Source organism: Pleurodeles waltl, chromosome 1_2 (genome assembly GCF_031143425.1).
Source record: "Pleurodeles waltl isolate 20211129_DDA chromosome 1_2, aPleWal1.hap1.20221129, whole genome shotgun sequence".
NCBI classification, from domain to species: domain Eukaryota; kingdom Metazoa; phylum Chordata; class Amphibia; order Caudata; family Salamandridae; genus Pleurodeles; species Pleurodeles waltl.
In genome coordinates this window covers 226,158,676-226,230,764 of record NC_090437.1, presented here as the reverse complement: position 1 = coordinate 226,230,764, position 72,089 = coordinate 226,158,676, and positions in this window count along the sequence as shown.

Here is a 72,089-nt window from a genome sequence, read left to right as displayed (position 1 = left end):
GTTACAGGTACTTTCACCATTACAGTTATGTTACCATTACTGTTTTGTTACTGTTACAATTACATTACCGTTACTGTTACATTACTGTTACTGTTACAGGTATGTTTCCATTACCATTACAGTTATGTTACGTTACCTCACCGTTATGTTGCCTTATGGTTAACATTACCTTACCTTTACAGTTACTTTACCTTACCATTAACGTTACCTTACAGTTAACATTAACATTACCTTACCATTAACATTAACGTTAACATTATGGTACGTTATGTTTATAGGACGCACAATGTATCATTGGTATGACTGTGAGACCCTAATGAGTTCAGTACCTTCTCTCCCTGGGTTTGAGGATTTTATTTGAGCTAGGAGTCTGATATTTTTTGAGAGTTCTGTTAAGTAACCAACAGTCTAGGAGTATTTTATAGATTTTTTTAATTAGATGAAGCGTATGGCCCACAATAAGAGTGGCCACTGAATTCCAGTGGGGCCACTAACAACAGTTACCAGCCTTATCAGAATTAGGTTCAGTTAAACACCACAGATTAGTTTACTTTCACATGGAGATAACAACTTCTAAACACACCTGAAATCTTTGTGAGAAAATCTGGGACAACATAAAGAACTATATAGGAGAACACAGATTTACTACATTTCCCAATATTTCCCACTTCTTAGGGGATCCCTAAAGCCCAATTTCAAATGGGTTGTGTTGCCCCACCCCTAGATTTATCAGTAGCCCCAGTAGAAATAATTTCTAGTTTGGAAAAATGTTATATCATTCCATTAGGCATTCAATGTGAAGACTTTGATGGTTGTAGCCAGAGGTCTATCCCAAATTCTTACATGCAACCTGGGTTGTATGCTTTCCTAATGTTCTGGCGAATAGCATGCATGTGAAATAATTGGAAGAATTGGTGGTGCTACCGAGTGTTGATTTCTGTCTGATGGCTCATAAGTACTGTGGTTAATAGGTGGTGTAAGTTCTATTTAGTCATGCACTGTTGTGTTATCTTTTGTGTTGATGTTATGGCTGTGTACTGTTGTAGGTGCACAGATGTCCATCTAAGTCAGTTTATCAGTGTATTGTTTCATGTGTGTCAGCTGTTCAGTCTAACATTTTGTGGTTTAAGTTTGTCTGTGTCATTATTTCGTTTAAAGGGCTGTTGGGACTATTTTATGGCACAACTAGGTGGAATGTCTGTTATTTGCTTGAACACAATTATGACCCTCATTATGACATTGGCGGTAAATCCCGCTTACCGCCACAGTGACGGGCGCCAACATAACACCGCATAGGCGAACATCAGTTTGCCAAATTATGGCACACACACACAAATCCGACAGAATACTGCCACATACACAAATTCGCCAGTCCAGAGGTCAGTGCTAAAGTGGCTGTACCAACACCCATAGCATTATGCTAACAAAACAAGGCCCACCATATTATGATCCACGAGTCACCACGGCGGACATTCAAAGGCGGTAAACCATTGGCAGTACACACCAGTGGGCTCAAAACGGACACCCATATATTAAACTATACAACATTGGCCAATACCAAAAACACACACCTGGCACTCATACACACACCACACCCACTCACCCAAAGCACTATAAAACACCCACCCACATTACCCACAACCCTTTCCGAATAAAATTTATTGCCACCAGACTGACATCAAGACCACTGCAACAACTAGACACATGCACCTAAACATCCCTCATGCACCCCACTTCACACACCCAACCACATTTCCCAACACCCACATACTTACACACACCACACAACACCATGTCCCCACAAAGGCACCTCGGTTTCACAGATGAGGATTTGCGGGTCAATGTGGAGGAAATAGTCAGGGTGGAGCCACAGCTGTTTGGAGCACAGGTACAGCAAATATCCATTGCCAGGAAGATGAAGCTATGGCGGAGAATCGTGGACAAGGTGAACGCCGTGGGACAGCATCCAAGATCAAGGAATGACATCAGGAAGAGGTGGAATGACCAACGGGAAGGTACATTCCGTGGCAGCAAAGCACCAGCTCACCATTCAGAGGACTGGCGGTGGACCCCTACCTCCTCCCCCACAGCTCACAGCACGGGAGGGCCAGTCTTGGCATTACTGCATCCTGAGGCACTCACTGGAGTAGCCGGAGGACTGGACACTGGTGAGTCAACATTTACTACTTATATCCCCCATTCCTGCATGCCATCTCACACACTCACCCTCACTCCCATCACTTTTTCCCAAACACTGCACCTACACATATGACTAACCCCAATGCCAAGCCCTGCTTGCTATACCAATGCATGGCCAGCCCTCCCAGCCCGGCAAGGACACCCATCACAAAAGCATGCAGAGCATGGAGAACTAACAATCCCACATTGCATCACCATACACAAACAAAGGTGGCAGGGCAACAGCAACGATAGAGGGGAAACTAGGGATGTACAACATGTCACAGACATAAAGCATAATACATCACTTACATCCCCACAGGTGCCCAGCCAATGTCAGTGGAGAGGAGGTGCCACGACAAACCAGTTTCCCAACAGAAGATGCCCCCAGTGATGACAGTAACTCTGGACTTCTGGATCTGGATGAACTACCTGGCCCATCAGGGACCACTGGTCAGTCGATCACCCCTGCCCACTCACAGTCAACCACAGAGCATCCCCCTTCAGTATCCGACACCACAGCACCCACCCAGCGTCCCCACACCTCTGTCCCCAGGAAATGTCAATCAGCAGTGTTCCTACCTGTACTGGGACCCCAGTCCACACCTTGCCCCCAGACAATCAGGGACCTGGGGTCAGTGGCAGTGGACACACTGTTCAGGGGACAGAGGCACAGGGCAACAGGGACACTGGGAGGACCGCAGTGCACCAGGTGGAGGACAGGCCCAGGGGACCGGCTCTCCAGGAGGCATTCACCAAGATCCTGGGGGCCTACCTACAATCCGAGGACATGATGGTCCAGATCCTTAACAACATACAGGAGAACAAGCGGCTGCAGGAGGAACACTATCAGGAGATCAGGGAGGACTTTCAGGCTCTCAACACCACCATGATCTCCATAGCAAAGGTGCTGGCAGACATGGCCAACATCATGAGGGAATTGACAGCACACCTGCGGGCCCCTACCACTAGCCAGTCTATTGACCAGCCCTCCACTTCTGCTGCAGCTAGTGGGCAGGATGCCCCACCACAGGACCCACAGGCCACCAGCATCCCTCCCCTGCAGAAGGTGAACCACCCTGAAAATGTTCCCTGCGCCCCAGACAGAAGCCAGAGACACTTGCCAATGCCAAGACTACCGCTGGGTAATGAGACTCTTATGATTGTTCCCCTTGTGTCCCACCCTGTCACCTTGTCCCCTTTGAACTGCCTTTGCTCCCCTTCCGATGGCCTCTTGGACACTGGACCTGTGCTACAAACAGACTGGAACAATACCCTGGACTTTCCTCTACCATCACCCCATTCCATTGCATTTTTCTGTCAATTATTTGCATTACAATAAACACCCTTGAACACAACTTGAGTGACACCGTTTTGTGTGTTGAAAATGTGCATTTATGGGAACAGTGACATCTAGTGCAAATGATCTGAACACTGTGATAGCGTACAAATAATGAGCTGTAGCTGTCTACAGTAAACACATCAGGACACTGTTGTCATATCACCAACATCTGTAAAAGGACAAGCCATAGGTGACCATAAGTTGAGATGCAAAGGAAGTGAATGCCTTCATGCTACAGTCACACAGAAAACATCAATAGTCAGAGCAATGGTCAGTTCCACAGCCTCACCTGTGTCTCATTGGAAGTATCGTTGTATAACTGATGTTCTGCTGTCCTCATCCTGATCCTCTGCCTCCTCATCCTCATCCTCACTGTCCTCAGGGTCCACTGATGCACAGGGTCATCTCCAATCCCCTCCTCCTGCAGAAAAGGTGCATGTCGTCTGAGGGCCAGATTGTGCAACATGCAGCATGCCACTACTATCTGTCAGACCTTCTCGGGTAAGTAGCACAGGGATCCACCTGTCAGATGCAGGCATCTGAACCTGGCCTTCAGGAGGCCGAAGGTCCTCTCGATTATTCTCCTGGTTCGCCCAGGTGCTTCAGTATAACAGTTCTCAGCCACAGTCCTGGCATTCCTCACAGGAGTCAGGAGCCACGATAGGTTTCGGTAGCCAGAGTCAGCTGCAAGTATTGAGGGACAGAATGTAGCCTTACACAATGCTATGGAGATAACACTTTAAGGCATACACTGACAACCAATGGATGGGGACTCAGGGTTACCTATTATCCACACCCTGTGCCTCTGTAGTTGGGCCATCACATTTGGGATGCTGCTATTACCCAGAACGAAGGTGTCATGCACCGACCCAAGATACTTGGCAGTAACGTGAGAGATGTACTGGTCCACCAGGCACACCATTTGAACATTGAGTGGAAACTCTTCCGATTCCTGAACACCTTTTCATTCTGGCGGGGGGGATCAACCGACCCAATAATATTGGGAATATGTCCCATTGCATAGAATCCCGCTTTCACAGTGGCCAAATCTTCCACCTGGGGTAAAGAAATGTAGCTGCACATGTGTTTCGCCAGGGCAGACAATACCTTTGCCAGCATGACTGAGAACATTGGCTGTGACATTCCTGCTATGAAGCCCACTATCACTTGGAAAGAACCAGTTGCCAGGAAATGGAGCACTGATAGAACCTGCACAAGAGGGGGGATCCCAGTGGGATGACGGATAGCTGATATCACGTCAGGCTACAGTTGAGCACGCAGCTCTGTGATTGTGTCTCTGTTCAGTCTATGGGTGAGTATAATGTGCCTGTCCTCCAGTTTAGCCAAGTCCACAAGGGGTCTGTACACAGAGGTTTGTCTCCTCCTCCTATTCATCCGCAGTGGTAGGTATCTAAGGGACATAAGAGTGAGTAGGCTGTCACAATTTGTACAATGGAACCACCACCTCAGTGTGCATACAACATTAATGTGATGGGACAATGGGAATGGCAATGTATGCGCAATGTCCATAAATGACGCAGTTATGGAAGATCTTTATGTAGTCCACCAGCATGAAATGGCGACTGCCTGTCCTGTATCTAGGGATAGGTGGAAGTGAGGTAACTCTGCCGACGTTGGGCGTTGTGGCGGAAGGCGGTCTTGCACTGCTATGCAATTCCTCATTGGCTAATATGGGGCTCTATGGAGTACAGTGGCCACTGGGGATCAGCGTTGGCAGTGATGGTGTACACCACTGCGGACGTAACCACCATTTTCTGTCTATAACCTCACTTGATTCCTGACTTTCCACAGGACAACTGCTGCTGTGACCTGTGTCTGGAGCCTACCATGGACCGTGTGACTGAGGAAAGGGCCCCTGCCTTCACTTCCTAGGAGTTGGAGCACTTGGTGGATGGGGTCCTGCCCCAGAATGAACAGCTTTATGGGCCTCCAGACCAACAGGGGAGTACACCATGGCCACGATGCATGTGGGAGGGTTACATGGAGTTGTGTGTGCAGGCATCATTTCATATGTGGGGTGGTATGTCTAGTGGTAGTGTACATGGTGTGCACCGAACGATGTGTGTGCCAATGGAGTTGGAAACGGGATTTGTGGGCCATATGTATGACAGGCTGGATTGTATGTGTAATGCTGTCCTCCTGCCTGTATTCCCTCTCCAGCTCAGCACCCATCAAAAGAAGGGATTGTGGCGTGCCATCGCCAAGGACATGTGGACCCTGGGGGCCTACAGCAGATGGAGCACCCACTGCAGGAAACAGGGGGAGGACCTGAGATGCTAGGCGCGGAAGACCACGGAGGCCCAGCTGGAGATGGCATCTCAATGAGGAAGGGGTGCCCATCGGAACCTGACCCCCTGATGGCCCGCATATTGGCAGTGGCCTATCCAGAGCTGGATGGGTGCTTGAGGGCATCACAGAAGCCACAAAGGGTGAGTACAGTGGGCCTAACTACAATAATTGTTAGGTGGCATGGGTTCCGGGTGGTGGTTGTGAGATAGTGGGAGCCCCTAAATGCCAGGCAAGACATTTCAGCATGATCCAGCTCAAGGGTAATGGGTGTATGGCAAAAGCAGGTAACCTAGCTCATTTGCATTCCATATCAGTGAGGGCTTTGTAGGTTCCAGGAGGTGTGCAGTTGGCGGTACTTGTCCCTCATCTTTCTGTGGCATCTAGCCAATTCAATGCCAGTGCAATACAATGCATAGTGCTCAATCCTGATCCCTGTGTGTGATGGTGCTGTGTATGTAAACTGTGGTGTTGGTGCTGTAATTGACCCAGTACTCCCTTTCTCTCCTTCTCCCCCTTTCTCCTTCTGTCATTCTGCCCATGTGTCCATTAGTATCATCTGGCGGAGGAGCCGGGGCACTGGCGACAGAGGGAGCTGCATCCCACAGGACCCAAGAGGCAGAGTCCACCGACGCTGAGGGAACCAGTGGGTCAGAGGGCAAGGGGACCACCACGGCGGAGACAGGATGGGACAACACTGCTCAGATACCTCCTCCGATGGAAGATCCCTGGTGGTGGTGGACACCTCTGTGACCATCCTAGCTACAGGTACAACCACCACCCCCATGCCAGCACTGCCCTCCCAGTAGCCCCTCAGCGAGTTGCCCGTGCCCGCTCACCCAAGAGGGTGGGCATCTCCTTTGCCCCAGGCACATCAGGCCCTTCCCCAGTGAGCCATGCTACCGTAAGTGAGGAGGCTATTGACCTACTGAGATCCACCTCTGTTGGGCAGTCAACCATTGTGAATGCCATCCAGGGGCTGGCATCCCAGATGCAACAATGCAGTACATTTCTGGAAGGCATCCATGGTGGATTAGCAGCACAACAGAGATCGATTCAGGCTCTGGCCTCCTTTCTGATGGCAGCCATTGTCCCTGTTCCCACCGTCCCCCATCCACCTACCACTTCCCAGTCTCAGTCTCCTCAATCCCAACCCATCCCATGCACACATACAGACGATCATGCACACAAGACATCACACAAGAGTGGCACAGCCAAACACAGGCACCACACTTCAGTCCACAAGCACTACACAAACAACAGACAGTTGCACACACATCTACATCCACTGCCTTCACTGTCTTCCCCTCCTCCTCCACCTCCCTCACAGTCACGCCCACACCCACACCTGCATCCACTGCTTCAGCAGCCACCACCAGCATCACCACACCAAACAGCACACACACCTCACTAGCAGACACCTCCACAACATCCATCCATGCGTCCCCTGTGTCCTCTCCCACCCTGTCTGTCCCCACCTCCTAAAGGACACAAACACAGGCACTCAGACTCCCAACAGCCATCCACCTCACATCAGCACACTGCCCTTGCACCTGCACCCAAATCCAGCAGACGTACTCCTCCAACAACTACTCCCACAACCTCCACTCCCATCCCTCCTCCCTCTTCCTGCCCCACCGTCCCTGAGAAGCTTTTCCTTGCACAATGTGACCTCTTCCTCCCCTCCCCCATCCTGCCCTTAAGAGCAGGGTCCCAACGACCCAGCCCAGCACCTCAGCCAAACAGTCCACAGGGACAGCGGAGGCACCTCTTGGTCATGGAGGCAAGACAGTGAAGGGTCCCACCCCACCAGCTAAGAAAGGGAAGGATCCTACTCCACCAGCCAGGAAAGGGAACAAACCCACTCCACCAGCCAGGAAAGGGAAGGATCCCACTCCACCAACCAGGAAAGGTAGGGATCCCACACCACCAGCCAAGAAAGGGAAGGACCCCACTCCACCAGCCAGGAAAGGGAAGGATCCCACACCACCAGCCAGGAAAGGGAAGGATCCCACTCAATTATCAATGTCAGAAGAGGTTCCCACTCAACCACGAATGTCAGAAAAGGTTCCCACTCAACCACCAATGTCAGAAAAGGTTCTCATTCAACCACCAATGTCAGAAAAGGTTCCCACTCAACCACCAATGTCAGAAGTGGTTCCCACTCAACCACCAATTTCAGAAGCGGTTCCCACTCAACCACCAATGTCAGAAGAGGTTCCCACTCAACCACCAATGACAGGCAGAAGCCCTCACCTCCAGCAGAGGCTGCCCAGGAGACACCTTCCCCAGCAGAGACAATTCCTCCAGGAATTAATACACACACTTTTAGTATGCAAACTTATGAATTTAACATTAATAATGCTTCAATAATATATATGTTACAATACTTTTTAAACAAAAATACTTCTGTTGTTGCATTTCAATCAGTATAACGCAGAGCTGCATTGCTCTATTTTTGCACATGTATTTAAATCATGAATCATTAGAAATTAAATATTGTTTCAATACCTTCTGTTAGTCTAAGGTATAAATTATAACACTGTATCAATTAAATCCTGCAAATATTTAATTTATAAGCGATACCACCAGGTTTTGGAACATTAGTTTAAACGATTGCACAGTTAAAATGATTTCTCATGGCATCTTGCTACATTCAAACTAATAATACTTACATTGTCACATATTGATGACTTCTGTGACGTGAGATACAGCACTAATTTTTTGACTATTCAGATGTCTTCACCCAGTTTCTAAGCATTCGTGCTTCCACACAATGCAGTGTAGCAAGTGAAGTTTTTACACTGTGCTGTGTGAAAGGAAGAGAACTTAACTGTGCCATATATTTTCAAAGGTATGACAGAGTTTTGCTCTCTCCCTGCATTGGTACATTTTGGACTGACTAGCGCCATGGTGCATGGATATCTGTTTTCTGAATAGGATAGTTTTTTTGCAAGAAGGCATACCTGCCTGCTCAAAAAATATCCTTAGAGGCTTTTTCCTATTCGTATGCAAAGAAGGAATAATGAGAGAAACTAAAGCTATTTATTTCTCCTAGCTTTAGTTTGTAGCACCATTGTGGTGCAAACCCATGTCTACAATTCTTTATAAATATAAGTTTGTGTCATAATCCATGGGTGGAGGCATGGGAACATCTATACACAACGCATGGATGGTTTCTCCGATGCAAAGTAAAAGAAGGTAGTGCAAACAGGCTTATTTACAAGCCTTGTGGTTCAGGGCAGTGCAGCAAGGGAAAGGGCATATGCACTATATCTACAAGATATGGCACATTTCTGTCTTCTACAATTGGCTGTCTAGCGCTTACGCAGGCACCATTGCACTTTGATGGAAGGATGCCTACATCGCAGACAGAATTGTTTTGTGCAGGAAGAGACACCTTCATGCACACAAACAAACCATAGAGGCCTTTTCCTCTTTCAATGAAAGACATTTACAATGAAGAAACTGAACAATGAGGAGAAATAAAGATATTTCTCCTCGTTGCACATCCCCTGGGGAGCTTTAAAATGTTGACGTATTCCCAGGTTTACAGATTCTTGTAAATCTGGGAATACATCAAAACCCATGGATGTTGCATGGGAAAACCCACCACAACACCCATGGAACACCTCCCTGATGCTGTGTACGGCAACTCAGCGATTTGTGAAGCATTGTCTTACACCATATGTATAAGGCCATGAAAAGCCACACAAAGTTGCTTTGAGTGGCATTGTAGATATGGGCCTGCACTATGCACTGCTGGTGCATCACAAAAAGTGCTACACCTGGGGCACAGAGGGATTGTAAATAAGCTCCAAGTTTTTTTTTTTTTACAAAGCACAGCAAATCAGCATTTGTGTGGCAGGGCTCATAACAGGTAGTATCCCAACACCCTGTCCTGGAGCTGCCACTGATGGTGGAGCTCACCACTTACCACCACCAGCATAAGATGAGAACATGGAATGTGTACACACAGGATATTCAACTACAATTTTTGCAACCTAATAATGGCCTGAGAGGTAATCAACAAGGTGTGGGTAGAAACTGCTGATTCTATCCAAGTTAGAGATATACGTTTTGGGGTAAAGTCTGCAACTTCAAGTTTTTCCCTAGACACATTTTGCAGGTTAAGAGCAGTAAGATTTGACCTGGGAAAACTATAGGAAATCTGCAGAAACGTGCAGAAATCACTGAGCAAACACAGGTAACCCTGCACTTGATAGTTTTGCACTTTGTGGTATCATACTTCCTGCATGGTATTACTGCACAGTGCATGCTTAAGGTCAGGCATTGCACCTTATCAGCATGACATAAATTTTTGGGGCCACGTAAAGGGTGCATTGTCCCTGCTTGCACTGCGGCACATCTTTAAGTGAGTGTGCTAGGTATAAATAGGGACAGTGTGCACTATCACAGATTACTGTAGGTAGAGCAGCTTTTTAAAGCAGCTGGTCATTCTTTTACAGTGCATTCAGCAACATGAACTGATTTACATAGGGGAACAGAGATGAGCCTCCTAGAGGTGCAGTGAGTGACTGCACCTGGCTGCAGGATTATGCCTGGGGGTCCATGGGACCCTCTCATCTTGCCCTCCCTTCCAGTGGTGCCCACAGAAGTTGCATGGACTGAGCACCACATAGCACCACCTCTATGTGGTGCACAGACAGTGACAGCCTTTGTAACCACTTCCACAACAGGGCACATCACAGAGGTAACGTGTTTTCCTCATTTGCATAGGCTGTGACCCCAAGCAAATGAGGTTACTCACCCTTAAGACACCACTTGTGCTATATATGTACTGGTGCACAAGTGTTGGCAATTACTTATGAAAATACCAAAGTGCCCCAAGGGTGCAGAAAGCTGCCCGCTGTGCCCCGTGAGCTCTTCAGGTAATACAGGCCCTGGGCTTTTGTGCTGCAAATTATTATCGGATACTAGTCCACTTGCTTCAATGGAAGGAATCTAAGCTTGCAACTGCCCAGAACTTGAAATAGAATGTGCAGATGAATGGGAGTGAGAAAGAAATTTGCCATAACATACCCTTCAGATTGTCTCCTCAGTCACCCTAGGTACATCAATTATAGGAAATGCACAAATCTGTTGTGTGTTATTGGCTCTGAATCACAATCATTAACACAGCTTGCCTTCATCAAGTACAATACTAATTAAAAGTTCATAAGAGAGAACTAAAGCCAGCCAATTGGGAAACATTTTCTTAATTTACATCATACACAAGCCACAGTCCCAAAGCTAGTTGTAAAGTGTCTGCCTAGTTCTTCCATCCTGTATGACAGACTATGTTGTGAAGAGCAGGCCACTGCACACTCAAGTGTAATCTTGGTTGAAATTCAGCAGGTCACAAAGAATTCAACGTTAGCCAAAAAAGGTCCTGTCACCAAACATTGCTGAAAGAGACTACACCAAGCACATACTCCAAGCTTTATTTTTTTCAAATTAATTGGATCTGAGTGGATTAATCCCAGGATATAAATATGGGGTCGACTGAAGCTGTCATGCATCCTACTGATTGTTGGATTGGTTGAACTCGGCAAATATAATGTTTACTTTATCACTTCTCTTTAATTATTGACCAGTTTCATCAACTCTATTCTCAGATGTTGGTCATGGTTAGAGTCTTAAACCAGCAGCACCAATAATGTAGTGGAACCTGAAATATTATCACATCCTTCAGAAAATAAAATAAAAGCCTACTTGTAAGTAAACAGGCTTTTAGCAGGTACCCCCACGCTTTTTATTGCCCACATATAGACTATTAGCTGCTGGCTTTGGACTCTGAGATTGCATTGAGGCCTGCTAACCAGACCTCAAAGTGCACGTCAGGGACAGAGGAGGGAAAACCAGTTCTGAAACCAGTTTTCCAGGGGTGTGCAGCTCCATGGTATCCATACCTGTGGGGCATGGAAGGTCCTTACCGTCAAGGAAGAATTCTGCCAAGTTGGTAGCAAGAATGTTGGGATAGCCAGGTGCCACACATCATTTCAACTGTGTCACAAGAGAGGAGAGGACCAACTAGCCCATTGGCCAGTGACTGCGTTGTCCCCTCAGTGCAAGTGGCTGGGATGTAATGAGCACCCCTGGAACCTGTGACTTCATTACCCGCTGGACTTTGAAGGAGAACAAGAAGAAGACCACTTTGCACCTGTTGGAAGTGCACAAAGAGAGGCTGTGACGCCGGAGCGACTGTGCCTGCTGCATTTTTGGCTAGTGGAATGCGGACCCTGTTCTGCATACCTAGCTCAGGGAAAAGTTGATTCCAGGACCCAGCCCGAAAAGTCAGTTGGATGTCCCACCAGACTGCCACTGGAGACATTAAAGAGCCCAAATTGCATCTCTGGTAACCATTGCAGAAGTTTTGCCAGTACTGGATGTCGGGGATCCCAAACGACAATTCAGAGATAGCCAAAAGGTTTACCTGTGTCTGCTGGACTCCTGAGTGTTGGTTGTAGCTGGATTCATCACCCAAGATGAACACCTGCCTACACCAAGGATTTGTACTGTGACCGTTCTGCTGCAAAAGCGCAAGGTCTACATCAGCAGCCTAGCTCAACAGACTTCACCCTCGTGGACTGCACAGCTGCAACAGCATCTTTAAGCATATTTAAGTCTGCACTTCTCAGCATCATGACAACTCCACTATTGTCTATGGGAGTCATCCTGTAAAATGTGGATCTTAGTTTAGAAAGACTCTGGTGGCCAGGTAATTGTCCAAAGTGTCCATTCTGGCACCCTAAACCCCTGTGTTGCTGGACTTGGTCACCCAACTCAGGCTGGCGTTGACAAAACTACTGTTTCAAACATTTCAAAAGTTTCCAAACTTTTTGTTGGCCAATGCCTGTTTGTGGTTGATTTAAAAGTTATTTATTACTTCTAAAATCTGTATCTCCAGGTGTACAGAACCCGCTGATGAATTCCGAATATTAAGGTCTCTACAAATTCATAAAAATAAGCTCTACATTTATAAATCAGTGCCTTATTTTTTCATGTCATGTGACTCTTATTTCGTTGTTTGGTGCTGGTAAATGCTTTACACATTATTGCTTTGCTAAGCCTTACTGCCCACAGCCACAGCTACCCAGGGTTGAGCTTAACGTTAAGTAAATGTACCTGACTGGACCCAAGATGGTATTTGTGAGTGTACTGCATGATAAGATTACCCAGCCCTATAATAAAGTATACCCAAATCCTCATACTCCTAAATGTTGCAAATAAATGTTATGGCCACAGCATTAAATAAAACGTAGATTAATTTATTGTATTGCAGGTTCACCGTTGTTGCTGAAGGCAGCATGGCATCAAGGCTAGCATGCACAGGACTTTTGATAGAGCGGTCCGTAGTAATAATTTTACCTGTGTTCGGACGCTCTTTAGGCCGATGAATCTTTTGACTTAGTGGGAACTCTCTGTACTCTTAATCGATCGATTTCATCAAAATCAATAATCAATAACGAACATAAGCAACACCTTGAACGACATAACACTTTACAATTAATCCAGAATACATTTCGGCGAACCCTGGCCTTTCAGTCAGGAATAACCACACCAGTTTATTGCAAAGTTAGTGAATTTATTTCCCTATATTAACAAAGCTAGCACAATATAAATGTGTCTCAACACCAAATGATAAACATATATGAACATTAATAGCTGTCCATAACGTCGAAACAAGTGCAATTTATGAAGCATTTGAATCACAAGGCACTCGATAATGGCAATGCAAATCACTAATACGATAATCTGTAATGAACTAATGGCATACATTTAGTCAGCATAACAAGATCTCAAATTGCATCGTGCGACATATGGAATCCTCATCTAACCACAAATTAGCATCGGCATGTGGGACTTCATGCAAAAACAATTTAGCAACATAAATTTAGAAAACTCCTAACTAGGGATCTTACCAAAAATCAGCAGTTGGTTACCTAAAAGAAACACAATGCAATTTTACAATTTCCTTTCATATTTACCAATTACGATCAGCATACAAGGAAGTCTTCGTCTCACAGGTACCGTTCTTCAGTCAGCATGGGTACCGTTTCTCGATCAGCATGGGACGGGACAAAGGGGCAGGGGTAAACGGGGCAATTGCCTCACGGCGGCAAGGTAAAACTATTACTTCATGCAAAGGGATCAAATCAAAGTTACAGTCTCTAGGGCAAGAATCATTTAAAGTTTCTTTCTCTCGATTAGAGAAAGAATCAAAGTCTCTCAAGATGGCGTCGCAGCAAAGTGGGCCATAATAGCTACGAAGTCAAAATGGCGGGATGTCCGATGACATAGCGAGCGAGCCAGCGAGCTCTCAAGCTAGATTCCTCTTGTGCACCTGGGTTTTATAGACAACAGTTCGAATCCAGTAGGGTCTCCATTGGAGGGTTCATAGGTTAGCTTCAAATTGACCAATCAAAAACGACAGTTCTCAAGCTTTTACTTAAGCATACATTATCCTTGGAGATGGGTACGCAAGTTGCAACATTGTCTCCCAATTAGCTTACTCTCAGAGCCTCCATTGTCCGCACCTGCAAGTCGACCTTGAATTAAAGAGAAAATATGCCAGGCTGGCACTAACTTTAAGATAAGCATGTGAACAGTTTCTGTGGAAAAGTACAGCTTCAAGCTAAAATGCACGTTTATTAGCACAGTGGAAAAATACGAGCATCTAAACCGTGAGACCAAGCAACTAGGCCAAAGCCTCCGCTAAAGTAATGCTAAGCTAAAGCATTTCAAACAAGCAAATCGTAGCACACGTTTATGATTATGTCGGATTAGTGCGATTCTAATTCACCACGTTATGTAAAGCACGCGTATAAATGATGGGAAACTACTCTGAGGGCACATTTTGTCCCCGTACAATCTTTATTATTTCGGTTAATGTCACACATGATTATTTCAGCACTACGTTTAAGCGTTAATAAATCAAAACCTTCATTTTCTGCTTCATCAATCCCTCCTCTGATGACTACTTGTCATCACACCAAACCACGCCCACAAATTTTATTCCATTAAAATTCTGTCAGTTCCCTTTTCCTTTTAGTACCCCTAGTTTGCGCTTTATATTCTTCTGCCATTCTTTTCATAATTTTCTCCTCCTTTCTTCTTTTAATTCTTTCCATAATCATTATTATTCCCCTTTTTATGCCCCAAATTCCAAATACACAAATTATTACTATTAATATTCCTTCTATTATTTTCAATAATATTCCATTCCAAATTCCCCCAATCCAATGTCCCACTGAAGCAAGTCCCTTTCCAACCTTCTCCCACACTCCTGGTTCTTTCAATTCCTTCAAATCTGCACTTTCTTTTGTTAGATTAGCAAGCATAGTTTTAATTTTCACACTATTATCAGGTATATAGGTACAACAGTGTCTGGCACCAATCATTTTGCAAACGCCTCCATCCTTTGCTAAAAGAATGTCTAAAGCAAGCCTATTTTGAAGAGTCATAGCTCTTTCCGCTGCAAGTTCAGCATCTATCAGGATTATAGCACCTGAAAACTTTGTCAACATGTTATCCACTATAGTAGACAACTTTCGTATCTTGATGGAATTCAACACAACTCCCAATGAAGGAATCATGGCTCCAAATATATCACCTACCACAGCAGCTGCGGTCTCTCTCTTCTGGATACGATGGGATCCAGATGTCTTTTGAATCATCGATACGTCATCCAGTTGATAAACCTTTGGGAACACTATACCCAAATAACATCTCCCCCACCATCCCTTTGGAAGACGATAATAGGCATTATGCCCACAAATGTAATATACACCTGGAATGACAGGGTCAAGTCCGTTCATCATGAATGTCCATTTGGCCTTAAAAATAAACGTATGCTTACACTCACTCGCTCCTACAAAAATATTGTCATAATAAGATTCACCTCGATATATACAAAATTTCCCTACATGCCAAGCGTCTAAAGCTATTTTCCCTTGTGTCTTTATAGCAGCAAAATCATAATTATCTACTGAAGTCCTCTTATCCAGCTCTTTTTCTAATTTCGCATTCATTTGTGCCCTTCTATCATCTGTGCGATCTAAAAAGCTTATTTCTACAGCAGAGACTGAGCAAGTAAGGTTCTCCCTATGAGCATGAGCCGTGTCAAAAGGTTGCATTGGCTCGAAAAATTCCCTCATTATTTTAGCATCCCAATCTTTAGCAATCTGGCTTAGCTGCGCTATTATAGGAACATAAGCAAAGGTAACATCATAATTCGAGTAAAAATACTGTATGTTAGTTTGACCATAAAACCTAGACATTACTATACTACATGTAATCCCATATGTAAGAGGCATGTGGTGATAAGTCACCCCTTCCTTTACTGATGTCGGTATCTGTGTACACACATAACAATCCTTCGCATCCATAGTCTCAACATACTCTGTTAGCAAGCGATAGAAAACGTTATACGAAAGCTCTTTCTTATCGTGCAAGAGCCTCTCATCCAATGCTAGTCTTTTCAATGGGGTTAGTTCGGTGACAGTAACAGGAGCAATAGTAGAAGCCTCGATATTCTCACTTTCACCCTTTCCATGCATTCCAAACACAATTGCCATTATTATTATTACACATGTAATTACCAAGCCTATACACACATATTTACAATATTTCTTTCTATTATTTTGCGTAGCGTACCTAGTCATGATCTGTATAGAATCAGAGAGCTAGAAGCACCTATAAAAGAAACTATTTAGCGATTCAGTTACAAAGCTGAACAAGCGCAATGTTCACACCGTCTTCTTCAAAAGGCCAGTCACTTATCGGTTAGCAGCATTTGTCTCAATTCGGCAATAACTCAGTCTTTATCGGTTTAGCAAGTCTCATCCGGTTTAGCAATGTCTCAGCTGGTTGTTTGTTTCACGTTAGATCATAGCAAGCAATATCATTTACTCTTTCAATCGACAGAGTCTATGAAACTTTTCTTTTCTATTGGTATCTCTTCTTCTTCTTCGTTCTCGATGCTTAGAGATACAAACTCGTCAGTCCAATCATCATTGACTGCATACGCCCATTCAGGACCGGAATACCTCCTGTTTGGTATCCTTTTCCTTTTCAATTTTGCTTCCCTTTTCGACTCTGCCTCGCAGGTACTTTCCTCTTTTGTCAAGTCTTTTTCTTCACTTGACGATTGTTCCACAACCGTCACTTCCTTTCTTTTCTCTTTCACTTTCGGCCTTCCTCCGTCGTTCAAGCTTTCTTTACCCTTTTCTTTTATTGGTGAGATACTCAGTCTTCTCTTTGCACCATGTCCATTTGATGGACCTGCTGTCTTTTCTGTGGAAGCTTGAACCTTTTCGTTCTTTTCTCCCTTATCCCCTTCTTCCGGGGAATCGATCACGTTCTCGTTTTCTTTTTCTGTGTCGTCTGCTTCTGGGAAAGCCCTCCTCTGATCAGGCTCTCCTGCCTCTTCACCTTTTCCGAGCCCTTCGTCACCGTTACTTTCTTCAGGCTCTTTATCACTTTCAGCTGCTTCAGGCTCCTTGTCACCTTCAGCTGCTTCAGGCTTTTTGCTACCCTCAGCTGCTTCAGGCTCTTTGTCACCTTCAGCTTCTGCGTCGCTGTCTGAACTTTCTCCTTGGTCTCCCCCAAGCGAGTTGGTGTCTTCGTCTTCAGAGAATATCTCTTTCTCTCCTGCTTCTGCCTGTTCGCTTTCAGTTCGCTTTTGTTCTGTCTCAGCACTCAGCACTGTTTTGTCAGGCACTGGTAGTTTCAGCGCTTCAACTTCCTCATCTGTGGGACACAACACCTTCTTTGTGTGACTGGCGTGAATCCAGTTGGGAACCCCCGCACACTTCACAGCGGTAGTTGTCGTCAGGATCACTTGGAAAGGGCCTTTCCAACGGGGTTCCAGACACGACTTTCTCACGTGCTTCTTTACCACGACCCAGTCACCTGCTTTCAGTGCGTGTCCTGGACCTTGGATCGGTGGCAAGGTGGTCGCTTCCACCTGGTGAGAGAAAGAGCGAACCACGTCAGCCAGTCCTTTGCAGTAGTCTAACACCATATCATCTGTAATATTCAAAAGCATGTTTGCGGGAACTGCAGGAAGTCTCATAGCTCTGCCCATGAGAATTTCATGCGGAGACAATCCAGTCTTTCTATCAGGAGTGTTTCTCATTGACATTAGCGCTAAGGGCAATGCGTCAGGCCATTTCAAATTTGTCGATGCACATATTTTTGCCATTCTCGATTTCAGCGTACCATTCATCTGCTCCACCAGTCCTGATGCTTCAGGGCGATAGCTACAGTGCAGCTTTTGCTCAATGTTCAGCGCTTCGCAAAGTAACTTTATCACCTCGTTATTGAAGTGACTTCCCCTATCTGATTCTAAAGAGATCGGGAATCCGAAACGTGGTATCAACTCCCTCAACAATAGCTTGGCAACTGTAAGGCTGTCGTTTCTACGTGTGGGGTATGCCTCAATCCAGTGACTAAAAATGCACACAATCACCAACACATATTTCAGACCCCCATGCACAGGCATCTCAATGAAGTCCATCTGCATTCGACTAAAAGGCCCGCTTGCCCTACCAATGTGACTCGTGCTCACAACTGTTCCCTTTCCTGGGTTCATCTGCTGGCAAGTGACACATCGATGGCAAACTGCTTCTGCAGCTTGACGAAATCTGGGGTTAAACCAATCAGTTTTGAACAATCTTATCATGGCATCTCTCCCTAGGTGAGCTTGCCCATGATAGAACCGCGCAAGCTGTGATAAGAGACTATTTGGCAAAACATATTTTCCCTCATGTGAAACCCATAACTCGTCTTGTCTCTTTATACATTGTGATTTAATCCAGGAATCTCTTTCATCCTCCCTGACATTATTTTGTAATGCTTTTAGTTCATCTATTGTATCTACAACCTTCAAGGCAAATGCTTCAGCTGGTTCGAGTTCTGGCTCATTTATCGTATTCCAATCGTCCCTCAGTAATATACAGTTCAAGGCACAAAATCTTGCGACTTGATCCGCATATGCATTTCCTAGAGACACATAGGGGGTCATTCTGACCCTGGCGGCCGGTGGCCGCCAGGGCCACCGACCACGGGAGCACCGCCAACAGGCTGGCGGTGCTCCCACGAGCATTCTGACCGCGGCGGTTCAGCCGCGGTCAGAAGCGGCAAGTCGGCGGGCTCCCGCCGACTTACCACTGCTCGGGGGAATCCTTCATGGCGGCGGAGCGCGCTCCGCCGCCATGAGGATTCTGACCCCCCCACCGCCATCCTGTTCATGGCGGGAAAGCCGCCATGAACAGGATGGCGGTAGGGGGGGTCGCGGGGCCCCTGGGGGCCCCTGCCGTGCCCATGCCAATGGCATGGGCACGGCAGGGGCCCCCGTAAGAGGGCCCCGCAAAGTATTTCAGTGTCTGCCTTGCAGACACTGAAATACGCGACGGGTGCCACTGCACCCGTCGCACCTTCCCACTCCGCCGGCTCGATTACGAGCCGGCATCCTCGTGGGAAGGGAGTTTTTCCCTGGGCTGGCGGGCGGTCTTTTGGAGACCGCCCGCCAGCCCAGGGAAAAACTCATAATACCCTCCGCGGTCTTCTGACCGCGGAGCGGTATAATGGGGGCGGAATTCTGGCGGGCGGCCTCCGCCGCCCGCCAGAATCAGAATCACCCCCATAGTCCTGTCCTTTCGTGTGAGCACTACACTTTACCACTGCAACTTCAGCTGGCACTTGAATGGCATGTAACAATTCCCTTATCCTCTCCCCGTTCTTCACTGGGGATCCTGAAGAGGTCAGGAACCCTCTCTGTGACCATAGTTGTCCAAAGTCATGCACAATCCGAAACCCGTATTGACTATCCGTGTAAATGGTGACTTTCATCAATGCAGATAGTTGACATGCTCTGGTAAGGGCTACAAGTTCTGCTACTTGTGCAGAATAGACTCCTTGAAGCCATCCCGCTTCCAAGACCCCTGTTACAGTACATACAGCATATCCTGCTTTCAAAATCCCCATCCCATCTCTTAGACATGAACCATCAACAAAAAGAATTTGGTCATTTTCATCAAGCTTGGTATCCTTGATGTCCGGTCGAGGTTTTGTGCAAAATTCAGTCACCTGAAGGCAGTCATGCTCGACGTCTTCAGCGTTCTCAATTTCGGCATTTTCTCCAGGAAGCAAGGTTGCTGGATTCAACGTAGTGCACCTTTTCAGCTGCACATTCGGTGAGCCCAGAATTATCGTTTCATACCTTGTGAGTCTTGCTCCAGTCATGTGTTGTGTTCGGGAGCGGGTCAAAAGTATCTCAACTGAGTGAGGGACCATGACTGTTACTGGGTGTCCCATCACTATTCCTTCACTCTGAGTGAGGCTGATACCAACTGCTGCTACGGCGCGCAAACACCCTGGGAGTGCTGCTGCAACCGGATCCAAAGTAGCTGAAAAATACGCCACTGGTCTGTTCACGCCACCATGGGCTTGGGTCAAGACAGACAAAGAACATGCATCACGTTCATGACAAAACAATGTGAAAGGCTTCGTGTAATCAGGCATACCTAAAGCTGGAGCCCTGCACATGCATTCCTTTAATTCAACAAAAGCATCCATCTCATCTCCTTTCAGCTCAATTTCATCCAAGGAATCCTTCTGGGTCAATTTCAGTAGGGGCTTTGCTAGAGACGAGAAGTTGGGAATCCACTGGCGACAGTATCCCACCATTCCCAAAAACTTCCTCACCTCCTTCCTTGTCTTTGGTGGACTCATTTGTAGTACGCTTCTTATTCTTTCCTTCATTATTCTCCGTGACCCTTTCTCTATCTGGTGACCCAAGTACTTCACTTTCTTCTGACAGAACTGTAATTTGGAAGGAGACACCTTATGTCCATTCCTTCCCAAATGGTTCAACAGAGCAATGGTATCGGCTGTGCAGCCACTTTCTGTCTTTGATGCAACCAGTAAGTCATCAATGTACTGTACTAGGGTTGACTCGAATGGCAATTCTAATGCTTCCAAATCTTTCTTTAGGATCTGATTGAATATTGACGGTGACTCAGAAAACCCTTGAGGAATTCGACACCAACTGTACACTCTGTCTAAGAATTTGAAACAAAAGAGGAATTGGCTGTCCTCATGAAGAGGCACAGAAAAGAATGCTTGTGACAAATCGATGACTGAGAACCATTCAGCATCGCAAGGAATTTGAAACATTATCACAGCTGGATTCGGTACGACAGGGCAGCATTTGACTATGATGTCATTTATTTTCCTCAGATCCTGCACGAGTCGGACCTTTCCACTCGGCTTTATTAATCCCATTATTGGTGAATTACATGGGCTGCTTAACACTTCTTTCAGTACCCCCTGTTTTACAAATTCGTCAATGAGTTGAGCAACTTTCATGAGGGTATCTTGTGGCATGTGGTATTGTGGGGTCTGGGGAAAGATTGCATTGGGCTTTACAGTCACTTTCACTGGTTCCACTCCTTTCATCAATCCCACCTCTTTCCCTGTCATGTCCCACACTTCCTTTCCGACTGTCTCCCGTAATTCAGCTGGGATATCTTCTTCAGTTATCATCGGGAAAAGACAAATCAGAGGATACTCTTCATCCACAGTTTCCACCTCATCCCCCTCTACACTGTCCTCTTCTTCCCCATCACTGCTCGTCTGGATTGTTATTCCTTCGTTCGAACACATGATCGAACAACCCAATTTGCACAATAGGTCTCTTCCTAATAGTGCTATCGGGCTTGAGTCACATACCACAAACTGATGCACCCCTTGATAGTTACCGATGCTGACTGGTACCGGATCAGTTATTGGGTTCGTCAGATGTCTGTTTGCTACTCCCACCACTTGAACTGTCCTCCCTGAGAGTGGCAAATTTGGTACTTCACTGCTCTTAACTGTTGAACGTGTGGCTCCCGTGTCAACCAAGAATGAGACACGATGACCCATTACTCTTCCCTCTACGTACGGACCCCTTTGATCAACTTCCAAGGATGCCGCAAGCACACAATCTCCTTCTTCTCCTGAACTTTCACTCTCCCATACGTTGTTTATTCCACTCTCACTGTGTAATGGGAACTGTTGTACGGTGCCATTTGTACTCATTACCTGACCCGTTACCTGCGGAGGAACCATCACTTGCTGCTGACTCATTGGTGCCAATGGTATTTGCATTTGCTGATTAGGTACCATAGGTAGCTGCTGTTGCATCGGCTGCATTTGCGTCATCTGCATACGAGGCATCTGCATCTGCTGCGGCTGCATAGGTTGCAATCCCTGCAATTGATTTACAGTCTGAAAATTTGGGCTTGGACCTCTCAATTTCGGTCCCCTCATTGTCTGAAAAGCATTGACATCATTGTTTTGCTGACCAACACCTACACCTGCACCTGCACCTGCACCTACACCTGCACCTACACCTGCACCTTCCTGCACCACCATTGGGCACTCGCGTTTCCAATGACCTACAATTCCGCACACGTGACACGGCATCACTTTCTTCATTGCCTGCACACCCGTCACAACAGTGTTCAAATCCGGACCATTATTCACAAAACCTCCTCGGCCTCTGCCTCTGGCCTGTGGCTGAAACGCCATGTTTCCCTGAAACTGCAACTGCGGTTGTGGTACCTGCTGTTGGAACCCTTGCATCCCTTGCAAACCTTGCAAACCTTGCAGACCTTGCAAACCTGTTTGAGCTACCTTAAGCTGCATCATCATCACCTTCTCTTTCAGCTTTTTCTGTTTCACCTCAATTTCGTCGCTACAGTATTTCGCATAAGTCAAGACTTCGTCAATCGGTTTAGACTGCCAACAAATCAAATGCGACTTTATCATTTGGCTTATTTCTGGTCTCAGCCCTTCCACAAATCTGAACACAAAATGGAGCATGTCCTTCGCCTCTATTGTTTCCGTGCCACTGTAATTCTTGAACGCCTTCAACAACCTCTCATAGTAACTATGAATCGATTCTTTAGTCTCTTGGGCAGTTCGGTCAATCTTCTGCCAATCCACGTTTTTCGCGGGTACCTTCGTTTTCAAATGCTCAATCACCTTATAGTACAAGCTCATCACCAAAGGTGATGGTGCACCTGTCTCCCTGTCCCTCTCTGGTTCACTTGTCGGCCAACCTACAGCTGTTTTGCAATCCTCCCACAAATCTGCCGGAACCACAATCTCAAAGAGCGTGTTCAGGTCTTCCCAGAGACACTTTGCAAGCTTCACAAACCTATCAGTCTGCTGATACCATTCAATCGGCTTCTCTCTTAGTTTGGGAAAATCGTCCGTAAAGGACTGAATGTCGCTTCTGTGCCATGGTACATGTACTAATTTTCCCCCTGCTGTCTCCCTCATTGGTAACATTGTTACTGTATCACTACTCTGTGGTCTCTTCTCATTGTGTTCTGTAGCACTGTCCCTCCTCTTTTCCTTCCTCTTTACCCATCTGCTTTCCCACTTGTCTAAGCACCTCCACACTTGTGCACTCTGCAGCAATTCTCTAAGGTGTGTCTTCATGCCTGCTGACCTCATGTGTTCAAAATCTGTGGTCCCAAAATCTAGCCTGTAGCTCCTGCTCAAGTGCTTCGTCTTGTCTATGTCAACCCCGTTTCTGTCAGCTGCTTCCTGCAAGCTCTTATGTATCTTGTTCACTTCCTTCGTAATCCTGGGACATAGATACCTCAGCTCTTCTTCTGTGTAGGACTCTAACCTGTTCACACCCATAGTCCCTTCCACCAATTCTTGTGCTTCCATGTTCAACCTGACCCTATTCATATAGTCTTCTCCTTTCCCACTAGCTGAATTTTGTGTAGAATTCAGACTGTTGAACCATTGTGTCAACTGTTGTGCGTTCAACCCCATCAGCGTAGAATTCACATCGACTGCCATCGATGGCTGCGGCAGCTTTTCAGTGTTCGATGTGAGAGGTATTATCAGTGGGGGGCTCGACCTCACCAGTGTTGACTGAGCACATATGGGACTAAACTCCATCAAGGATCCAGACCCATTTGGCTGAGTCGCTATCGGAGTTATCCCTGGAGTGTTTTCTATGCACCTTCTTTCTGTCCCATTCTGCAGCATTGATCCCTGACTGCTCAGACCCGAATTAGGCTGACTATACAGAGGTACCGCTGGACCTACAGTAATGGGTAAGGATATCGCGTCTGGGTTCTGTCCATTCCCCATATTCTGAGGCATGTTCATTCCCACACCATGGGTCATCACTGCCGGCATGCCCATCTGGCTCCCCGTCATTTGAGCATGTGCGTTTCCTCCCTGCATCTGCTTTTGAGGCATCAAAAACTGAGTTGATTCAGCTTGTGCCATTGTTGGGTTGTAACCATTCTGTACTCCCTTTACTGTTGGATCTAGAATCATTCCTGCACCGTTGTCACTACTGTAGTACCCTGGCATCTGCGGCTGATAATTTTCTGCTGGCTTCAACACGGGCAAATCTGGATATATTCTCCTAACCTGCGGTATCTGCGGGGTGAACAGCAGACTCGGGTCCTTAGATCCCGATGACGCTCCTGAACTCTGGGTTTCACTGTTCTGTACCGGTGCCGGAGGGGCAGAACTGGTACTTGGACCTTGTCCATTCTCTGCATAAGGCGGTGGACGGTCGTTCAGCAATTGCATTATCAACTCCTCATCCTCTAACTCCTCTTCTCTTCTCAACTTTTCCTCGTCCTCTCTATCCTTGGAACACTTCCTGTCTGTCTTACAGGTGGCTTTCTTACCTGTCTCTTCTCCTTCCTTAGTAATTGCGGGGAATAATTTTATCCCCTGCAATACATCTGATCTCCACACCTTCTGTGCATTATCCCACCTAGCATCCGCTAGTGTCTTTTCTACCTTCCTCATTCTGGTCTCGAACTTCTTTTGCTGTTGCTGTCTGGCCATTAGTTCCCAAATTGCTAGAGCCTCAAACTGTGCTGGCCTTGGAGGCACCTTCATGTCATACATCGTGAATCTCAAATTCTCTAGAATCCTTATATTGAATGTCCCATGTATCGGGAACGCTACGCTCCCATGTTTCTCTGTCCACTTGTGCCATTGCTTTAGCCAAAGACACGGAGCTACCCCCTTCTCTTCCATTACAATGTAAGCTGGTGTACCCTCGGGTGGCGTCTCTTCTCCTACGCTCGCTTTAATGTAAGACTCCCCCTTCATCGCACTCCTGAATGCTTTAAAGAATTTCATTTTCTCGTCTTTTATTTCACAAAGTTTGTAATCAATATGTGACTTTAATTCCACAAAATCTGTAATCAATAGGTGACTTTAATTCCCGGAATACTCTTCACCTGCCTTTCCCCTTCCAAACGAGTCCCACGGACTGCGTCCAATCGGTGCGCGACCCTTCTCTGCAACCAACCTATCCCAGCGCGGCTCCTAGTGACGTCACACTCACACACACTGCGGCTGACAAAGCCTCGCGGCTAATCTTCCTTCACTCACCTCCTCTCGTAACAACTTTTTGCATATATTGCGAGCTACCAAAAATAAAACAGATCTGTCGGTTTACTACAGGAAGGGTAACACAGTCGCTTCAGGACTTTAGGGACCTTTCACTAGCCTCGGGACATTTCACTAGCCTCTGGCCGCTATTCCGTCTTTCTCAGTCCCCACATTCGCAAGCAAATCTGACCCGCAGACCTACTCTCAACTTGTCAATGATCTGTTCTAGTGCACTTAGAATCTTGTCAAAGCCCGAAGTCGAAGTTTCTTTCACTACCTAACACACGTACCGACTCGTTGACCACGCCCGATCAACCTACTAAACCGCCCAGACCACAACATGGATCAACATACTCCGGAGTCTCTTGACCTCGCAGGGCCCGTCTCAACAACAACAACCACGTGGACCTTTTTATGCACAAAGCGCCACACGCACATGAAGTTCGACGACTTCCCTACTCTCACACTCGGAGCCGCACCTCCGCTATCTCTATGAAGTTCGACGACTTCACTACTTCTACACTCGGAGTCGCACCTCCGCTATCCTTAAAGGAAAATCCTCGCAACCTTTTCACACACCCTGCGGCAATAAGCTGTGCAAGCGCAACACCCTAACTTCACTCATACCATCACTAGTACCGCCAACGCTGTTTCCACACCTCCGTTCTTTCCATTCGCAAGCTCCGAGATCCCGGGAAAGTCGCGGTGGACCTAGCCCATCATCATCTTGTCAATCCGTTTTACCCAAGAAAAAATCTAATTCAACTTCTCGAATGGGGTCTCAAGATGCGTAACCGTTAATTCAACACCATGTACTTTAAGAGTACAGGGTCCCAAAAGACGAAACCATCCTCTGCTACTATCTACTGATAGAGCGGTCCGTAGTAATAATTTTACCTGTGTTCGGACGCTCTTTAGGCCGATGAATCTTTTGACTTAGTGGGAACTCTCTGTACTCTTAATCGATCGATTTCATCAAAATCAATAATCAATAACGAACATAAGCAACACCTTGAACGACATAACACTTTACAATTAATCCAGAATACATTTCGGCGAACCCTGACCTTTCAGTCAGGAATAACCACACCAGTTTATTGCAAAGTTAGTGAATTTATTTCCCTATATTAACAAAGCTAGCACAATATAAATATGTCTCAACACCAAATGATAAACATATATGAACATTAATAGCTGTCCATAACGTCGAAACAAGTGCAATCTATGAAGCATTTGAATCACAAGGCACTCGATAATGGCAATGCAAATCACTAATACGATAATCTGTAATGAACTAATGGCATACATTTAGTCAGCATAACAAGATCTCAAATTGCATCGTGCGACATATGGAATCCTCATCTAACCACAAATTAGCATCGGCATGTGGGACTTCATGCAAAAACAATTTAGCAACATAAATTTAGAAAACTCCTAACTAGGGATCTTACCAAAAATCAGCAGTTGGTTACCTAAAAGAAACACAATGCAATTTTACAATTTCCTTTCATATTTACCAATTACGATCAGCATACAAGGAAGTCTTCGTCTCACAGGTACCGTTCTTCAGTCAGCATGGGTACCGTTTCTCGATCAGCATGGGACGGGACAAAGGGGCAGGGGTGAACGGGGCAATTGCCTCACGGCGGCAAGGTAAAACTATTACTTCATGCAAAGGGATCAAATCAAAGTTACAGTCTCTAGGGCAAGAATCATTTAAAGTTTCTTTCTCTCGATTAGAGAAAGAATCAAAGTCTCTCAAGATGGCGTCGCAGCAAAGTGGGCCATAATAGCTACGAAGTCAAAATGGCGGGATGTCCGATGACATAGCGAGCGAGCCAGCACCTGGGTTTTATAGACAACAGTTCGAATCCAGTAGGGTCTCCATTGGAGGGTTCATAGGTTAGCTTCAAATTGACCAATCAAAAACGACAGTTCTCAAGCTTTTACTTAAGCATACATTATCCTTGGAGATGGGTACGCAAGTTGCAACATTGTCTCCCAATTAGCTTACTCTCAGAGCCTCCATTGTCCGCACCTGCAAGTCGACCTTGAATTAAAGAGAAAATATGCCAGGCTGGCACTAACTTTAAGATAAGCATGTGAACAGTTTCTGTGGAAAAGTACAGCTTCAAGCTAAAATGCACGTTTATTTGCACAGTGGAAAAATACGAGCATCTAAACCGTGAGACCAAGCAACTAGGCCAAAGCCTCCGCTAAAGTAATGCTAAGCTAAAGCATTTCAAACAAGCAAATCGTAGCACACGTTTATGATTATGTCGGATTACTGCGATTCTAATTCACCACGTTATATAAAGCACGCGTATAAATGATGGCAAACTACTCTGAGGGCACATTTTGTCCCCGTATAATCTTTATTATTTCGGTTAATGTCACACATGATTATTTCAGCACTACGTTTAAGCGTTAATAAATCAAAACCTTCATTTTCTGCTTCATCACTTTCTAGGAATGTCATGAGCATAGTTAGACCTGTTGTTTGCACATTGTCTGCCAAAAGTTTTCACTGGCTGAACCAGCTGATCTTCTGCTGGAGTAAACATTGCGCTTTGCATTTTCTCTAAATGGGGAAGGCGAACCAAACATTTTGTGGATCAGACATCCACTGCTTTCTGGCATATGCCAACATGTGTGAAACTAGTTCTCATTGATGATATAAGAGTGACACTCCAAAGGGGGACTGGAGTTTGTTAATAAGTTAATAAAGCTCCCTGCGCATATGATGACTCGTAAAACCTTGCAAATGATGCCCAGTGGTCCTAAATGTTTGTAATAAGATCAGAAAGAAAACCACCTCACTGTCTTCCGTAACAGACACGTGAGACTGACAAAAAATGGTGAAACTTGACATGAGGGACTGAGACTGTAAGTAATGTTTAAGGTTGAAACACAGAAATGTAGGCCCAGTGTAGTTTCTGTCTTTGTGACAGACAGAATGGCTTTTACCACAATCTGTTTGTGAATAGGTGGTCAGTGAAGGAATTGAAGGTGCCCAGAGCTGTATTTTCTGACCCCTGAACAGGCCTCTGTTAGTTGGGTGATATTTAATGCACCTGGTCATTACCCGGTGTGTTAAAAAGCACATCCTTCTTTAAATGTCTGCAGTTCAATTCTTAACAAGGCAGAAAGTGCACAGTATTTTACATATGACGCAGCGTTTGGTGTGCTAGTACCAAAATCTGCATTTTATTCCCAAAACCACAGATAAAGTGAAATTTTATGTCAAAACCCAGTGGCCAATGTTATGTAGTAAATCCTTAGAACACAAAACATTCCAAAGTTAATAAAACCCCATGTAACCAGTCCTTTTCCTGCTTCTCATTTTGCTGCCCACTTAAATAAGTTTTTGATTGCCTGCTTGATTTGAATTATTTAAGTTTGGTTGTTCTTGCATGTTTTGTTTGTTAAATAGGAGTTACATTTGAGAAATCTAATATTTTCAGTTTAGCTGTTTCCACTTAAACTGTTCGAAATGAACTCAAATTGGGATTGTTATGAGAATTTGAATTAGCAAAGGGGCCACATTCGCCGCAATATCGACAAGTTTCAGGGTAGTTTGACCAGATAACTCTTTTGGGTAAGATTGCTTCGCCCACGATTTATGCCATGTGTAAGAGTACTGTCACTTGAGCGGTCCGCCTCGCACACGAGAGAAGTGAATTTGGTTAATATGTTAAGATAGTGAGGTTGCTTCACCCGCCATTTATGCTGTGTGCGAACATACCGCTTCATACTTGTGCGGTCCTCTGAACACACTAAGAAGTTATATTTTCTATTTGTTTAGGTACGGCGGATGTGCTGCGGGCAAAGGAGCCTCTGCTAATCGGATGATGTGATGAAAACATTGGGACATCATTGGAGAGAAATTAAATATGCATACTTATCTTAGCCTGATTAACAACGTACCCCAAGGTATCTTAATTTATCAAATGCAACAAATAGCATCTAAATTAAATATGTACCCCCCTAAATGAGATGTTCAGTTCTTGGCAATCTGGGGATCCACAGATACCTGCATTTCAGTAGTCCATTGGTGTTGGTTTTCATGCAGTTAAAAGAAAGACATTGCAACATTCTCCTTAAGGGTCTGACCACAGGATAAACTGAAGATGTCAAGATGACCTGCTGGGTATAGATCCCATCATGCTCCGGTAACAGAGGCAGACCCCGAGGGAAGAAGGATGCCCATCATGGCGGCGGGCACGGTGGATGCTTCTAATGCAAGATGCAAGACCTGAACCAGCAGCAAGAGGGGGGGGGGCTGAAGTTAGGAGCCCACGCGATCAATGTGCTAGCAGGCGGAATCGCAGTGGTGCGATATCAGCATGCGGAAGAGCAGCGCTAGCACAACAAGCCACCATGACGATTCATCACTAAGTAAATAGTAAGGTCTCGCTGTATCGCGCAGGTTGGCCAGCAAAGGTCATGAAGGCCTCGGTAAGAGATGACTACTTAAGACTGTATAAAGCTCCAGCGTGCACATCGTCTAGGGACATAGTTTAGAGGAGCTGTGGAATCTTGAACACAGTCTAGAGGGACCGTCTAACTGTAAATGTGAAGGCATTCTATTGATTTGAATGTCATGGGAGGATTTTGAATCTCAGGAGAAATAAGATGCCGGTAAGAAACACAGTTGTGGGGGAATACATGAATCAGAACCTGGGCAGGGTGGAGCAGTAGATGATCTTGACTGTGGCACTGCTTTAAAAAGACAATGGCCCTCATTATAACATTGGCGGTAAGTCCCGCTTACCGCCATGCTAACTGCCACCAACATACCACAGCGGTATACCGCTACCCATATTATGACCCACACATAACAATCCGTCACTATACAGACACACACACAAGCCCAAAGGTCAGCGATAAACTGGCGGTACCAAAACCTACACCGTTACGACAACAGAACTATGCCCACAGCATTATGACCCACGAATCACCGCAGCGGACATTCAAGCGCGGTAAACCATTGGCGATACATACAGCCGTGCTCAAAATACACACAACCTAACAAAACAACACCACATTGGACAATTCAAACTACACACATATGACACACATACACACACCACACGCACACACCCACACCACTGTAAAACACATACTCACAGTACCCACATCCCTTTACGACTAACAAAAATTGCCACTAGGGAGAGATACAGCAAGAGCACCCGCACAACCAGAGCCACAGAACACCATCACCCATACACCATCCACACACCCCAACACATCACCCCACACACCCTCACACACACCACTCACACTACACCCATGGGCATCCCAGGTTCTCAGAAGAGGAGCTAAGGGTCATGGTGGAGGAAATTATCCGGGTAGAGCCACAGCCATTCGGATCAGAGGTACAGCAGACATCCATTGCCAATAAGATGGAGCTATGGCGGAAGATTGTGGACCATGTCAGCGCCGTGGGACAGCATCCAAGAACAAGGGATGACATCAGTAAGAGGTGGAACGACCTACGGGGGAAGGTGCATTCCATGGTAGCAAAACACCAGTTAGCAGTACAGAGGACTGGCGATGGACTCCCACCTCCTCCACCACAACTAACAACATGGGAGGAGCAAGTCTTGGCAATACTGCATCCTGAGAGCCTGGCAGGTGTAGCAGGAGGACTGGACTCTGGTATGTCAAAACTTTACTACTTTCACCCCCCTACCTGCATGCCATCACATACCCCCACCCGTACCCTCACCCCCACCACCCCACCACCTCACATGCACCCACCATCACAACCCATCCATAACAATACCCAGCACTGCATGCACCAATGCATGGACACCACTCACAGCCCTGCATGGACACCCATTGCCACAGCATGCACACTAGAGAGAATCACCTAGCCCACAAAATAACTACTCACACAAGGCAAAGCTGACAGGGCACTCACAACCATACAGGGCAACACACCCATGCACAAGATGTCACACGCAGGAACAATAAAACTGCATTTACATCCCCACAGGTACTCCACACAAGGTCCCTGGAGAGGAGGTGCCAGCAACATCCAGCCCCCTGCCCCAGAAGAGGCCCACAGTGATGACAGCAGCTCTACTCGCCTGGATCAGGATGACCAACCTGGCCCATCAGGGACCTCCGGACTGTCGGTTACCCAGCCACAGTCCCATACCACCACAGAGCCTCCCCCCTCAGGAAACATCAGCACAGCACCCACCCAGCAGGCCCATACCTCTGTCCCCAGGACACGTCAATCAGCAGTGTGTCCACCACTACAGGGACCCCAGGCCACCCCACAAACACAGGACGATCAGGGACCTGGGGTTAGTGGCAGTGGGCACACGGTTCAGGGGACAGAGGCACAGGACAACAGGGAAACTGGGAGGACTGCTGTGCGACAGGGGGAGGACACACCCAGGGAACCAACTCTCCAGGAGGCACTCATCAACATATTGGGAGCATACCACCATTCCCAGGAGACAATGGGTCAGATACTCGCCAAGTTGCAGAAGACCCGGCGGCTGCAGGAGGGACAATACATGGGGATCAGGGAAGACCTGAGGGACATCCACACCACCCTGGTCAACATTGCAGGGGTGCTGGCAGACATTGCCAACACCATGAGGCAGGCAGTGGCACACCAACGGGCCCCTGACACTAGCCAAACCGATGAACAGTCCTCCACCTCCGCTGACGCTAGTGAACAGGAGGCCCAGCCACAGGAACAACAGGACACCAGCACCCCCGCAGAAGGAGAACCACCCGCAAACAGTCCTTGCGATACAGGCAGAAGCCAGAGACTATTGCCAAGACCCTGCCAGGAAATAAGACTCTCCTGACTGTCATCCTTGTGTCCCACTCTGTCACCCTGTCTACCTTGAACTGACATTGTTCCACTTCCTATGCCCCCCTTGGACAATGCACCTATGATACAAATAGACTGGACTCTATCCTGGACTCTCCTCCACCACCCCTCAGCCTATAGCAATACCCCATCCACTTATTAGCAGATGTATAAAAATCCTTGTAAAAAATACAAGTATTGAGTCTGTCAAGTGATTGAAAATGTATTCATTTCACAATCTGTGGACATTGCAATTGAACTGTACAGTAATGTATACTTAGGTGTGATCTGTAGTTTGCTGCAGTCAATACACCAGGAGCCAGAGTGGGGCATAGATATATGTAAATAGACATGTCAAAGGGCACATTAAGTGGCCATAGTAGTGGGAATATCAGCCTGCCAGTTAAAATTTACAACACAAAACTACAATGGTAGGTGAAGTTACAGTGTTTTACCTGTGTGTTACTGGAATTACTGTCGAATTATTGCTGTTCTGTTGTCCACATCCTCATCCTCTGCCTCATCTTCGTCACTGTCTACAGGCTCCACCGCTGCCACATGCCCATCTCTAGCCTTATCCTCCTGGAGAAAAGGCAACAGGCGAAGGAAGGCAAGGTTGTGCAACATGCAACATGCCACGATGATCTGGCACACCTTATTGGGTGAGTAGCACAGGGAACCACCTGTTAGATAGAGGCACCAAAACCTGGCCTTCAGGAGACCAAAAGTTTGCTCTATAATTCTTCTTGCTCGCCTATGTGCCTCATTGTAATGTTCCTCTGCCTTTGTCCTGGCATTCCTCACTGGGGTCAGTAGTCATGAGAGGTTGGGTTAATCAGAGTCACCTGCAAATACAGAGGGATACCTGTTAGCCAGACACTAACCCTTAGGGCCAACCCCATACTCATACCCCAACATCCAATGGGTGGGGACCATGGGCTCACCTATTAGCCACACCTGGTGCCTCTGGAGTTGAGCCATCACATATGGGATGCTGATATTCCGCAGGATGAATGCATCATGCACAGACCTAGGGTACAGTGCATTGACATGGGAGATGTACTCGTCCACCAGGCACACTATCTGCACATTCATAGAGTGAAAGCTGTTTCGATTTCTGAACACCTGTTCATTTCTCCGGAGGGGGACAAAGGCAATATGTATACCATCTATTGCCCCAATAATTTTGGGGATTTGTCCCATTGCATGGAAGTCAGCTTTCACTGTGGCCAAATCCTCCACCTGGGGGAAAATTATGTAGCTGCGCATGTGTTTCATCAGGGCAGACAACACTCTGGTCAGCACTTTTGAGAACATTGTCTGTGACATTCCTGCTGCCAAGCCCACAGTCACTTGGAAGGAGCCAGTTGCCAAGAAATGGAGCACAGAGGGGGGATCCCAGTGGGGTTATGGATAGCTGAAATCAGGTCTGGCTCCAATTGGGCAAACAGCTGTTAGATTGTGACCCCATCAAATCTGTAGGTGAGGATAATGTGCCTGTCCACCATTGAAGCCAAGCCCACCAGGGGCCTGTACATGGGGGGATGTCTCCATCTCCTATTCATCCTTAATAGTTGTAATCTAGAGGGCAAAACGATGAACATCTGGTCAGTTTTCAACATTTCCTAAATGTACAGTGCATTGCATGTTGTGACAGAAACAGTACATTGATGTTTAGTCCCACTGTGTGCTGTGACGCAGTTAGGTGCCATGGCCAGCCCGCCCCCCCTGAAATGGCAGCCGCCTGCCCTGTGTGGATGGACAGGTGGAAATGAGGTAATGCCGCTGACGTTGTGCGCCGTTGCGAGAGGCGGTCGAGTACCGCCATGCAACTCCTCATTGGTTAACATTGGGCCCTATGGGTTACAGTAGCCAATGGTGATGTACGCCAGCGGTGACGGTACGCACCACGGCGGACGTGACCGCCATTTTCTATCTGTTCATTCACTTACTACCTGACCTTGAACAGGATAGTACCTACACTGCAAGTGCTGCTGTGACCTGTGTCTGGAACCGACCATGGCTCGTGTCACTGGGGAAAGGGCCCCTGCCTTCACCGCTGCGGAGTTGGAGAGACTGGTGGATGGGGTCCTACCCCAGTACTGAATGCTATATGAGCCTCCAGACCAACAGGTGAGTACACTGTGAGCACGCTGCATGGGGCATGAATGCATGGAGTGCTGTATGTGAGTGCCTCGTGTAAGGGGGGGTGGTTGAGGGGTGCTGGGCTGCATGCTGCACATATAGTGGGCAATGTATGTACATAAGGGGATGGGAGAGCTATGGTGGTCCATTAGTGTAACAGGCCAGACGGTATGACTGATACCCTTTTTCGATGTGTATTTCCTCTGTAGGTCAGCGCCCATAAAAAAAAAGGGTATATGGCGTGCCATCGCCAAGGACATGTGGACCCTGTGGGTCTACGGCAGGCGGAGCACCCACTGTCGCAAACGGTGGGAGGACCTGAGACGCTGGGCACGGAAAGATGGCAGAGGCCCAGCTGAGGAAGGAGTGCCCGTGGAACCCTGACCCCCCTGATGTTCCACATACTGGTGTTGGCATATCTGGAGCTGGATGGGCGCTTGAGGGCATCACAGCAGCCACAAGGTGGTGAGTTCAGTTCCCAATATACTACTTGCGAATGGTGGGGTGGTCTCTGGGTGGGGGATGTGCGCCTGCTGGTGCCCCTAGGCCAGGCTGGACATTGCAGGGTAGGTTCCATGTTGGGCAGGGGCTGATGAACTCCACCTCCAACCATGCTAGTGGGCATCTACTACTGGGCAGGGCTCTGTGGGTATCAGGTATGCTGCAACTGGCGTTAGGTATTACTGTCCATAGCATGGTGACTAGCATAGTGACCGGTAGTGCTTTGCCTAGTGCTTAGGGCTGTTCCCTGTGTGTTGTGTATGCCACCATCGGTGTTGTTGCTGCCATTGACCAAGGGTATCCTCTGTCTCTTCCCCCCTTTTTGTGTTGTCATCATGTCCTTCTGTGCATTAGCCTCATCTGGCAGAGGAGCAGAGGCACTGGCTACGGAGGGAGCTGCATCCCACATGGCCCCGGAGGCCTAATCCACCAACGGTGAGGGCCCCGGTGGGATCGAGGGCAAGGGGAGCACCACAGCGGAGACAGGAGGGGACATTTCTGAAAGTGATACCTCCTCCGATGGAAGCTCCCTAGTGGTGGCGGACACCTCTTTGGCCACCCCAAGTACAGGTACAGCTTAAACCCTTCACCCTCTTCCCGCCCTAGTGTTCCTAAGAAGCTTTTCCTCTCCACTGACCTCTTCCCTACCCCTACCCCTCCCCCCACCATCCTTCACGTCAGGCCTGGGTGGGCAGAACCTAGGATAGCACCTCAGCTACCCAGTCCTTGGCCACTGTAGCTTCGGCAGCTATTGCAAGTGTGAGACGCTCCAACGAGACACCCATCAGCACTGGCAGTGTGCCTGCACCAGCTGCCAACGAGAAGGGCAAGGATGTACCACCAGCTGGCGAGGGCAAGAAGGCACCACCCACTTTCAAGGGGAAGGGCAAGGTGGAACCACCAGATGGCAAGGGCAAAGGGCCTGCCCCTGCAGGCAGGAGGGACATTAGGCCTGGTGCTGTAACAGAATCTGAGCCCCCAACACCAACCATGGCGCTTCAGCCATCCGAGGCTGCAGGGGAAGGGCTGGAGCCTCCCCCCACCACTGCCAGCACCGTCACCTGCACCACCATCAGCATCGCCACTTGCACCGCCACCTGCACCACTGCCTGCACCGCCACCTGCACCGGCACTACTACCACTGAGCAGCCGTTGCCGCCGGCGGACGGTCTGTAGCCCTGCCTCCATGAAGTGTAATGCATCCTGCCCACTGTAAATCCTGTGGGTATGACACCCAGGTGAGAGACTGTGACCTTGCACTCCCCAAGATCTGCATCAGTGTGCACAAAGCACCTTCCAGAACCAGTGGAAGAAGGCATCCACTCACCCCTTCCTTGCCAGGATGAAGCACACTGGGCACCAGGCCCCCTCCAGAACCAGTGGAAGAAGCCATCCACTTACCCCCTCCTTGCCAGGATGAGGCACACTGGGTACCAGGCCCCCTCCAGAATCAGTTGAAGAAACCATCCACTCACCCCCTCCTTGCCAGGATGAAGCACACTGGGCACCAGGCCCCCTCCAGAACCAGTGGAGAAGCCACCCACTTGAGAGATTGTGGCTTTGCACTCCCCAGGACCAAGCAGTGGGCAAACCACCCACTTGAGAGACTGTGGATTTGCACTCCCAGGACCAAGCAGTGGGCAAACCACCCACTTGAGAGATTGTGGCTTTGCACTCCCCAGGACCAAGCAGTGGGCAAACCATCCACTTGTGAGACTGTGGCCTTGCACTCCCCAGGACCAAGCACAGGGCATGTTGCCCCCTCCAGAGCATGTGGGCAAATCACCCACTTGAGAGACTGGGGCCTTGCACTCCCCAGGACAGAGTAATGGGCATGTTGCCCCCACCAGGACCAGTGGCGGTGTGCCATCTTTCAGCTGAGGTGCCCCCCCCATTCCCCGTCCCCCTGAGGTGCCTATGTATTTTCGACCTGATGCCCCAGCAGTGTTCTCTCCGTGTTGATGCAGGAGTAAGATAGGGCTTTGGCCTATGTGATGTGGCCCTGTGGCCCACAGACATTATGGACTGGACAGTGTCCCTCCATTTGTATATCTGTAAATACTGTTTTGAATTTTGAGGACGTATTTCTGGATTTCTTATCTTATTACACTCACTTCAATCACTTCCTTTTGTCCTTGCATTATTCCTTAGGGGTACGGGGTAAATGTGTAATATTGTTGCATCTGTTTGTGTGTATGGTGTTGGGGGTGGGGGTGTTGCGTGTTGTGTGTGTGTGTCACTCTCTTTTTCCTCCCCCCTCCCCTGTGTGCTAGGCGGCAGTACTTACTGTAGTCGTCGTCGCCGGCATTGGTATTCCTGGTGTAGGTGGAGGTAGACCAGCATAGGGAAGATCTGCAGTTTGGGCTCCATGGCGTCGTGGTTCTTCTCTGAGTGTCCAGAGGTGAGTCCTTTGACTTCTGAGATCTGTTTCTGCCATGCTTTTGTTGTCGTTGGTACCGCCCTGGAAAAGGTGGCGGATAGGCCTGTTGTAATACAGTGGGCGAAACATTGTCTTCCACCTGGTTGTTGGCGGTTACCGCCGCGGTGCTTGTTGCTACCGCCTTGGCGGTCGGTGTGCTAAAGTGGCTGTCTATGTTGACGGTTTCCGCTGTGATCATAATTCAATTTTTTTTACCACCGGCTTGTTGGCGGTATTACCGCCGCTTTGTCACTGACTGCAAGGGTTGTAATAAGGGCCAATGTGGCACTTCTTTAAAAAGTGCAATATGCTATGCAATATGCTATGATATTGCATAATATGATTAACTATTGCACTATCGAATGTTATCATTCCATAATTATTGATTCTGACGATTATACCTGAAATAAAAATAAAAAAAGATGACCTGCTGGGGTTTTAAGGTCGATTTAGCATTGAACAAGGTTCCTACATTTCTGACTTTCTCCATGGGCACTGACTGGGCGCCCATATAAAGCCACAAAGCACCTCATCAATTCAGATTGGAGAAGCCAAAAATGAGGACCTCCGTTTTGCAGTAATTATCTTAACATGTTAGCCTGGCTCCAACTGGAGGTGCCCTTTAGGCAGTTTCACATAGCTGATTGTAGAAGGAAAGTTTTTGTTTTAATGGAAATACAGAACTCACTTGCGTTCTTAGTTCTACGCGGAGCCGGGTGCAGGCAACTCGCGGCAGCACTGGTCCCTTGAAGAAGTAAGGAGGAGGGGAGGGGGTCCGGAGCCTTATTTTTGGTAGGGTCATTTACTCTGCCAGCACTATCGGCATGCTGGCCGTTACCACAATTCCTATGAGTATTGGCACACAAAGATATTTGTTCCGTTAATGAATACAACTAGGTCTTTCGGCACGTCGTGTATTGAGGGCCGGCGGGCAGAAATAATATTTACTAGATTAACTTTTGGCAAACATGGACATGAGAGATAATAGCATTTTAATGATACGCATGCTTTACTATACTCAGTAACAGGAACAGGCAGGAGGGCAGAAACACAATATGACTTTAATACTTTCTAGATACTTAAGCTTCTTGGATAGAAAACTATTTTTGATTATCGGCATTACGATTTTGGGGTAACCGGAAGTATTTAAACATTAAAAATTTATATACAGCCACTTCCTTAATATTGAAATCCATGATGATTGATTCCTGCGCAGTGTATGACTACAGGGTGGTGCTCCCGCCCGGTTCTGATGATAACTTTGACTTGTGAAACTCGGTAAGTGGACCTTGATCAACTGTCCCCCTCTTTCTATGGACCTTGGTATATCACATGGGTGTGCAGAAATGGATATGAGTTTATGAACACGGGTGGGTTTAGATAGGTGCTATCTTTTCTAATATTTTATGCACTATACTTAGGGAATTTTTAAGCACTAGAGAAATTATCTCTTCCTTACACATATAGGGTGTAATTTTGGGGACTACTATAGGATACCATATTCCACTGATTTGTGGATTGTAATCTTATTATTTTTTCCCCACAGAATTCTGAGTGTGCTGACAAATGACAGAGTATCTTGTGGCACAAATTAACTAGCCTCCTGACATAAGGACAGGTAGGGCTTTGTCTTATAATAGAGGGACAGGGCGAAGGTCCTGACGAAGCCAATTTGACCCAAGCTGGCATTAGAAACAGTCCGAAACATGTTGACCCTCTTCAGTGATTGGGGTGTACAGGTTACTAACGCCTAAAACACTACCAATTATATTTTAATCCTGCCCTGGCTGTACCGGAATAAAATATAGGACGAATGGTAAGCCTGAGTCAGTTTTATATGTATATCGTTTCTGTTGTTCGTCTTCGGTCCCTGGGCCATAATTGTTGGTCTTGTCCATTGTGTTTATATGTTACCCCACCCTTACTGCTCAACTCCAAAGGGGATTTATTTATTTGGAGTGTGTTAGCAGGGCCCTATCATGAAGCTTGCCATAATTTGTGGATGAGGGCCGTTTTTTCATAAGTAATGTTTATTTTTGAATCAGTCGGGTATTGTCCTTGACTATATTCCTTGTCCTTTTTGTGGGATAACTTTGGTTACGGTAGGTCGGACAGGAATTCCCTCTCACCCCTTCAAAGTGTGTTGAAGTTAAAGGGTTTTAAATGCCAAGTCAAAATGGCAGCAAAATTGCACAAACAGACCCTGCAGTACCAAGCCGTAGCCATGACTAAAGAGCTACTTGTGTGGGTGGCAAAAGCAGTGTTGCAGGCTCACTATTAGCAGTTAACTTACAGGCCCTGGGTATATGGTATACCACTTTACAAGGAACTTATAACTAAATTAGATATGCCAATTGTGGATACACCAATATTATCATGTTTAAGGGAGACACACATGCACTTTAGCACTGGTCAGCAGTGATTAAGTGCTCAGAGTTTCAAGGCAAGAAAAAGAATTAGCAAAAAGTTTGGGGGGAGGCCATCCTAATGCTGACAGGTCTAACAGCATGCATTTGTATCTATTGCAGGCAATATTTTAGATAATATCAGGGAAATCAACAATACAAACCAGCCTACAAGACCACAAAACAGGCCCACAACTAGACAAAAAATGCCACACACAGTGTCCTGTCAGACCAGACCTTCAGGCACTGCTTGATTGCCCTACAGGTCCGTCCGAACCTGGGGATGATTGAATTGGGCAAGAGCAAATTTAGAAATGCTCATGAAAAATCAAATAATGGATGGCCTGTAAAGTATCTGTTGAAAATGTTCTACACAAAAACGTGTTTACTGCCTTGAAGTTGGCACCTGACAATGCACAGCACAAGATGTTTAGTTAACTGATAAGTTTAAGGTTTTGGGCTCTATAATGACCCTGTTGAATGAGGCGCACAGATGTAGATGGGGGGTCTATGCATTTGTTTCTTTCCTGAAATTGCCCTATCTACAGTACATTCTATAACCTGGAAAATGTTCAAGTTAGTGCATGAGTTGCAGATTGTGTAGCTAGGAAACACAAAGCAGTAATTGCTGCTTGGTGCTTCAGAGCACACATGTCTGCAGGTCATATAAAGGACTTCATTACAAGTCAGTTGGAATGTGATGGGGTATTTATCTTTCTGAGTTCTCAACATATAACAGACAGAATCAGTTCTTAACACACTGAATTCTGCCTGTTTACTTTTGACCTTCCCCCCAATATATTTTGGCAGGTTTAACCTGTCGGAATTTATCAGTGAAAACTGCATCATAATTATCATACAACTCACAATTCTGATCCATGCACTAATAAGCGCTGGCACTAGAATCGGAGTTTAGCTCTTCCCTTGCAAAGAGGCCTCAAAATGTATATCGTGGATGCCTACAAAAGCATGCAAATGTATTTAAAACCACCCTAGATAAAAGGTAAATGCAAATATGCAGTTGAAGCCTTTGGGCCCTTGATGATTACAGTAGTCAATTTGCTGTCAATTCATACATGAAGAGTAAATAAAATGAAAATATATTCAGTGCCACAATAAGTGCTGGGCGATCATTCTCGGAGGAGAATGAATGGCAGCACATGCTGGGTTTATACTAAGTGCACAGTATGAGCACTTACAGCCACATCAACATCACAGCTAGTTATTAGAGTTAAAATGTCACTGACAGTCTGATCTGATTACATACGGCATAATTCGGGCAGGGGTGATGTGGAACAAAATATGGCCCCGTAAATCGCAAAGAACATATGTTTATGTACTGCCACATACTTGCCAATAATTTGTGACAAACTGTGAGGTATTTTGAGTTTAATATTTCATTTATTACATTAAATGTAGTTTAAAAATTGCATTACACGCATCATTTACAGTAATGCTGCTCAACCGTTTCAAACCTCTTTGCCTTTATATTTTCCTATAAGTTTATTCTCTTTCATTATTGATACTGATTGCCTTTAAAATGCTATGATCTGAGCATCAGCCCCATGATTCATTAGAAGAGTGAATGTAGGGCTCACAGTCTACCTCTTAAAGACTGGATACGGGGAATTCCCTTTGCCTTAGCATTCATTTTGTATACTGCAAACATTAGGTGCAATTTTAAGGCACACTCTACCAGAAACGTCAGGCAAAATACAGAGGTTAAACCATCAGGTAAACTGATGAATAATCCAGGTGGATTGAAGAGCACTGATGCACAATGGTATGAAATGGAAATCTATATCGGCAAGTATCTTATAAACATTATTTTTTTTACATTTCAAGGTTTGAAAACTATAATTGAAATCATGTGGACCGAAGAACACAACAGGATCCATTAGTTTGCCTTTGACGTGATCAGACTGACAGTCAACACATTTTCACATTTGTGTGCTTTTTGCCAGTCTTTGGTTCAGGATGGTTGGATCGGGCTCCAAGTAAAACAATATCTGTGATATCTTGGGGCCTGAATTAGAGTATGGTAGAAAGAATACTCGTCCCAAAGGCAGAGCAGTAGTAACCTTTACACCATACTGAAGGGCCACCCCCCTCATTTAGAGTCAGACATACCTTCTGTATGTCAGAGGTGGAGACTATTTCATCTCCACTGCCGACACCTCTGATGGCCAGATGGAGTAAGGACCTTTAAAAGTTTGAGCAACTGACTTCCCACCCAATTTAGAGTGGGTGGTCAATCGGGCTGTTTTTAATGTCTGTCATCACAAAGTAAATCCTGGCAGAAAGGGTCAGGAAAACTTGTATATCACCCCAAGCCATGGGAGAAATCTCCCCTGGTGAGGGGGTTATTGCATTTTTAATTTTCAAGAAAAAAATCCAGATTTGAGATTTTGTTTTTTAATATAAAAAGCAAATATTGGATGTTTGTCGTACAGCTCCATCATGTTGACAGAGCTGTCTGTCAAACTTTAAATGCATTGACAGGAACTGCCATGACCCCAGAGACATCTGGTAGGCTGGCTGAGATCTCTAAATTCAAGCGGGTGGATACTCTGTCAGGGTGACACCCTGACAGAGCAAATCTCATCTGCTGACCTTTAAATCAGGCCCTTGGTGAGGTGACAGAACATACATTGAGTTTCTTCCATACCAATGTCTGCCCAGCATCAGCACCTAAGCTGTCTCCCCTCTTTGTGTTTTCCTGTTCTGGCCATCATCTAGTAACCAAGGGACCTAGGCAGAAAGATTTAGGTTTTTGTAAAAGAATATGCTCACACCTTGCTGAGTTGATGCCAGCATCTCCTCTACCTTTCATGGAATCCAACAAAGATGAACACTCTTCAGATTGGAGTTCTATTTTGAAATAAAAAAAGCATGGGCCTTATTTATCCTTGACTTTCCGTCAGCTCCCCTATAGCAGTATAATTACTGGCTCTCTTGAGTCAGTAACTCTTACTTTGAATGAACTCTAATTATACCCCCCATTAGCTGAGAGAGATGTTTATAAGGACAGGATTCTGTGTGCTGCTGTTTCCCTTTTCATTCATGATGGGACCTGGAATCTGGAAGGAAGGCCAGCAACTGTGGTTTGGGAAAATAGTTCTGCTGTTTGTGGTGAGCAATTGACTCCTGCTAAAGAAGATCGACAAGTAAAGCACAGCTGATTGAAGCTTGAATAGAGATACTGTTTGCTGGAGTGTTCTAAGCAGGTGGCCCAAAGAGATGTCCCAAAAATAATCAAGGATTGTGGTACAACCAGTATTCACCCTGGACACTGACCGCACCTGTAAGGAACAGAATGGCAGACAATCCTAGCCAACTTGATACCAACTCTCACTACTGAAGTAAATGAAACCATTCCTTTTGGAAAGTGACTTCAGAACTGCTTTTCAGTACCTCAGACACTTACATCTGGATGGAGGCAACGCCCTACTTTCCGGCCTCCTAAACACAACATTATGCCGTCCTTAACTGCACACTATGGCCCTCATTACAACCCTGGCGGTTGGTGTTAAAGCGGTGGTAATACCGCCAACAGGCCGGCGGGAAAAAAAATGGGATTACGACCGTGGGGGAAACTGCCAACATAGACATCCACTTTAACACTACGACTGCCACGGCGGTACAAACAAACAGTGTGGCGGACACCACCAACAGACAGGTGGGAGACAATGTACTGCCCACCCTATCACAACACGCCTATCCGCCACCTTTTCTGGGGCGGAACCAATGCGAATACAAACACGGCAAAAGCAGTACACAGAAGGGAAAACACTCACCTCTCCACACCCCATGAGGAACCAGGACGTCATGGAGCCAGAATTGCAGATACTGCCGGCGATGTCTTCCTGCTCCTCTATCAAGAGCTCCAACGACAGCGGCGACGACCACGGTGAGTACTGCACCTACAACACAGGGGAGGGGGGGAGGGAAAAGAGAGTGACAAACACACGCAACACGTAATACCCCCACCCCCACCCTCACCCACAACACCATACACACAAACATATGCTGCAACATCACAAATACACCCCCCCCAACCCCCTGGAAAAACGCAAGGACAAAAGGAAATGATTTGAATGAATGTAATCATGTAAAATATCATTATCAAAATGCAAAATCCAGTATATACAATTATGTACACCAAATACAAAAGTCCAGATAGTGCAACAATCATTGTCCGTGGACCACTGGGCCCAAAATGCATGGGCGAGGCCCACACTAGATACCTGACTCCAAACGGAGAGAACACTGGAGGGGCATCACATAGAAAATATACTGGCACCTCAGGGGGAAGGTGATGACCGCACAACGCCACTGCTCCACGAGGGGGCTCCATGCCCACAGATTGGTCCTGGGGAGTGCAAAGCCACAGTCTCTCAAGTCATTCAAGTGGGTGGTTTGCCCACTGCTTTATCTTGTGGAGTGCAAAGCCACAGTCTCTCAAGTCTTTCCAGTGGGTGGTTTATCCACTGCTTTATCCTGGGGAGTGCAAAGCCACAGTCTCTCAAGTCTTTCCAGTGGGTGGTTTGCCCACTGCTTTATCCTGGGGAGTGCAAAGCCAAAGTCTGTCTAGGAGATAACGGTCTCCACTGGTTCTGTAGGGGGCTTTGTGCCCAGAGTGCTTCATCCTGCCAAGGACTGAGGTAGTGGATGTATCTCTCCACTGGTTCTGGAGGGGGCATGGTGCCCAGAGTGCTTCATCCTTCCAAGGACTGAGGTAGTGGATGTATCTCTCCACTGGTTCTGGAGGGGGCCTGGTGCCCAGAGTGCTTCATCCTGCCAAGGACTGAGGTAGTGGATGTATCTCTCCACTGGTTCTGGAGGGGGCATGGTGCCCAGAGTACTTCATCCTGCCAAGGACTGAGGTAGTGGATGTATCTCTCCACTGGTTCTGGAGGGGGTTTGGTGCCCAGAGTGCTCCACGTGCAGTGTGGCTGCTCCTCCCATGTTGTTAGTTGTGGGGGAGGAGGTGGGGGTCCACCGCCAGTCCTCTGTACAGCAATCTGGTGTCTGGAGACCATGGAACGCACTTTTACCCGTAGGTCGTTCCACCTCTTCCTGATGTCATCCCTAGTTCTTGGATGCTGTCCCACTGCATTGACCCTGTCGACAATTCTGCGCCATAGCTCCATCTTCCTTGCAATGGAGTTGTGCTGCACCTGTGATCCGAATAGCTGTGGCTCTACCCAGACGATTTCCTCCACCATGACCCTGAGCTCCTCTTCAGAGAACCTGGGGTGTCGTTAAGGTGCCATGATGTGGTGTGGGTGATGTGTGAGGTGGTGTGTGTTGTGATGTGTGAGGGGATGTGTTGGAGTGTGTTATTTGAGGTGAGTGGATGTTATGTCAGTGATGGTGTTGTGTGTCAGTGGATGCTGGTGTTGTTTATGGTGGTGTCTCTCTCTGGCGTGGTTTCAGAAATCTGGTAGTAAGAGTTTGTGGGTGTGTGCTTTATATTGGATTGGGTGTGTGGGTGTGGTGTGTGTATGTGTGTCAGGTGTGTGTATTTTTAATTGTCCAATGTGGTTGTGTTTTGTAAATGTGTGTGTATTTTGAGCGCGGCGGTGTGTACTGCCAATGGAATACCGCGGTTGAAAGACCGCCACGTGGATTTGTGGGTCGTGATAGTGTGGGCGTGTTCCTGTTGGTGTGACGGTGAAGGTTTTGTTATCGCCAGCTTATCACTGACCTTTGGTGGGGCGGACTTGTGTGGGTGTTTGGATTATGGCGGATTCCGAGCTGTGGGTCGTAATAGCTGTAGCGGAATTCTGCAGCCGCAGCAGTATGTTGGCGGTCTGCTGCACAGCGGTAAGTGGCATTTACCACCAGGGTTTTAATGAGGGCCTATATCCTGTACCGCACCTCATTAGATGCTTGAAGAAATATTAAACAACCAATTAGAAAGAAATTCAAGACCTGGCTGTTTGACAGAGACTTGGCACCTTTAGCATCCAGATACCCCTGGGGTGACACTACTGCAGATTGCAAATGCTGATTGATTTACTGATATTGCAATTTGGAAAGAGAAAAGGGTCTGAAAGGTAAGTCCTAGTCATCTTTCCTAAAGAAGCCCACTGTAGCAATGTTTTGCAAGGGTAAGTAAGGTGGTGGGGAATTGATCAGATGCCATGGCTCAGGTTTACTAATGTTTCATACAATGCAATGCAGCAAGGCAAGGTGCTGCGCTGAATGAATGAGAGAGAACAGAACTGCACCATATTTTCAAAGCAATGGCATGGTTCAGCTCTCTATCTATGCTTGCACACATGTGGCTACCAACTGCCAATGCAGGCATCCTTGCGCCATGGTGCAAGGTTGTCTGAGTTGTAGGAAGGATTGTTTTTCTGCAGGATGAATACCTTCCTGCACAAAAACAATCCTTAGACACCCACACCATTTTGCATGTGTGCTGTATAATACAGCACTCATGGAAAGAGGAAATAACGAGGAGATGTAAAGATATTTTTCCTCCTTATGCCAAGGTTAAGTAGGCACACATCTTGGTGCAAAGCCAGGCTTACTGACTTTAGTAAATCTGGGTTTGCGTCAAAATACATGGGTCACTCTTGTAACTCATTCCTGATGCAAAGTAATGCAAGGCAGTGCTTTTGTCTGTCTTGCTTCACTAACTTACACAAATCGGGCTTTGAGTGCTCCATAAATCCTGAGATACATTTTGCTCATGGCTGTATCAAAAAAGTGTTTTAAAAAAAAATGCTAATCAATCTGGGCCCAACTTTCAAAGAGGTATGGTATCCATTTGCAAATTGAAATCAGTCCACAAGGGACATCTGCTCACTTTCTGAATGTGGGTGTCACCACTGGGGGAGCAGACATCAATCCAGGTGACTTCTGCATGGCCCCAATATATTCTCTGAATGCATTTTGTATTTTTTTTGTTTCAGCCCATGTCCTTGTAACGTCTTCTTCCTAAACCATTGTAGTGTTTGTGGAACAAACCCAGACACAGAACAACCTGAAAAGCAGCAGGGACATGCAGAGGGTTAAAGGATGGACAGCTAGTTAAAAAGTCTTCCGTTGCCTTCTGTGGCAACCTAACATCTTAGCGCCACACCCAAACCTGTACAAACTTAGAGACACCTACGTGGGGGACATGTTTTGACAACATGCAACTACATTCACCACATTTTCTAAATTGTGAGGTGTTTTTGCTATGCCAGACTGCATGGATCTTAGAAAAGAAGGCTAGAAGCAGGCTCCCCACCAGTGGTAGGGGAAGAGGCCTACAGCCCAGACTTCAATCAGCCGCCACCAAACCGCAGTCTTGTCAGAGTCTAACATGGATCCTATGGTCTTGTTAACGCGTCCTTCTATGTTAATTTATACACATTAGGACTCGTTTTAGGCCGATGAATCTTTTGACCCAGTGGTGAGACACCGTAAGACGAGGTAACTGATCAATATGTCAAGCAATATGTCAATAATGTCATCAACATATATCATCACAATATATTTCAGTTTAGACATTTGTTAAAACTGTCGGCGCAACCATGACCTTTCAGTCATGAATAACCACACCTTATTGTAGTTCTGTGAATTTTATTCCCTATTGATTACAATCTAATAGCAGATGTATTAATCTCAAAACCAAAGAGCATTGTCACGATATGGCAATTATAATCAGATTTAGACAATGTGAAGATGACGAACATTAAGCCATAAATCAAATATGTTGAATAGCAAATACGACGCAGTTCAGCATTTCACCATGTCAGTCACGTTCGTCACGTCAGTCAAGGTGAATCCTGGCCTATCCACTAATTAGCATCAGCATGTTGGACTTCATGCAAAAACAATTTAGAACACCAATTTGGAAAACATCTAACTAAGGCCTCGAATAAAAAATACAGCAGTTGGTACCTAGAAAGAAAAAGCAAGGAGACAAATTTCAATAGCATCAGGTATATTAACCCTCCTCTGAATAGGTCAGCATACAGGTTCAGACTTCGTCTTCAGGGCATCAGTTGAATCACTGTCAGTCTATCTTAGTCTAAGGGCAGGGGACACTTCCCTCATAAGGAAGAAAGCGTAATGGGGCAACTAAGGGTGAGGATAATTTATTAAGTCTCAAGTCACCAAACAGAGTGACAGAGTTTCTGGATGCAATCAATATCATTCCCTACCTAAGTCTCTCGAACCCTCTGTTTCATGGGTTTTTATCCACTTTTTGTAATACCTTCCCCCAAAGTTCTGTTGGACAGTCACTTTCCCCATTATCTGTAACCTATCAAATTATACAGTAAGTAATGCATTTATCATCTTGAGATAGTTCATAATATTTTGATTGGTCTTCATAATTGACGTTTTTCGGAGGTGGCACATCCGGGGTTACTTCATTCTTTGGCACACTCTTCGGGTCAAAAGTTCTCTTTTCTATGGTCGAACGTCCTTGAAAGTGTCCATATTCTGTTGCAAAGTGTATATCTCTATACTAAAGCAGCTAGCATGCGAATGGGAAAAATCATTAATGTTGCAAAAACGTAGAAAAGAACAAACACTGGGTCATGGCCTTTTGCAAGTCAGCACACTGGAGAAACAGAAAAATACACTTTAATATGAGAGTTGCACAGTTAGTTCTTCAGCTCACGCTAACTTAAGACTTATGGATTCTAATAAATGCGATCTTCGTATATGTTAATATATTTGATCAATTCATAATGCAAACGATTATTTCTTGTAAATGACATTAGTATATGCGTACAATAATTCTTCCATGTTTAAAATATGTTTCAATGAATAATATTATTAATGCAGCATCGTTAAATATAAGCATTTCACATCTAGAATAGGTAATGTTTAAACTACACTCTCTCAGTCTCCCTTAATAAAAGGAGTTACACTTGGGCCCAGATGTACTAACAAAGTGCACGGGGTGCTTGATGATGCTAAACAGAGTAAAATGGGAAAACTGCAGGACTAATCAACTTTCTGGTACCAAATTGTTTTAAAATTGAAGGTTGATGTGAGCATTTTACTAAAACTGGTTTGTATCAGTTAAAAAACATTAATTTACAGCAAAACTGGGCAAAACGTACTAGAGTACTTCATAGTAGGATGAATGAGCAATTGTGCAAATAAGTACTCTCTCAAAACAGCTCAGAGACTTTATCTATTGCAATTGGCAAGTAATGATGATACAAGAAAACAGCACAGGGAAAATGTACAGATTGATGGATATGCTCTTAGTGAAATCAGAGGAGTAACTCAAACAATGGCAGTGGATAAGTAAATCCTTCATCTTGAAGCCCCATATACAAATGTAATCCTACTTTGAGATTCTTACAGCCAGGACTCATGTAATACATGCACATGTAAAATTACTTGAAGTACTGTACTACTGACTCACGTTCCTTCAAGGGCACACGTGCCAAAGTGACTGGAGATGTTACATAGCAGTCTGTCTGTATTGCTCCTTCAGGGGAGTAATGCAGGCCCCTGAAGCCTATGTGGCAGAGGGGGGCCCCAACCCTTATGGGGGACCCAAACCTCGGGGGGAGCCCGTTCAGCGAAAGGTCAATAAATGGATTTCAGTTTTAGAGACTCAGTGGCCCCTCATCACATTTTGTAGGGGAGGCATCATTTTGTGTTAGGCTACTGTCCTTATGTAGGTTGAAGGATATTGGTGACAGATGCTTTATCACTATATTTTGTTTTGCATAACATATATACACTAACCTGCTCATCATATACTCATATATAAAGTGTGATTTTCATGTTAACAATAGTTAATGTAGGCCTCAGTTGAAATGACTTTTGCTAATATGAAAGTGTACATTTTGTTGCTGTGCTCTCTCTCTCTCACTTTCTCTCATTTCAGGAGCCATGATGCAGTAGTTTGAATTAATTAGATTGGTACAAATTATTTTGGATTTTCTGAGAACTGTTTATGTCTGTGCGTTTCACTGAAAGATAAACAATGAATCTCCACACGAGAGCTAAGGAAAGGCTGACAGCGATGTGTCATTCTTCTACGGGCAATCTCCTTGAGGCCGTGCAGCTGAAAACTTCTATTCTGTGATGGATGGGAAGAATGGTTTAACATTCTTATCGCAGAACATTTGATCTTGATTGGCCCCCTTTTCCTGAGAACTGTAGAGGGTGTTGCATCTTGCTGAGAGTTGTTTGGAATTGGGTTTATGGTTTGCAGAGGTATGCACCCTGTTCAAGTAGGAACCGCAATCCTAGTCAATAAGCACTAAAAGTGAACCTGTACTCGCCCTCTGTTAGCTTGACACAGAGCAGTCAATCAGGCTTAACTTAAGAGGCATTGTGTAAAGTATTTGTGCAACACTTGAAAGTGTAAAACAGTGAAAACACCACACAAACATCAACCAGGTCAGAAAAACAGAGCTTAATTTAGTGAACAAAACATGACTATAACAACAAGAATCCAATACGTAGAATTTGAGACATGAACTTTTAAAGAATATCAGCAAATATAGTGCTTAGAAACTTAAAACACTTATCGTTGCTATCTGGTCACCCTAGACTGGGGCAAATTCAAAAGTTTAGGCTGGCCACGATGGAGTGTGGGCAAGTTGAAAAAGTACCTTGGGTTGTGTCAATGTTGAAGATCCAATGTGAGGAGCAGAGGGGACGATGCGTAAGTGATGCATTGGTTCTGATACCTGCAGTCCGGGGAGTGACGTTGTTGAGCCGCAGAGTCGTTGATGCGATGTTCCCGAGCAGTGGTGCTGACGGAGATGCGTCATCGTCACGCCACACTGCCGGTGCCGCACCGCCGGTGATACAAAGGCGATGTGTTGGGACTGAGGCTGATGCATCGGTTCTGAGCCACACAGTTGGTGCTGCAATGCCCGACATTCCGCAGCGGCGATGCATCAACGCTGAGGACAGATGCATCAGTTCAAATCAGCACAGTGATGGTGATGCGCAGATTTCTGCAGAAACCCACTTCCAAGGGCTCAGTAGTGGATTGGTACCATTTGGCATGGCAGGACCCACAGGTGGCAGAGTGCAGAAGCTATAGTAGAGTTGAGGGAATTCTTTGATGTCATTGAGATGTCAGAACCAGAGGCAAGCCTTTTGAAGTCACTTTGGTTCTGGGGATGTAGAGATGCAGATCCTATCTTCTCACTTCCACGCAAGAAGGGCAGCAGGGTAGGCACAGCAAGCAGGAGTCTAGCAAAGTCTAGCAGAGTGACAGTTCCTTCAGCAGCACAGCAGTTCTTCTTCTTGGCAGAATATCCTCAGATCCAGAAGTGTATTGATCTGGTAGGGTCAGAAGTCCAATTCTCATACCAAGTGGTGCCTTTGAAATGGGGGAGACATCATAGCAAGGTTTTTGAAGTGCACAACTACCCTGCCCTTCTTTTGTTGGCTCCAGATACACTACACAGGGTTATGTAGCCCTTTCTGAGGGACACAGTCAAATCAGGTGTAAGTGTCAGCTCCTCCCTCCCATCCTACCCAGGATGGGCCATCAACATGCAGATGGACACTCAGTCATACCAAAGCTCCCTGTGTGTGTGGCTGTCTGGAAAGAATGCACAATAGCCCAGATTTCTCCCTTCCCCCACACATGCATTCAGAGACAGGCAGAAGGCACTAGATAATTTAAGGCAAGAAAATGCCAACTTTCTAAAAGTGGCAATTTCAGAATTACAAATTAAAATACGACTTCACCAAAAGTTGTGATTTTAAATTGTATTTCCAGAGACTCTAAACATGGGGGTTCCATCTCTCCCCAATTGGTACATTGTATAAAATGTATTAAGGCAATCCCAATGTTAACCTATGAGAAGTATAGGCCTTGTGGGAGTGAAAAACAAATATAAGAGTTTTCCACTCTTGGACAGGTAAAGCTCAAAAGTACATGTCCAACTTGTTAAATACACTGTACCCTGCCCTTGGGGCTGTCTAGGTCCTGCCTTAGTGGTGGCTTACATATATTTAAAAAAGAAGCGTTTGGCCTGGCAAGGCGGTTAACTTACCAGGTCGACATGGCAGTTTAAAACTACACACACAGTCTCTGCAATGGCAGGTCTGAGCCATGTTTGAAGAGCTAATGAAGTGGGTGCCACAATCAGTATTGCAGGTCCCCCAGTAGCACTTAACTGACAAGCCCTGGGCACATGTAGTGCACATTACTAGGGACTTATAAGTAAATTAAACATGTCAGTTGTGAATAAGCCAATCTTATCATGTTTTAGGGAAAGAGTAACATGCACTTTAGCACTTGTCAGCAATAGTAAAGTGCCCACAGTCCTAAAGCCAGCAAAAAAGAGATCAGCAAAACAGGAAATCGGAGGGAAAAATGTTAGGGGAAACCACGTTGAGGATGATGAGTCTCAAAGAGTTGTATGTTATAATCGTGCATTGCTGAGCTAGTTATGTTCAGATATCCCTATACCATTAACCCAAGGCCTGTAAATTAAATGCTACCAGTTGGCCTGCAGCACTTATTGTGCCACCCACTTAAGTAGCACATTAAAACATGTCCCAGGCCTGACATTGCAGCCTAAATGCATTGTCACACTGCCAAGTTGACTTGCATTTAAAATCTTGTGCCAAGAATTAAACGGCCCTTTTATTACATATGTCACTCCTAAGTTGAACCATAGGTAGCCCATAGTGCAAGGTGCTGTGTAATTAAAAGGTAGGGCATGTACTTTTAAGTTTTACTTGCTCTGGTAGTGAAAAATACCCAAATTACTTTTTCACTACTGTGAGGCCTACCTATCCAAAAGGATAATACTCAGGATTCCATATTACATTTAACAAGCTGTAATTCCTAATTGAGAGGACATCGATGTGTCATGTTTGGTACCTATGAATTTGTGGTGATAAATACTCTTTAATAGTAAAGTCAAACTTATCATTACAAGTTTGAAAATTCCACTTTTAGAAAGTTGCCATTTTCCTATCCGTAGCCCTCTGTGCCTATATCCTGTCTTAGGTCATATAATTATGTGCAACTGACAGTTAGGGCTTTGTGCATTCCTCCCAGACTGTCCCACAATAGTGAGATTAGCAGAGTCTGAATGGCCTATCAACTGACAGGATGGGGGAGCAGAGCTGAGCACAGCCCCACTTACACCTGAATATGCTATGTCCTGTCTCCTTACAATAGACTTAATGACTTTGTATTGTCAGTGCTGCCAGTTTAGAGCCAGAAGAGGGATGGCAGGTAACTACCAGAACTTCAAGGAACCTTTCTAGAACCTTCTCCCATCGTCTAGGAGAAGGGCACCAAGATATTAAAACAGGGCTCTCAGACCCACACTTCAGTTTATTACTGGACCTGCGGAAGGAGTCTTAGAGGGCTGCCTCCTGCTGTGAACTCTGCCACACTGCTGCTGTCCGTAGAAGGACTGTTTTGCTGAACTGGAGCCTACCTTGTACCCTCAGAGACCAGCCCTGCTTTTGAGCTCTACATCTTTACCTGCACACAGGCCTACCAGAAAAGACTCTAAGGGCTAGTTTGTGGCCTCCTGTTCAAAAGCACAGGTGTATAACAGGCTCCCATCAACTTGAACCCACACCTGGAATCAGACTGAGTGAGTCCTGAACCCCCAAGAGGTCTTCATCCACTCCTGAACACTTGGTTGTGGTAATAAAGGTGGCCAGAGGGCCATTTTCCAAAACTGAGGACTTTGGGAACACAAGGTGGCTTTACATGGCCTTGTAAATATTGGCTGGCACGTAAATGAGGCCTTAAGTTTCCTCCACAGGGTATGCCTGTCCATGCAGTCAAAGGAAGTGGAAAAATCAATATTGGCTCTGTAAACAGGCATAGCTCATCCCTGGACATACTTTTCTACAATTCATTGCAATGCAGAAATGTTGTCTGAAGTGGAACAATTTAGTTTAAAACGCCTTTTCCAGGGGCACGATTTTCATTTCTTCAGCCCAACCTTGAAGCTGATTTAATACACACTAGACAAACTCTTTCCTAGTGGTGTCTAGGAGTGTGATTTGCCTATAGTTATTAGGGGCAGTAATAGGGGTTTTTCTATGTAATAGAAGTATCATACTTCCACTCCTAGAATTGGGTATCTCTCCGGTGAGGTTACAGTACCTAAACACTGCTGCCAGATAGACAGCCCATAAGTCTGCCTCTGGCTTTATAATAATAATGAGCAGCTGGTCCGGACCTCTGGCCCCTGTGCACCTAGCGCACCTAACACTCTCTTGTGACCTAGATAGACAGGGGAGAGAAGTGCTTTCCATATCAATAGGCCCAAAATTAGGCAAACTGCTGCCCATCAAATTATTCTCAAAATATTTGGGGCATACAAAAAGGAAAGCTAGTTGCAGCATTCAATACTAGAGATGTTATTAAGTTTAGTCTTGCAGATACTACCAATAATTTCCTCAATAATCTCCCTGAGGGATCTATAATATTTTTTGTTTTATGGCTTCTGTAATTTTCACCCATATTCTATCTGCTTGATCTTTTTTGTACCAACTACCACCTAGCTCTCCTTCTTTATAAGAGGTTTATGAACTTGCTCAGTTCTTTTGAGTAGTACATGAATTGTAACCTTTATAGTTTATTACAAAAAGAGCAGATGATGGACAGTATGCTGAACTATGCAAACATTCACTCCAAGTAACAAACATATGCATTTGATCCAAAGTTTTATTGGCCACTACCGAAGTTTGGACCCAGCTACATGAAAATCAGCCTTGACTCTGCTCCCCATGGGACTAGTTCAGCCCGAATGGGAAACATCCTAAACAACGCATTGAAACAACGCGGACATTTCCTACGCAAGTGGAACAATGCTTGCCAGAACAACACATGCCTTTTTCTCTGCCTTAACCATGCATGTGCAAAACTATGCATATGTGTGGTTAAGGTAGAGAAAAAGGCAGAGAGCTTGGGAGAGGTCATGCTGAGGTAAGTGGGGCTAAGGCAGGGTTGGGGTAGTTTTTAGGAATGGGGTGGATTAAGGGCTTAGTGTGGGTGGGGGTAGGACTATTTTTTTTTAGGGGCGTTGTTGGGGTGTTTCGTTTATAGGGCTTAGGGTAGGTGGGGGACTGGGTAGTTTATTTTTTATGGGTGGGGTGTTGAGGTGTTTTATTTTCAGGGCTTAGGGAGGGGGTAAGGTAGTTCATTTTTCAGGGGGAGAAGGTTCAAGGAAGGGCTGGAGGAGAGTAGGAAGGATCGGGAGAGGACGTGGTGAGGTAACTGGGGTTGGATTTAGTGCTTTCGGGGTACTTTATTTATTAGGGACGTGGGTGGGGGTAGTTTTTTTTAGGGATTAGGGTGGGTAGAGTGTCGATGTCATTTATGTATTAGGGGTGTGGCAAGATTTTAGGTCTCAGGGCGGGTGGGGGTGTCAGGATACTTTAGTTTTTAGGGGCAGGGTGGAGGGTTGGGTAGTTTCTTTGGGCTTAGGGTTTGTGGGGGTCAGTGCACTTTGGTTATTAGGGATGTAGGAAAGTTTTAGGACTCAGGGCGGCTGGGGGTTTGTTGGGGTAATTTAGGGGCATATTTATACTCCGTTTGTGCCGAATTTGTGTCGTTTTTTTTAACGCAAATTTGACGCAAAACTAACTCCATATTTATACTTTGGTGTTAGACGCGTCTAGCGCCAAAGTCCATGGAGTTAGCGTAATTTTTTTGCGTGAACACCTTCCTTGCGTTAATGATATGCAAGGTAGGCGTTCCCGTCTTAAAAAATTACTCCGATGCATATGCGTCGTATTTATACTCCCGGGCAAAAATGACGCCCGGGAGTGGGCGGGTCTAAAAAACCCGCATTAGCACCGGATTTTAGCGCCTGGGTCAGGGCAGGCGTTAAGGGACCTGTGGGCTCAGAATGAGCCCAGAGGTGCCCTCCCATGCCCCCAGGGACACCCCCTGCCACCCTTGCCCACCCCAGGAGGACACCCAAGGATGGAGGGACCCACCCCAGGGACATTAAGGTAAGTTCAGGTAAGTATTTTTTTTAACTTTTTTTTGTGGCATAGGGGGGCCTGATTTGTGCCCCCCTACATGCCACTATGCCCAATGACCATGCCCAGGGGACAGAAGTCCCCTGGGCATGGCCATTGGGCAAGGGGGCATGACTCCTGTCTTTGCTAAGACAGGAGTCATTTCAATGGGGGTTGGGCATCGTAAAAAAATGGCGCAAATCGGGTTAAGGCGATTTTTTTGCCTCAGCCTGACTTGCACCATTTGTGGATGCCCATACGCCATTTTCCCCCTACGCCGGCGCTGCCTGGTGTACGTCGTTTTTTTTAACGCACGTCAGACAGCGCCGGCGGCTAACACCATTGAATAAATACGGCACCCGCATGGCGCTTCAGAATGGCGTTAGCCGGCGCAAATTTTTTTGGCGCAAAACTGCGTTAGCACAGTTTTGCGTCAAAAAGTATAAATATGGCCCTTAGTATTTTGGGACGGGGTGAAGAGTTGGGTTAGTTTTTTTGCAGTTTTTTTGTAGGGCTTAGGGTTGGTAGGAGTTAGGGTTGTTTATTTATTAGGGGTGAGTGAAGGTTTTAGGGTTCAGGACAGGTGGGTGGTGTTCGGGTAATTTTGTTTGTAGAGGCCGTAGGATTTTATTATAACTTAGAGTGAGTGGTTGGTAGGGGTTGTTTGATTATTAGGGGTAGAGGAAGGTTTTAGGGTGAGTGGGGAGGTGTCTGGGTATTTTACTTATTAGTGGCGGGGTAGTTTTGTGCCTCAGGGTGGGTGGGGGGTTGTATGACAGAACCAAGCATGCCGTTTCCACATATGTCTTTACTAAGCATGCTTGTACAATGAAATTCATTGTTAAGGCATGCGTGGTAAAGACATGAGTGGAAAAGACGCAGTCATGGTTCCGACCACGTTGTTAAGGCATGTATATAAATTGTAATTAAAAGCCCTTACAGGCTATCTGGCACTGCGAGGGAGCCCTCATGGTTCCAACATATTATTTTATTCATTTTTGTTCCCTTTTTTGTTTAATAAAAAGCCTTTAAGGGGCTACCTGTCATTGTGGGGGAAGCCTTAAGGCTTCCCCCACAGTGCATTGCTTCAGCAAACACAGAGCTGCTTTGACAGCTCTGTTTTTGCTGAAGCATTTCATCCCTGTCCTATGCACACATGGGCCCCCGTGAATACAAAATAGTGAAAGGTCCAGGGAGGTGGTGGTCCCCGGAGCTGTGAGGGGCCAGGAGACCTCCCACACTAAGTTAATAATTTAAATTAATAATGCCCCACCTGGGGGGCCTATAAAAAAACAAGCTCTTGTTCTTTATTTTGCTTGCTGCAAATTTGTGAATCATGTGCACCCGTTGCACTAAAAAATAAATGTAAACATTTTTTTTTGCCCCCCCCCAAACCAGTGCTAAGGAGTTAGGGGATCCCTACCCTAGTCCCTTTTATTTACTTTTGCAAGATGGCTGCCAACACTTCCTGTTTTGAAGTATTTGCAGCCAATCATGAGCACGACTTTGTTCACAAATACTTCGCGGCCAGAGATACACAAATTTGAATTTCCCTACATTTCTGAAAAACTACTGAACGGATTTACACCAATCGTAAAAACGCACAAGCTGCGTATCAACAGCTAGCTTTCTGCCAAGTTTTGTGTAATTCCGTCCAACGGTTTGGGCTGTAGATGAGTTGACAGATTTTATGGGAATTAACAGCGTCTTTTGAGCCCCCCTTTTTTTGGCCTCCGCTTGACAGATCACCCCAAAACTTTCCATGTGCACCAAGAATCACCCGGCCACTTTTTTGGAACATTTCATGAAGATTCGTCAAACGGTGGCAAAGATAAATAGATTTTTCTTTGGAGGTTATACCGCCAACAGGCTGGCGGTACAAACTCGGGGATTACGCCCGCGGTGGAAGCGATGCGGTCGCACCGCCGGGACCGGCGTTTTTCCGCCACAGTGGTCCTGGCGGTTGTAATCCACCAGGGGATTACGACTCTCCTTCCCGCCAGCCTTTCTTTCCATGGCGGCAGGAACTGCCATGGAAAACCTGACAGGAAGGGGAGTCGCAGGCCCCCTTGCACAGCCCCACACTGCTTTTCACTGTCTGCACAGCAGACAGTGAAAAAGCGCGACGGGTGCAGCTGCACCCGTCGCACAGCCGCAACACCGCCTGCTCCATTTGGAGCCGGCACCCATGTTACGGCCCAGATCCCCGCCGGGCCAGTGGGGATGTCGGAATGGGCACGGCGGGAGTGCGGTTGCATTGGCGGCTGCACGATGGTTACTGCTGCCCCGCCAATGTTGTAATGAGGGCCTATATGTACTGTATGTATGTATATATATATATATATATATATATATATACACATATAGTAGGAGTACTGCAAAACAGGTCATTAACTATTGGAGATGCTACTAGGTATAATCCAACACGATTGATGACAGTGGGGCCTGTGGAGCTTGTTTAGTCTTCTCCTGGTTGCCGGCAGGGCTGGTGCGAGATTTCAATTATCCTGTGTTAGAAATGGGTGTCTCCAGCTGGCAGGAGTCCGCACCTAGTCCAAGTAGGGACCACCACTCTAGTCAAGGTAAGTCAGATACACACTAAAAGATAACCTGTGCTCACCCTCCAGTATCTTGGCACAGAGCAGTCAGGCTTATCTCCAGAGGTAATGTGTAAAGTATTTCTGCAATACACTCACATGGTAATGTATTGAAAACACCACAAAAACACAGATTCAGAAAAATAAACAAGAACATTATAAATGAACCAAGACCAAAATGACAAAAATCCAAAAAGTAGAAGATGAGTTATATATTTTTAAAGAATAAAAGGGTTCTAGCACTTAGAAGCAAATAACGCTTTAGGGTAAATTGAGCTCACACTGGACCGCAACAAAGTCAAGAATTCAGGGTTTCTGTGGTAGAGCACAGCCTGACCACAGGACATATGCAGGGTTCGCTGGGCAAAGTACCTTAATCCTAGTTGCAGTCACAAGCTGGGTTGATTTTCCTCCTGCAGTGCTGGCGATGCACCGAAGGTTAAGTGACAGTGCTGCGACACATTGGTTCTGAAGCTGATGCACTGGTTTTCTCAATGCAGTAAAGGGATGCGCTGTCCTTCCGTCAGGAGGATTGGAGGCGATGAGGTGTTTCTGATGCGATGTCAGCGTGTTAGTTCCAAATCTGATGTACTGGGTTTCTCCATGCAATAAATCGATGTGCTGATCTTCCTTCAGCAGTGCCGGCAATGCAGCGGTTCTGATGCAGCAACAATGTGATGGTGAAGGGCTGGTTCTGAATAAAATGCGTTGGTTCTACTCCCGCAATAGGTTCCAAGTGTCTTCTGCGGCTTCCAGCAGTCTGGAGATGTGCTGACTTTGCTTGTGCAAGTATCTGTGTCCACTTACAGTGAACTAGGCAAATGAGGAGGGGTAGACACTTTGATTTCTCAGAGTCTGAATAATGGGAGGCAAGCAACCAGCCCTTTGAGATTGTTTTGGATTGCAAGGCAGAGTCCAGCTCAGCAAGCTCTGCTGTTTGCTGAACTCTGACCCTCAGCAGGTCAGAGTCTTTCAATCCGAATCTGAAGAACCACCCAAAGGAGAGACCCTAAATAGCCCTGTAAGGGGGATTGGTCAGCTAACCAGGTCAGCACTTATCAGGGGAGGGCTCTGACGTCACCTGCTGGTACTGGCCACTTAGATGCTCCCAGAGTTCCCTACCAACTTGGAATCCAAGATGGCAAAACCCAGGGACCCTATGGAGGAGCTCTGAGCACCATCCCTGGGGTGGTGATGGACAGGGGAGAGGTCACTGCCCTTTTTTCTTTATCTAGTTTTGTGCTAGAGCAGGGACTGGGGGTCCCTGAACTGGTGTAGATTGGATTATGCAAGGAGGGAACCAAATGTGCCCTTCAAAGCAATTCCAGTGGCCTGTAACACCTATTTCCAAAGGGAGAGGGTGTAACACCCTTTCCCAAAGGAAATCCTTTGTTCTGACTTCCTGGGCTCGAGCTCTTCAAGCAACAGGAGGGCAGAAACCTGTCTGTGAGGTGGCAGCAGCTGCGGCTGCCTGGAAAACCTCAGAATGCTAAAATGGCAGTACCGGGGTCCTCTAAGGAGCCCCCAGAGTTCATGGAATCATGCAACCAATGTTTGCAAAAGCCTTAGGGTATGATTCCAACATGTTTGATACCAAACATGCCTATGTTCAGAGTTACCATTATGTAGCTTGACATAGATAGTGACCTATGTCCAGTACACACATATGATTGTGTCCCAGCACTCATGCAGTCCTGGAAAATGGCCCTGGAGATTGTGGGGGCACCTCTGCTAGTGCAGGGGTGCCCTCACACACAGGTACTTTGCACCCTACCCTCAGGGCTGAAGGGCCTGCTATAGGGTTGACTTATAAGTGCTTATAAGTGACCTGCTGCAGTGTAAATGGCAGTGAAAAGGTGCATGCACCTTTTCACACAGGCTGCAGTGGCATTACTTCAGAAGCCTTTGTATGAGCTCCCTATGGGTGGCAAGATATATGCTACAACCCATAGGCATCCTCTGGAACCCGAATGCCCTGGTTACCTAGGTACCATATACAAGGGACTTATAAGGGGGCACCAGTATGCCAATTGTGGATGAAATACTGTGTTAACAGTATCCAAGAACCAGTTTGAAGGGAGAGAGCATAAATACTGGGGTCCTGATTAGCATGATCCCAGTAGATGCAGTCAAGCTCACTGACATCAGGCATAAAATGGGGGTAATCATGCCAAGAAAGAGGGTACTTTCCTACAACATGCCCTACCTTGTTACTTACATAGCACCATGCCCTTTGAGCCACCTAGGGAACACCTTAGGGGTGACGTACATGTAACAAAAAGGGAAGTTTAAGGCTTAGCATGGGATTTTAAATGCCAAGTCGAAGTGGCAGTCAAACTGCCTACACAGCAGTGACAGAGACTTTTTTTAAAGGGCTACTTCAGCGGGTGACATAGTCAGTGCTTCAGGCTCACTAGTAGCATTTAATTTACAGGTCATTGGTATATTGTATACCACTTTACAAGGGACTCACAAGTAAAATAAATGTACCAGTTGTGTATACACCAATGCTACTATATTTAGGGGAGAAACACATGCACTTAAGCACTGGTCAGCAGTAGTAAAGTGCTCAGAGTCCTAAGGCCAACAAAAGAATTACCAAAAATATGATGAAAGCAGGCAAAACATTTGGAGGAATAACAACCTAAGGATGACAGGTCTGACACCCTGAAGGTCTTTTTTTTTATTCCACTGTCGAGGGTCAATTGGTGCTGCTGATGATTTGTGCTGTTTTTCCCACACAGACTCTCCATGAACACGGTATGAAGGAATTTGCCCACCTCTGGGTTCATTATCATCCCTGCTTGTATTGAGTGTGTCTTTTAAAATTAATATTAACATAAAAAGCTTGCAGTATATTGTGTGACAAAGCTGCATAGAAAATGTGTTAACATAGAAAATAATGCACACGTTTGAAATGTGCCCTTGGGGAGTGGCTACCAATGTATACGAAGACTAATGAAACGTATTAATGATGAATTAATTATGTACTAATGTTTTGAATTTGTATTAGCATATCGCAATTAAAGTAATGTATTAGGAGTCTCCTTATTAAATCATTAGACCTTAGCTTAGCGAGGGTCTGGGCCTAGCTGCCTGGTCTCATATTAAACTGTATTTTTCTAATGTGTAATGTGCTGTTTTCCTGAAGGACACGAAGCTGTACTTTTCCAGAAGTTATGTGTGTGTAGCCGTAGTAAATTCTTTCTCATGATACCTGACTTGCTCAAGGAGACATTCTTGCTGAATGCAACAGTGTAATTCGTAACAGGTGCAAGGCTGGCTGGAGTAGTAGGAAACAATGGAACCACTGACTGGAGCGTAAAGTGTAACTTTTCTTACCTGACATTCTAACTGATGAAGACGTCAATAACATGGGCCAATCAGCGACACGAGAACTGTGGTTTTTGAAAAATTCTGGTCAAGTGTGTGGAGAATTATTGGACGGAGATAACGATGCACCAATTATTACCCAATGAGGAATTAAGGGCAGATTAGACAGTCTTGATTTAACCGCAAGACCCAAGGAGAAAGGGGGCCATTCTTTAGAGACTTTGCGGTTTATTCTTCCTGTTACCTTAAACCATCCTCTACCCGTTTCTTACTTATACTTACTTCTCCTCCATATGAAGGAAGGTCCTATTCCTTAGCTATGCTATATTGAGACTTTGCCCCGTTTTATCTCTGCTGATGGTGAATCGACTGATGTCCTGAGGACAAAGACTGACGCTGTTTGCTGATCTGTTGGATTGCTATCTGATGCAAATTGTAATTGTCTGTTTGCCTTTTCTTTCTAGGTACCAACTGCCATTTTTATAGAGTCCATAGTTAGATGTTTTCTAAATTTGTATTCGCTAAAATGTTTTGCATGAAGCCCAAAATGCTAATGCTAATTTGAGGTTAGTTAAGGTGTTCACAAATCACCTGACACAAATAGAAAAATGACTTGAGTTTTTGCTTTGTTGAATCATATATTAACGAATCTTTGCTGAGTGGCTTCATATTAATGACGTGCCTAAATACTGAATGAATATTCTCTATGCATTGATTCATTTGTGTTCTAAGTACTAATTTGATGAGTCTCTAATGAGATTGATTGCTAATGAGATTAACAGAAATGACATTAGATTGTAACCAATAGGGAAATAAATATCTTAACACTTAACTAAATTGGTGTGATTATTCATGACTGAAAGGTCCTGGTGGTTTCAATTTATTGATTTTTTTAAATGTTCTTGATTAGCTTGTTCATTAGTTACTATGAATATTGATTGGGTCATTGATCTATTGATTTGGGATGTCAAAAAAGATATCTCGTACTGGGAAGTCCCCGAATGTGGTCCTACAGGTTCATCGACCTAAACGCGTCTCCTTGTACGTTTACTTATTAAGGCTCTGACGTGCAAACACCTGCACTGCTAGTATAGGGTTAGCACTTTCTTCAGATGATTTTAAGAATTATGTAGGAATCGTCCCATTACCACATACTTTAAACAGTGTAGAGTGGGAAATTACACTGTGGTATTTATCACTAGAAATTTGTTGCACACAACATTTATGTCCTGAATGACTGATTCAATTACTATTTTATTTGTAAAACACAATTTAGACTTTGTCATGCTTCTTGGCACTGGTACATGTTTTGATTGAAGAAATTGTCACTCTAAAGAGGCTACTGAGAGAATAAAAAAATAACTTTAAGGCTTTCCTAAAAGCATTATGCTGAACAATCGATCTTAGCTGCTGGAGCAGACAGTTTCAGCAGTGTGAGTGTTCTGCCTCCCCTAGAAGTACACTGAACTTTTGGACAAGCAATATCAATTGAGACTCTGGTCAAAAAGAGAGTCTCCTGGTAAGTCAGACTATAGAGATAACTGAGACAGAATCACCCCAGTGAGTGCATAGAGTTGTGTATTATACAGATGCATTTAAACTGGATTATTTGCCTCACTGGTAACCAGTGTAAGTTGTTCCGTGCATGTGAAGTATGATCAGCTTTCTTTAGATGGCAAATAAGATTGCTCCATTCTGTATACCCTGGAGTTTAGGAAGTGCATAGTCTTGGAGGTTTATGTACAGGCTACTGCAATAGTCCACTCTGGAAAGCACACATGCCGGTGCCACTGATGCATTTACATTTGTGATAAAAGTTATAAGTGCATGTCTAAGCAAATAAAGGACGTTGAAGTGTGTGATGAAGACTGCATTGGTCTAGGAATTCACACGGGGAGGGGATATTAGAGGTGTGACACAGGCCCCTGCAGTCCATGCGTGCCCGCGCTCTTCAGGGCTCCCCTTTTCAGCCCAAGGCCCATAAGTATATGTGTCATGTTGGAGTGTCAGGGGCCACACACTACATTCTGCATGGGTGCTCCATTATTTTGCATTACACCACTATATTTCATGATGCAATCTTAGTGTACTCTACTACAGAGCTCAGCATTGAATTGGGCCAAGACGTGATAATATATATACATCTTGTAGAAATTCAATGCTACCATTTACAAATTGTATCAGTGAATTACTCCTTGGTGTAACGAGGCATACTTTTCTTTAAAGATTTACATCAATACCAGATACCCCAATTGAGTGAGGTTATCAAAGAATCATAGGCTCTATAACAAAGGCCCTGAAGGGCTACTTGTAGGATTTTCTATAGAAAGACACAACGTTTAGCACAGTTTGTAACTGGAGAATATGCGAAATCGGAAACCATCATTGCTCTCCAGTTTGTGACAGCAGTAGGTCCGTATGCTTGCTCATTCAATATTCAACATTTTGGGAACTATCCTCTATTTTTATTGTTATTCTGTATTATTGGAGGGAAGTAATGGATAATAAGCATTTCCTATAACACTAGCAGTTGTCTCATCTATACACAAATCAGTTACATTATCTATAAACATAAATTAATAATGCAGCTAATTGATCTCTTCTACCATTCCCATTTTTACATTACTATATGGAAGCTCTCATTTTAAAAGCTGGCAATGTCCCTAGCCTCACTTTTCCATTCCAGATAGATCAGATTTATGAAGGGCAAATATTGAACAGATAACACATGGCAATTTTGACACCTAACAGAGAAGTGAGAACCATCTAGTAGCACTCAGCTGCTGCCTCGCTAGATGATAACAGGGCTTTTGCTGGAGTATTTTAATACGTATGACTCAAGCACTGCACAAGTCTTGCAAAGATTATTTTTAAATATATAAATAACACTATTTCGCCTTTTATGCTTTGCCAGGGATGACAACACAAACACTTTGTAGTGCCACTTCTGTTTTTGACTCCTAATCTATGCATGCACAAGGAAGCAGTCTTCCAATAGAACCAGAGTAGGGTTTAATAAAAGATTTTAGAGGAAACCTATATTTTTATATACATAAGCGTACGGTCAACATTATTATATACCCGTCAAACATGAATGAATTTGTTATTGCTCAGGTACAGGGAACCAGATTAGGTTACATTGAGTGGAATAAATCTGGAAAAAAAAAAACACATATAATCAAGTGAGTTTGCAAGGAATCCTCTGGAGGGACCCTTTCACATTTTTTCAGCTTGATCTTTCTTTGAGCTGCACCCTCGGCCCACCCTCAGGGCAGCACTTCAGTCAATAAAGAATCACCAGTTGTTAACACTTTCTTAAAATACTTAGGGATTTTTTAACTTTTCCTAAAATATGACAGGATGGGAGTTAGAATAGTAAATACACCTTCTGGACTATTTTGCACTTTGCCCAAATATTCTTTAGTTTTAAAGGAGGTGCAGGAGAACAATTGTGAAAAAACCTCAAAGGGGTTAGTAAATGGAAACATTTGGTGGAACAGACTGTTCACAGCTCCAAGCATAACATTTGTCTTGGCAGCAAGGTGGTGGTCTAAGATTTTGCAAAAAGCAAAAAGCAATCTGGACTTTGATGAGATTGCAGATGACTGTTCTTGTGAATTTAATTAATACTTGAGAGTGAAATAAAATAAAATAGGAAGGGGAATGCCTTATAATGGGAAGATGTGACATACCGTGAGAATTCCAGTATCAATGCAACAGACTTAATTGCATTCAATAGCATTAAGGCCCATATTGAACTGAAAATTACGGAGCGTGATGCTGCGCCAAAATTGGCAGTGCTGCGCTCTCTCATTTTCACAATGCAGTGATGCACCTTATTTAACTGAATACAGCACACCCCTGTGTTGTCCCATGCGCTGATGCTAACTTGAACTGCTTAGCATCAATGCAGGCATCCTTGCACCATCGTTCAAGGATGTCTGCATTGAGGGGGATGATTGTTTATGCGCGGGAAGGTGTCCTTTCCTGCACATAAACAATCACTAACGGCGATTTGGCACTTCTGTGTGTGCTGCAGAATTCACCACACACACAAGTGCCAAAGCGTCATTTTGAAATGATTGTTTATGTGCAGAAAGGGACACCTTCTCGCACATAAACAATCATGTCTGGCATTTTGCTCTTTCTATGCATGCTGGGAAATGCAGCACACATAGAAAAAGCGAAAAATGACGAGGAATAAAAGTATTCCTCCTTGTTGCACCTTGCTAACGCCACCCCTGGAGTGGCGTTAGATTTTGGCGCTGCCTCTTTTACGAAAACTCGTAAATCTGAGACAGTGTCAAAATACAATAGGTGTTGCTGTAGCACACCCACAGCAACACCTATTGCACGCCCCTAATAATGCAATTGGCATCAGGTAACACAAAAACAAAAATGCACCTAGCCCCATCACCTGTTATATATTTAACACTAAGAATCCATTGATCCAATTTCTATGGTAATGTGTGCACTCATCACAGCACCTGCCGCCAAGATGCTATCCTTAAAAAAGATCTATATAATATATATATTGCTATGGTGCACCACTTTAAGTGTATCTAAGCAAGTCTAATAATTCAATGTCATTTCATTATTGTCTTCTTTTTATTCTTCTTTTCTTTAAAACACTTCATAACATCAGCAGCCAACGTGTTTTTTCCTCATCACAGGACTTCATGAGGGCTTTTTTGTTCGATTTTTATTCAATTCCCATCTTTCCTGTTCAAATCAATGATTTCACTATCCGCATCATGTTTCCTGCATTGGGCATTGTACCTTTTTGAAGCCTCAATACTGCGCCTTCCGTAATTACAGTGACGGCTGTGATGTATCATAGTGAAATCATTGACTTTAAAGAAAAGAAGAATAAAGAGAAGACAACAATGAAATGACACTGAATTATTGGACTTGCTTAGATACACTTAAAGTGGTGCACCATTGAAATATAACCTATTGCACTCCCCTTCACCACAAAGGCCTACGTGTGAAGGGGGCATATTTACAAGGTGTCTTTAAGCCACAAAAGTGGCTTAACGCCACCTTGTAAATACGGCTCAGTGCTTAGCGCTACCGGAGCGTCCAGAAAAGTTATGCTCTAGTGGCGGTAGGGGCTCAAAAATATGCCCCTTAGTCTTTTGGGCATGATTTATTTAGGCTGCCAAGACCATGCCTCCTACTACATAGCCAAACAGGTTTGATCACTCTTGTTTCTTGGCCAATTACAGTCCTCACTGAACTCTGAGGGATATACCTCAAACTCAAAATACTGAGGAAGTTACTTATTGTAGAGCAGCCTACAAACAGGCCATCAGGAATCACAGGATTGCTGTCAGAGAAAAAGATTGGGAACAACTTGAAATACAAGCGTCAAGAAGAGCTGAAGTAATGTTTTGGAGCATCATGAAAAGCCTGTTTCTCTGAAACGGGACAAATGTGTCTCTCTTTGATTGACTGCATTATCATGGAAGCTGGTTATGTCATTATAAATAGAATTCAGATCAGGACCAGAGAAAAATACTTTGTTGGCCTTGGGACTTCACTTAATCTTCAGCTGTTGCTTACAAAATTTACATTTGTCCTTAAATCCTGCCCTCATGGACCACATTTTAGCCTGCAACCTTGGGTGTGGCTAGATACAGCACAGATTTCCTCTGTCAACAGCATTTAAACCTTACAGCTTGGTTTAGAGTTGGAGCCAAGCAAAAACGTTCTGATGCATTTTAGTACCCTACTTTTTATTCTTGCATGTATAGGGTGGAGGTAGCTGTGAGAAAACAGGGTCTGGATACACACCGCTTACATAGTAAAACAATTCTACTTATGCTGATGATGGCCTTTGTATGGCGTGAGTGGCTGATGTTCTTAAGAAATTGATTCATAGCTATGCGTCAACTAGAAAGTCTATATTTTAACCATCAGCCATAAGACTGCAAAACCTTGATCTTTTTCTGTGACTATCTAAAAGATAAAGGCCATACCGTTTGATAACTGTAGCTATTTGCTACATCTGTTGCAATCAAGAAAGTCGCAACCATGGTGCAAGGGTGCCTGCATTGGCACTAGGCGGGCAAAACAGCGCCAGCGCAGGGATAAAGGCAGGAATGTGCAGTAGTTTTTTTCTTTAAATAGGGCACATTCCTACACTCTTCTTGTCAAGCTGTGCAGCAAGTCGGCTTGCTGCGCTCTGCTGCAAGACTTTGTTATAAATATGCCTCTAACATGTCTATCATAACAAATTAATCACTATTCCCTCACTGATTAGGTAAAATAATAAGTGCTTAAAATTACCTCTGAATTATTTAAGTAAAAATAATCATATGTAGAATAAAATGCAATAATTCAATATCGACAGTAAGTGATGTTTATTTACCCTGATAGAATAAAGACTAAACCTAGACCATTCTTGCAATACATTAACCTGAAAACTAAACCAATCCTTAAATACAACAGGTGAGTAAGCATCTCTGAAATTAAAAGTGTTAATAGAGCCTATGCCAGTGCATAGTGCAATATTTGGCTTAACAATATCATGCCTCTATTTTAATCACAAACGAAGGAGGAATTTATGGTCCACATAAATCAATGTACCAAGGGGCAACATTGTTCGTGATTAACTGGTTTCAATTTCTGAAGTTCGGTGGCAGTAATGCCCAAGAATTTTAATAGCCTGGTCAATAATTGTAAGTCAGTGCCCTGCAGACAGGCTACCATAGCTGCCTCCAGAGAACTGATTCCGAGCCATTTAAAACATGGACATAAAAAACTGTCTTATAGGAGACCTTAAGGGCCATATTTATACTTTTTGATGCAAAACTGCGCTAACGCAGTTTTGCGCCCAAAAAATTAGCGCCGGCTAACGCCATTCTGAAGCGCCATGCAGGCGCCGTATTTATTGAATGGCGTTAGCCGGCGCTAGCCGACCGGCGCTGCCAGGTGTGCGTGACAAAAAACGACGTACACCAGGCAGCGCCGGCGTAGGGGAAAATGGCGTTTGGGCGTCCCAAAATGGGGCAAGTCAGGTTGAGGCAAAAAAATCGTCTTAACCCGATTTGCGCCATTTTTTTCAGGCGCCCAGACGCCATTAACATGACTCCTGTCTTAGCAAAGTCAGGAGTCATGCCCCCTTGCCCAATGGCCATGCCCAGGGGACTTCTGTCCCCTGGGCATGGTCATTGGGCATAGTGGCATGTAGGGGGGCACAAATCAGGCCCCCCTATGCCAAAAAAAAAAAAAAAAAAATTACCACAACTTACCTTTTCTTCCCTGGGATGGGTCCCTCCATCCTTGGGTGTCCTCCTGGGGTGGGCAAGGGTGGCAGGGGGTGTCCCTGGGGGCAGGGGAGGGCACCTCTGGGCTCATTCTGAGCCCACAGGTCCCTTAACGCCTGCCCTGACCCAGGCGTTAAAATCCGGCGCTAATGCGGGTTTTTTAGTCCCGCCCACTCCCGGGCATCATTTTTGCCCGGGAGTATAAATACGACGCAATAGCATCGCAGTCATTTTTTTAGACGGGAACGCCTACCTTGCATCTCATTAACGCAAGGAAGGTGTTCACGCAAAAAAATGACGCTAACTCCATAAACTTTGGCGCTAGACGCGTCTAACGCCAAAGTATAAATATGGCGTTAGTTTTGCGTCAAATTTGCGTCGAAAAAAACAACGCAAATTCGGCGCAAACAGAGTATATATATGCCCCTAAAAGCGAACAAATACAAATAATATGTGAAAAAGACTCAGGCCCAGATTTAAGAGCCCCCAGGGCCATTCCAACGCCACATTAGCGTCGTTTTTTATGCTGATGTGGCACTGAAAGGCCAAAAACTCTGCGCTTAATTTACAAAGTGGCGCAGTCTCTTCCAAAGCAAGGGGTGAAGCTTTCTGACTTGTATGTCTGGAATGAGTGTCCCTCACTCTCCCGGTCGGGAAACCTGCATTCTGGCTTGATTCCTTTTCCAAAAGGCCTACTTCTCCTTCACTTGCTCATGAAAGGCCTGGCACTTTCTGTCTGTTTGAGGTGATGCTCAACGTTTTGCCAGCTTCAACAACATCTGCCATTTTACAGCAAGGACATAGCCAAGTGCAGTCCATATCAGAATACCTTGTGCACAATGTATAGGCTGTTTCAATAAACAAGTCTTAACACTTTTATGGAGATTCAGTAACTTATATTGCACAACTGCTCACCAAGCAAAAACTTACAACAAAAAATAATGATTAATCACATGGGCAAAACCAATGCATTTACCAATGCTTTTTATAGTTGCACCCAAACACTCTAGTACCATGCCTGCACATTTCCATCTCCTAGGGGGAATTAATTCGACAAGATCTTCCTTGGGCCAGTTACGTTCGAACAGAATTGAGAAACAGGAAATTAACCCTTCACTTCTCTCCATTTCTGTGCTCATTTCTTAAACGTAATTGATTATATGGACAAGCATTCAATTATATGAAGATTGCTTTCAAACATGTTTTAGTTAAAGCTAAAAGAGGAGAAATGGAGCGATATCATTATATCCTTCAGGAATTCTCTAATTGAGACATTAGTCAAAACCAGCGATAAGATTGCACCGTCCCATTCCCCATTTAGAGTCCTTATTTGGATCGCCATGCCTCAATTTCCTTATGTGGGGGGTTTCTTTTCTTCTGCAGGCTTAATCTGCCCAGTTACCCATGGCGCAGCACACAGGAGTTTCTTATACTCTCCACACAATCGTCAAATGCTTGTCAAATACTCGTCACGTGTAGGCGTATCACTCTTGCTTCGGCATCCTCAACAATGGAGTGACTGCTTTCTGTAATACATGGCTCATACTCCACCATCTCTACGAGCACTAAGCGATTACATCTTCTCCAGATGTCCCTCGGTTTCAGGATTCATAGGATGTGTAGTCCTAGTTTCAGTCAACATGTTCAGTTACCTTGCTCACATTTCAGCTTCATTATTTGCATATTTGCAGATGTAGAATTGCCATCAATATTTCCTCCTGGGTGCTTTTGTATTTTTTTCACGAAGCAATAAAATTAGAAATATTTCGAAATTGCCAAAAAGTTTGCACCCCGTTACTCATGTCCTGGCAGCCATTGAAGACAGTGTGCACCTTTATCCTCATCAAAGGCATTCCTTAAACCATAAAAAATATTGTAGACCTCAGAGAGTTCATTCAGGCCCTTGTCCACTGTTCACAATTTTAGAATTAGACGTGCCTCAGCTCTTAACTGTGCTGATTCCATATTGCTATTCATTGGAAGAACCGGTTTTAAAACTCCCTATTTACTATCATTCTCTGTATGGTTATTTGAGAGATAGCGTTGTATTAAGGGAGCTTTAGTGGTCCTGTTGTGAATGTGAGATATGTTTTTCCAACATACGCCAAACTACAGGGACTTTGAATAGACTATACGACATTCTTAGGGCCATATTTATACTCTGTTAGCGCCGGATTAGCGTCGTTTTTTTTTACGCAAATTCGACGCAAAACGAACTCCATATTTATACTCTGGCGTTAGACGCGTCTAGCGCCAAAGTCCATGGAGTTCGCGTCATTTTTTAGCGTGGACACCTACTTTGCGTTAATGATATGCAAGGTAGGCGTTCCCGTCTAAAAAATTGACTCCGAGGCATGTGCGCCGTATTTACACTCCCGGGCAAAACTGACGCCCGGGAGTGGGCGGGTAAAAAAAAATGACGTCCAGCCGCTTTTGCGTCGTTTTTTAGCGCCTGGTCAGGGCAGGCGTTAAGGGACCTGTGGGCTCGGAAGGAGCCCAGAGGTGCCCTCCCATGCCCCCAGGGACACCCCCTGTCACCCTTGCCCACCCCAGGAGGACGCCTAAGGATGGAGGGACCCATCCCAGGGAACATAAGGTAAGTTCAGGTAAGTATTTTTTTTTTTTTTTGGGTGGCATAGGGGGGCCTGATTTGTGCCCCCCTACATGCCACTATGCCCAATGACCATGCCCAGGGGACAGAAGTCCCCTGGGCATGGCCATTGGGCAAGGGGGCATGACTCCTGTCTTTGCTAAGACAGGAGTCATTTCAATGGGGTTGGGAGTCTAAAAAAATGGCGCAAATCGGGTTGAGGCGAAATTTTTGCCTCAGCCTGACTTGCCCCATTTTTTGGAGCCCAAGCTCCATATTCCCCTACGCCGACGCTGCCTGGTATACGTCGTTTTTTTTAACGCACACCAGGCAGCTCCGCCGGCTAACGCCGGCTAACGCCGGCTAACGTCGGCTTACGTCATTGAATAAATACGGCGCCCGCATGGCACTTCAGAATGGCGTTAGCCGGCGTTAGATTTTTTGACGCACAACTGCGTTGGCACAGTTGTGCGTCGAAAAGTATAAATATGGCCCTATGTGTTGAAATTTGTGAATTCTAGAGTCTTCATTTTGTATTGGCTGTACACGGTTTCCGTACCTTCTATGGCTGATCTGCAGAATGTACAATTTCCACATTTGTGGCGACCTGAATCCCATCATTTGTTTCAACATATTAGGTTTCCTCCGTTTTTCAGTATTTGAGTGTACCACCAGGTCGCTGATGTTCTTATGTTTTCATAAAATGAAAAAGGGTTCCTCCATGGTGGGATCATGATTTTTAGTTAGATGCCAATCTTCATAATAATTCTTTAAT